This window comes from Ostrea edulis, chromosome 1 (assembly GCF_947568905.1).
Source record: "Ostrea edulis chromosome 1, xbOstEdul1.1, whole genome shotgun sequence".
NCBI lineage: Eukaryota > Metazoa > Mollusca > Bivalvia > Ostreida > Ostreidae > Ostrea > Ostrea edulis.
This window is the reverse complement of record NC_079164.1, coordinates 72,814,737-72,886,825: the sequence shown is the minus strand read 5'-3', so window position 1 is coordinate 72,886,825 and position 72,089 is coordinate 72,814,737. Positions and strand designations below refer to the sequence as shown.

At 36.0% G+C, this 72,089-nt stretch overlaps 2 protein-coding genes, 1 long non-coding RNA gene and 1 pseudogene across 3 annotated transcripts in view; 2 read left to right on the top strand and 2 right to left on the bottom strand.

Annotated features, from left to right (window-relative positions):
* Positions 1 to 7,191: 7,191 nt before the first annotated feature.
* On the bottom strand, positions 7,192 to 9,265 carry LOC130048123 (uncharacterized; annotated as a pseudogene).
* Positions 9,266 to 31,856: 22,591 nt separating this feature from the next.
* On the bottom strand, positions 31,857 to 33,666 carry LOC130053062 (uncharacterized). The gene is made up of 3 exons (XR_008801521.1): positions 33,259 to 33,666; positions 32,225 to 32,309; positions 31,857 to 32,101 (listed from the first exon to the last, which is right to left on the bottom strand). It is a non-coding gene; the product is annotated as an uncharacterized LOC130053062 (long non-coding RNA).
* Positions 33,667 to 42,792: 9,126 nt separating this feature from the next.
* LOC130048119 (uncharacterized) lies at positions 42,793 to 49,901 on the top strand. The gene is made up of 2 exons (XM_056144381.1): positions 42,793 to 44,622; positions 47,028 to 49,901. Exons 1-2 carry the CDS (start codon positions 42,793 to 42,795, stop codon positions 49,899 to 49,901), a joined length of 4,704 nt encoding a protein of 1,567 aa, XP_056000356.1.
* Positions 49,902 to 71,478: 21,577 nt separating this feature from the next.
* LOC130048117 (uncharacterized) overlaps positions 71,479 to 72,089 on the top strand; it is a 1,641-nt gene continuing 1,030 nt past the window's right edge. The window contains exon 1 of the mRNA XM_056144376.1: positions 71,479 to 72,089. This exon is cut by the window's right edge and continues 1,030 nt beyond it. Coding sequence (XP_056000351.1) covers positions 71,479 to 72,089 — 611 coding nt within the window.

The window sequence follows — 72,089 nt, the reverse complement described above, 5'->3', positions numbered from 1 at the left end:
TATGTCGAACTTTACTTATTGTTGTCCCGTGGGGATCCGTGCTAGAAATGGGGTGGTCCTTCGTATTAGACCGTAAAAACCGAGGTCCCGTGTCACACTAGGTATGACACGATAAAGATCCCTCCCTGCTCAAAGACTGTAAGCGCCGAGCATAGGCCTAGATTTTGCAGCCCACCACCGGCAATGGTAACGTCTCCATATGAGTGAAAATTTCTCGAGTGGGATGTTAAACAATATACAATCAACCAACCAACTTTTTAATTTTGTCATTGTCACTTTTATTCTTTGCAGGTTTTTAATGGCTTCTTCTACTGTTTTGTCACACTTTTACCAGTTTGTGTTTTCCCCCTTGTACTTGAGTTTCTTTATTACAGAACAAGCATTTGTGGGTGAGGAAAAGTGCCGATAGTGCGCAACGTCTCTTATCGTTCACTAGATAAGGCGTAACTTCCTCAATACTTAAGTTTTACTTCTAGTAATCAATATTGGTTAATTATTGATAACACCAGCGACAGAGGCCAAAGCTTCTAGCTAGTAAACAATCTACGTATTTACAATGTATTATTCTTGGGACTCTGCATGTCCTCTAATCTTTTGAACCGGTCGCAGTAGCTCAGTGATAGAGCGTTCGTTTCGTAACCAGGAGGTCGTGAGTTAGAGCCCCGTTCGTGCCATGTCCACATCAACCCTTAGACTTTAAAATAGGTAGTGATTGCTCCTTCGCCAAACGCTCGGCATTTAGAAATGAGAACCACGGGTCTTGCGGATATGTATGGAAAGCCATAGGGGACCCCCAGGTCATGTTCTATATATTTCATTGTTACATGACCTTAAAAACGGAGATCATGTGTCGTGACAGACTTTGACACGATAAAGAAGCCACGACCCTGAGCGCTAAGCATAGGTCTAAATGTGTGGTACTTCACCTACAGCTGGTGACGCCTCAATATGAGTGAAAATTTTTCGACGGGATGTAAAAACAATCATTCAATCAGTCTTAAAAGCTTTTGAGAACTGTGCTCCGTGAAGATTTTGTCATTATCCTCTATATTCTATCCATGATGTAGGATACATCTTTATTCTTGATGTTGATAGGGGCTTTAAACGGATTAGCTTTCCAGGCATAACAAAAAGGTGGGTTTTTTTCTTCTATGTGACATCTTTAAAAGTTATCTGAAAATTGAAAAGTTGTTCAATTTTACCTATGACAATATATTTCTTTATTTTACCATTGTAGAATATAATTCATTCATCTAAATAATTTATAAATTAGTTCATTGTTTGTAATACATGTACTTATAATGCTCTTACATTACAGCTCTTACAGTGCTGTTACATTTTTTTTTTTACAAATAAAAAACATTCAGTTGCTTTTTGAACTGCAGTTTGTTATTATACGTACATGTAAGTTCTTTCTGTGTATTTAATCATTCCTAAGGGTTGTTTTAATGCCATTTATCATTATTTAGATAAATGCCTTTAATCTATGGGCAGGCGCGACAACTCCTGCAACCTTGTTCCTGAATTCCAAACCGTTTTAGCGACCGAGCATAATTATTACGTGTCAAGCCCAGTGACCCGGATCATTCATCACATTATTCGGCCATCTTTAACTGTTGTCATCCGACCTCAAGAGTGCCTTCCGTTTACTACCCATATACCCAGGCGACTTCGATTTACTTGGCATTAAATCTATTGGCAAATATTATTACGATAAGTGCTTACCCTTTGGTTCTAAGGTTTCGTGTGCACTTTTTAATAAATTTAGCTCTTTCTTGCATTGGCTTATAACTAAGGAATCCGGTAACCATCACATTATCCAATATCTGGATGATTTTTTATTTGGAGGTAAAAAACACGAGGGTACATGCGGATACACATTGGAAATATTTCACCAACAGTGCGAACATTTAGGGGTTCCTATATCCCAGGATAAGACTGTGGAGCCAACTACTTGCTTAGTGTTCTTAAGCATTGAATTTGATACCATTTCCATGCATATGCGATTACCACAGGATAAACTCGTTGAGTTACGTCAAAAAATTCAATTCTGCATTGATACTAAGAAAATCACACTCCGGGAACTCCAATCATTAATCGGGTCGCTAAACTTCGCCTGTCAAGTAGTGGCCCCAGGCCGAGCCTTCATCCGCAGACTAGTAGACGCCACTGTAGGTATTAGGAAACCTAGTTTTAAAATTAGAGTTTCTTCCGCTATGAAGTTGGATTTAGAAACTTGGTTGCTATTCCTTCAGAACTACAACGGCATTACATTATTTCCCCATAGGCTATGGTGCGCTAACGAAACCATTAATTTCTATACAGACAGTGCGGGTGGTGAGTCTGGCGGTTTTGGTATATTTTTTTAAGGTAAATGGGCCTTTGGCAGATGGCCAAAACAGTGGGATACGCTAGGTAGGTTTCAGGACTTAACTTTCTTGGAGATGTTTCCTGTCGTCGCGGCCCTAACAGTTTGGGGGCCATTACTGGCCAACAAACGGATATTATAAAAAATTTTCATATTGACAATCAAGCAGTAGTTCACATTATAAACAAACAAACATCCAAATCCCAAGATGTCATGGTTCTGGTAAGGCGATTCGTTCTTAAAACTATGACTTTCAATATCAACTTTAGAGCTGAATACATACATACTAAATCAAATGCTATAGCGGATTCAATTTCTCGTTGCCAGTGGTCACGTTTTCGGACTTTAGCGCCGCAGGCAGATCCGATGCCTACCCCGCTTCCCCCAGAAATTTGGCAAGTTTAAGTCAGGAGGCCAACAGATTACTCCAGGCATCGGTAGCTCCCAAAACCAGGCAGACCTATAATACAGCTTACGAAATCTTCAATCAGTTCAGGTATCACCTTCAACTACCAGTAATTTGGTCAGCCCCTTTGGAACATATTGTGCAATTCTTGGCATATTTGTCTCTCAAAGGCCGATCCCCATCTAGTCTGAGAACTTGCATATCAGGCTTATCACACATTTTTAAAATCCAGGGCATGGCGGACAATACTAAATCTTTTATGGTCGCTAAGAAGGAGCAAACCGACTGGCAGGGAAGCGGGATATTCGAGGTCCAATCACTTACAAAATTCTCCTTAAGATCATCACGGCACTAGTCAACGTCTGTTCATCTAGTTATGAAACACTCCTATTTCAGGCGGCCTTTAGTCTAGCATTTTTTGGATTCATGCGAGTAGGTGAATTAACCATGCAATCGCTTAAGAGTACTAGCCCAAGTCCTTTGCAGCGTAGGGATATCGAATTAGTCACACTAAATGGCCAGCCCAAAGTTAAGCTCACAATCCGGCAATCCAAAACCGACCAGCTGGGCAAATCATGTACTTTATTTCTCTCAAAGACAGGTGATGTGGCTTGCCCGGTGGCGGCGATTAGCAAATACTTAGCAATAAGGAACCCCGCATTACCACTAAATAGTCCATTCCTAATACATTTTGACGGTAATCCCCTCACGCTTTATCAGTTTGCTGCATTGGTGGCTAAAGCGCTGAGTTTTTGTGAAATTAGCACCGCATGTTTCAAATCACATTCTTTTCGGATTGGGGCTGCCACTGAGGCTGCCATGAGGGGCATTTCAGATCAGACAATCAAACATTGGGGTAGGTGGAAATCCAGTGCTTATGCCACTTACATTAGATTTCCCGAACATTAACTACTGATTTTTCACTGGTTCACTCACAGTACTAACGTACCTCAAGTTTTCTAGGTGTAAAGAAAACCATATGGGTGATTGGCTCTTCCATTGTGTACTGGGCTGCACGCAGTGCCTTTAAACGTCCTGGAGGAAAACACTTGAACCTGCAACTCAACAACCTGTCCATAGAATGGTTCGGCACCAGGGGAATGAAATGGCAAGACTTCGACCCCTTGTTCGAAAGTAAACTAAAAACCAACCCCCCTCCTGATTACTTAGTTGTTCACCTCGGTTCCAATGACCTTGGGTTGGCCATTCCACTCCATCAAATGCTCATTCTTGCGATGCAAACTTTTAGCCCCCAACTTGTCTATTATATGGTCAGATATGTTACCACGTCTTTATTGGCACAATGCCAGTGACGCATCTAAAGTGGAGGCAGCTCGGAAGAATATCAATCGTAAGGTTAAACAGTTTATCAAACAAGAGGGAGGGTTTGTGATTCGTTACCCTTCCATTACATTTGCCGACAAGCAGCTGTTCAGGTTCGACGGAACTCATCTTAATGATTTGGGTAACTCTGCATTCCTCAATACCTTACAAGGGGGACTGGAAACCTTCCTGTTGTCCAAACACCACATTAAAGTTTACCCTGATGATCTCGAAACCCCAAAGTAAGTTAAACACCCCCCCCCCCATCCTCTTGTGAGCCCGTAAATCTCTTAGGCAGCTTAATTTTTTATACTTCTTCTAGATATCCTAATTTCACATAACGCTCTGTGGCAGTTGTGCTCGTATAGACAAGCACATTTGGCGGAATTCAGGGATTACCACAAATGAAAATTTCTCTCATGTCTGGCTCAAAACTCTGGAGAATCTATTCTCAGTACTGAAGAGGATTTGGGGCCACCTCAGTGGTACCTGTGGGACCGGCTTGATCCTTGCTGTACCAAGGGCAAGTCTTTGGGGTTTACCCCTGGGGGTCTTAACAATGACCAAGGTGTGTACCAGGGGAGACAGGATAGAGTTAGAGCCTGAGTCAGAACTGAAATTATCATCGTACGTGGTATTCACTCTTGTAAGGTGGTACCAAGAGGTCTGTTCCCACCACAGTTACCTGTGGGGGCGCTTTGCGCCAGTGTTAAAGGGAGGTAATCCCTGGGTGCTTAGTGATTCCCCGGATTGACCGCAGGGATATTATTTTTATGTTAAATGGATTGTGCCAACACCTGCCACAAAATTGTATATTGTCTAATAAATCTGCTAAAATGTTGACTGTATTATGTATAATAAATCTGGGTTTAATTCAATTTTGTTAATCTTGTCTGCGTCTTGGATTAATGCCATTTATCATTATTTAGATAAATGCCTTTAATCTATGGGCAGGCGCGACAACTCCTGCAACCTTGTTCCCGAATTCCAAACGTTTTAGCGACCGAACATAATTATTACGTGTCAAGCCTAGTGACCCGGATCATTCATCACATTCGGCCATCTTTAACTGTTGTTAGCTATTCCACCTAAAATTTAAGAAAAGAATAATCACCTTCAACATTGTACCAGAAAATGTCTTACTGTAGAACTCAATTAAAAATAAATCTATATTTATTAATTTAAAAATAATAGACATATAAATGAGATGAAATTACTACAAGTACTAAAAATTCTTGGCACCAAAGGGGAATAACTAAAATATCTTTTTCCTTTTTAAAAATTAAGTAATGAAAAATAACTCTTACACTTTGTTTCTATAGTCTTTTTCAAAATGCTGTGTAACAATGGTCCAGTTTTGTTGTATCTACAAATTTTCAAAATGAAAACACACACACACACACACACACACACACACACACACACACACACACACATATATATATATATATATATATATATATATATATTGATGATCAGATGGAGTATATATATATAGGCCTACAAGAAATATAGCAATTATATATGATGGTTGTTTTCGTAGCTATGCCTTTGATAAACAAATTTCCCTGTTCTATGTCTGTGTTTATTTCTCTTTCTGTCAGCTCATAGACACTGCTTTTTCTTTTTTCTTTATCATTCCAATATAGAACCTACAACAAAAGCACAAAAAATGAAGAACCTTTTCTTATTACAGTATCCTTAAGTGTAAATCAATGCAAAGATTATGTTTATTTATTTCAAACTTCTAGTCTTATTAATTGCATATTTCACGATCATACTACATCTGGATATGGATACATATATAAATATTTCATTACTCTTGTAAGCTATTTATATCACCATGCATCATATATTGATTTTTAACCTGAATAAGTATATATATCCATGTTTAGCACAATTACTAAGTAATATGTATAGTCATTTCAATAATTTACATTTATAATAAAAAAATGAAATATCAAAAGATAAGTTAAAATGCAGAATTTCACAACACTTTAAATAATACATTAAAATTTTGAACATATCAACAACAAAAACATATATACATAAATAATATTAGTAGTGGGGGGGGGGGGGTTACAAGATTTCTTAATATTTCTTTTAGTACACTATTATACCATTGAATTCCAAAACTGATACATTTGTCAACATTGTTAAAATGAACAGAGCTGAGGATGTTAATACATAAAGTGTGCATGATCTGTGTGTGGATATTATAGAGGGTAAAGGGATCTTGTTTACATTGTACCCTAGTACCTTATCCATAAACACATTCATAGAGATATGTAACATCCTATTCAGTTCATTATGAATCTATCTTACACATGTATATGCATATGTACAAGATGTAGAGCTCATAATTTTTAGAATCAATTCATATATGTACATATATGTGCAAGAAATATATTACATATGTAAAACCTACTGGTATGTAATTGATCATTCATGTTATAGACTTGATTCAAATACTTCAGCTCTGAATACACAAGTATTCGATCAACCTGTATGCTACATATCCCTTTCCATAACTTTGTTATAAAACCAGGAATTGTATATTATAATGTGTACACATTCCTTCAGAGTGTATTTTGTAAGAGTTACAGTTTGTAATTCTGATATTAAGGAGGAATGCTACACCAGAAAACTTTGATGCAGATGAAAAGAACCTACAGTTCAGCAGTCAGTACAAATATGCTAACTTACTGAGCAACTAGGCTAGGCATTTAAATAAAAAAAAAGGAATAGACAAATATTGGTAATATTGATTTTTTTATCCACATTTTAAAAGAAGTCAACCATTATGATGCTGTAGAGTACCTCCTTAATTCAAGTTTGAACATTGATATTTTGGAATGATGAAATTTCTTTAAACACGCCATTGTTATGTGTCAAAATCTTTCCTTCCCAGTCTTTGTTTTCCCCATTCTCATCTGTCCAAGTATGAATGATTTCCTTATTTACCAATTCCTTAACCGAGTAGTTGTTAATACTTCTTCTTAAAGTCCAAAGCATTTTCAAATTTTCTTTCAGCTGTGCAATGCTATATATTTGTCCTTTAGAAGAGAACTGCAGAAGGTGCTTGTTTTTCTTGTCAACTTTGTATATTTTCTTGTATATATTAATCTGTCTTTTGATTGCTGTCATTTGATCCCTTTTTGTCTTTAATTTACTCAAGTGTTCTTCCATATATTGTACATCTTCCCACATTCCATGTTTTTCTATGTCACTTATATCACCATCTAATTCCTCCACCCTTTTTTCTTTTTTTTTCTGTGTTTCCTCTTCTTTTCCTTTCAATATTTGTACCTGTTGTTCATATAAATGGTCTTTTCTCTCTTTTTCTATCTTCATGAAATGTAAATTTTCCTTTCTAGCATTTTCAATAATCATTTTCTGTTCATGTTGTTCCTTCTCTTCAATCCATTTCTGAGTCTTGTTATCACTAAATGTTATTGTGCTTTCAATTGTATTTAAAGTTGCAACTGGAGCTGAATTTAATTTAAAATCAAGTTTACCCATGAGTCTTTCAAGACATATATTATTTGTTGTACAGGATGAACATTCTTCTAAACTATCTGAATTAACATTAAAATACTTTCCTCCAACAAGAAATTCATTAAAAATCTTTTTGACTTTCGCATTAAAAACAATACATAATTTCTTTAAAAATACACAAGTGAGGTCATCATAAATTGATGTTTGAAATAAAAATTCTGAAACTTCATCATACAATTCAGGCCCATAAAACAACTTCACTTCATTTTTCAATGCTAAAATTGGATTTTCTGAAAACATCTAAAATAGTTGAAATTCTTTGGTAAATCGAACCCATGTCCAAAATATTTTTCACTTCTGTTGCTTTTACTAAATATGGTTGTGTAATAAGTTTACATAAAATTCCCAAAGCTTTTAAAAGTGACAAAATAATTTTGTTTTGCAATGATAAAACAATAAAATTCTGAATAAAACTATAAGAAGTCTTTAAAGAATAAAAATACTGCAACAAAAGTTTGTGCAAAAAAAATGTGCCTGCAGCATTGTAAAAAGAGACATTGAACCTGTTCCCTCTAATATTCATGATAGGAATCTTTTCTACACCTTTTTCTTTAAAATAAACCTGAGATATATTTGGATCACCAGTTCCATCTTTGTAAAAAAAAACTTTGAAACACATCTTAATAGAAACATAGTAAAAGGTTCTTTGGCTCAGCTTGAGTAACTTTCAAATTTCACATTTAATTCTTTTTCAATGTTAAAAACTTCTTGAAAACAAACATCAGGAAATTGTAATAAAGGATGAATGGCACATTTAAAAGAATGGACATCATGTGAAATTTGCTGACTAAAAATATCATTAACTTTCTGTTCTGTGGCACTTCTATCAGTCATAAAACAAGAAATATAATCTAAAATCATATGAGTATCACAATCTTTAAAACTAATATCAGATAAAATTTCTTTTGTGGTATTTACATATGTCTCTCCTTTCCCATCACACACTTGTCTTATACCTGTAGTTAATAATTTATCTCCCGTGTTAATTTGTACACCATAATAATGTTTACCTTTTTTCGTAGTTGCATCTCTATGCATTGTAATTTTGTTCGATTTCTTAATTTCTTCGTTAACATGTATTCTAGATAAAACCCCCATTTCACTCGTTAAAACAGCCACAGTGCTTTTGCTTGGTAAATTCTTTACATGAATATCAAATAAATCTAACACTGATTCAACAATTGGTCCAATATGTACAATACCAATATTTCTACTTCTAAAAATATAATACAAATTTCTTAATTTAAAATTATATGGTTTTCCTTTGGAGTCATCTCTAAAATCTACAAATTTATTAACATGTATAAAATCCTCACTTTCATAAGTCTCTTTTTCAGACATTAAAACATCAATTTCATTTTTTAAATTTTCAACATGTTTTTTAAAAATATTGCACTGTACACCCTTATCATTTTTAACTTTTTTTCTTTCAAATTCTCTCTGTTTTAAAACATTCAACTCCTGTTGCATAAAATCAATTTTTTCTTTCTTTCTTTTCAAATTTCTGTTTGAATTTCGTGTATTGATGCTTTTTAATTTGTCCTTTAAAACCAAGTTCTCTCTTTTTAAATGCTGCATCTGAATTGTTAAATCACTGACTGTCTTGATAAGGGAAGACACATTTTATATAATAAATAATAATAATAATAATAAGACCTTTATTTAACCAGGATTACATATTTAGCGATAACGCTAGTTTTCAATATGGTCCTGCATATAACATACATACAGACAGATATTAGTAAAATAAACACAGATTAAAAGAAGTAGAATACATATAAACTTAAGAAATAATTATGAATGTAAGATAAATAGAATACAAAATGAAGCTTAAAAAGTATGGTGATAATCTCTAAGATAATTTCTCTTAAAACACGCAACACTCGTTGAGTTTCTTATGTTTTGACTCAAGGCATTCCACACTGTGCTCCCTGAAATGCTGAAAGATCTTCTATAATATTCTGTTTTTGCCCTGGGTATATACAAAATATTTGAATAAGAATTTCTAGTTTGCCTCTGACTGACTTCTGATACCTATTTAAAAACATTTAAATAATCTGGCATTAAACCATGTAAAACTTTATACACTAAAATGACTTTTCTATAGACAAAGTAATCTGATAGAGGCAACCAGTTAAGTTCTGTAAACATGACATTAGATGGTGTTTCAAAATTTCTGATGTTAAGAATTACCCTTGCAGCTCGTTTTTGCAATATAAAAAGCTTATTCACATTTTCAGCATTTCTTGGATTGCTCCATATAGTACAACAATATGTAAAATGTGGAAAAATCATAGTATTAAAAATCTTCAGCAGCGCATCGTTTGACATAAAATATCTTATTCTTCTTAAAATGCCAATTCTCTTGGAAATCTTGTTCATAAGTGATTCTATATGACTTTTCCAGGACAAAGTTTCATCAATAATAATACCAAGTAATTTTGACTCCTGAACACATTCTATGACATGGTTATTTATCACTAAATTTAATTTTCGATACTTTGATAATTTTTGTGCCGATCCAATAAGCATACATTGAGTTTTAGACAGGTTTAAGCTTAATTTATTTTCCTTAATCCACATTATACTGCGCTGAAGATCTTCATACATTTTTGACTCAATATTTTCCACTGACTTATCTGTTACATCTTGTGAAGTATCATCTGCATACATATTTACATGAGAATGTTTCAGTGCTTGTGGATAGTCATTAATATACAGGATAAAAAACAATGGGCCTAAAATAGAGCCTTGCGGAACTCCAATGGTTACATTTCTTTCCTCCGATAAATTGCCTTTCCAAATAACTCTCTGTGTACGATTTGTTAGATATGATTTAAACCATTCAAAAGTATCATTGCATATGCCAAATGACTTGAGTTTGTGTAATAAAACCTTGTGATTTATAGTGTCAAATGCTTTCCGTAAGTCTATAAAAATTACACCAGTAAGTTTACCTTCATCAATATTTTTAAGCCATCTATCTACTAGAGAAATAAGAGTACTTTCACATGAGTGTTTTGGCCTAAAACCAGACTGACAATCTGTAATTAGAGAATTTACTGACAAATACTCATAAAATGAATTAAAAACATGCCTTTCTAAAATTTTGCTCACACAAGGTAAAATGGATACAGGCCGATAATTATTAACTAGACATTCATCCCCTGATTTAAAAAGTGGTACAACTCGTGCCTTTTTCCAGTCATCTGCACAAGTACATGAAGATATAGAATAGTTGAAAATATATGCAAGAATATCACATACACTGTTTGATGAAAATTTTAGAAGTTTGACAGAGATACCATCCAAACCTGTTGCCTTTGATGCAGACATACATTTTATCTCATTTTCAATAAATTCTGCAGTTATACCTGGTATTGTATAAGAATTTTTAGGCATTTGTTCTTCAACTGTAGGTAAAGTGTCATCAAAATGTTTTCCTAGCTCATGACCAATGTTACAAAAGTAATTATTAAAACATTCGGCAATATCCTTTGTATCTTTAAAAATTACGTTATTGTCCTTAAGAAATGTACAGTTTGTATTCGTTTTCTTAGATGGTAAGAATTGCCTAAGTTTGTCCCACATGTCCTTGGGCTTGTTTTCTGCCTGGGAAATTGCTTCCTCAACAAATGCATGTTTTGCCTCCCTGATCTTTTTCGTCACCCTGTTTCTTGATGCTCTTTTCGGAGGTTACAGGCTGGGAAGTATGTGCAGTCGCATTTGCTGGGGATGTCACGTCTGCTGGGGAGGTCCTCAAGGTGGTATCACTTGTTGTTGCTCTTTTGGAACTTGGCAGAATAAATTTTTTTTTCCATATTGGTGATATTTGTCCTTGTTGGTATATCTATTAAGCCTTGTCATTTCTTTCACATTTTTTTTCACTTTCCATACCAAACTAACTCTGCTTATTTGTGCATGATTTACATGAAGGGCATGACAAATCTCTCTCTGAAGTTTTTGCATGTAATTTGAACTATCTTTGTGTGTGTTGTAAATGTCAACAATATGACTATATGTCAATGCCATAATGAAAATGGTGAGGAATTGAACTAAGTGCCAATCTTAAAACTTTACCATATACGCTGTGTGAGATGAAAATGAAGACAAATACACAAAACAAAAAGGTGCAAACACATGTATACATATATATACTAATACACATAGAGACAAGACAAAAAAGATTGACAGTTACGGATATCATTGACACCAAACATACAAAAAGTACTTGTATTTACCTTATATGGAATAATCTTTTCTTTTTTAATGAATCCTGCAAAAGAATACAATTTTTTGAAAATACAAATCACCTTACTCAACAATCACAGCGAACTTTTCACTTCATTTACTTACTCACCAGGGGCTACCACTGTACCAAGGCTGCAAAGTGTTAAGGAAATACTACTAGCCTGATGTCATAACACCATGTCACACACTCAAATATTCAGTGGACAAGTCTACAGACTAACAGGTGCAAAACAATATAACCCCTCTTTTGAAAAAGAGGACATAAAACTCAAAGAAACTATATTACAGGCAGACAGACAGATGAAGTGAAACCAACAAAGTGTACATTCTAATAGATGTATAAAAATTTGGCAATCTCCTAATGTGGTCTCACCAGCTATTGTCCTAAATTGAACAAACTTGAATTTGAATACCTAAATAATGCTTGTAAGGCCAATTCAACTTAATTAGTAGATTATCATCCGGGGGCACAAAAAATTATGGGGCGGGTGGGAGGATTTTATGTTTCAATTTTTATTTCCTGAGAAAAAAAATTAATGACAAATGGCATCACAAAAAGTGTTAATAAAGTTAACATTCTAAGAATCCTTGGTAGAAGATAAAAAAGTAACATTGTGTGACTTTAATCATTCACTCATGTCACTGGGAAGCAAGTTTGTATGAAATCGTAATTTTTACAAAAATAAAAAAAAAAGAATCTGCACTATGTCAGGAAGCTTTGATGCAAGTTTCAGCTTTTTTGACATATTGGTCTATGATAAAATTTTAAAATTACCCATTCCAATTGTAACCTTTTCTTTATTATTTCCCTTCTGAAAGGATTTTCATTCGAACAAACTTAAATCCCCTTTACCAAGGATCATCTGTGCAAACTTTGATTGAAAATGGATCAGAAGTTCTAGAGAAGATAATAAAAATGTGAAGTGTTTAAAACATACAGACATATGGTGATCAGAAAAGCTTTCAGCTAAGGTAAGCTAGAATAAAGAAAACAATAACAAAATATTGCAGATTTCAATCATAATTATTTTTTATTGCAAGGAAGATAAATTCACTTTCTTTTCAAAATGCTGACTGACTTTGATGATGAAAATGAATCATCTGAATTGTTAGTGGTTTCAGAATCCAATGACAATGTACAGCTTGAACTGACATCTGACATTGTTTCGGTTCTGTCACTGTCAATATCAGAAGGATTTGTCATAGGCAGAGAACCACAACTGCCTGCATGGCTTGCATGAACAATGCACAATTCACACTGACATTCTGTTTCACTGAAGTTTTCACCGCCACAGCCACATAGTTCCGTGCAAACATTAGCACTTGGTGTCACAATTATGAATTCATTAGTGATGAATCTTTGCATGATGGCATCTTTAGCATTGGTGCTCATTTTAAACTGCTGTGGATTAATGTCATAATAAATGGGGATGTTGATAATAAACTTGTTAGGGAAATGGGGAGACTTAAGATATACATATCTCTCCATCACACTCTGCATAAGACAAGTTGTTACATGATTTAATAGATAATACCCTCTTTACTGTGTATAAATAGATATCCAACAATTGATGAACAGAACAAGATCAAGTATAAAAATTCATATTTACCTTTCAGATGAAATTCTCTTCACACTAACTCAAACTGGAGATATGATGATTTTGATCTGTCTGAAAAAAGAGAGAATGAATTTATAAAATCATTTTGATATGCAGTAATATCACTTGTGTTTTACTCTTTTTCACAATTTACATGTATTCATTTATAAAATGAATATGCATGTAAGCAATAAATATAATAAATATAGAAACTGAAGGCTTTAACTCTTTCAAACATATCCCAATATTTAAGCAAAGTTATATATCTAACAATAAAAATCATTCATGACCAATATAAATAGCAATATATACATAGAGAGAGAGAGTCTGAGAAAATATACAATTTAATATTTTCACTATATCAACTATAAAAAATCATTTTGAAATTGTTTAAGAACTTTATTGTACGTAGAGCATAGGGCTATAGGGTTATGCGAAACAGACTATACCAAGGGCAGATAATATATTCATGGGAAGAAAGCATGAACACAAAAGTTATCTCGTTTGAAAAAATCGTGACCAAAAGTGACATTTTCAAAATTCTTTTTATGATAACTATAAATGACAAAAACATATTGTCTGTCTTTATAAACAACTAAATTTGACCCTCTGTGAACGTACCACAAAATAAAATCGAAAATGTACACCGTGCCTTACATCTTTCAAATCAACATTCCTCTTAATTAATGCTTTTAAATAATCCGATGGAAATTTTCTAAATGATTTTATGTAAGCAATGTATTATTGTAACGAAAAGAGAAGGCATGTAACAATGACATGAGCGAATAATCTTTACTTACATGTAATTCTAAGCTGCCAGCATGAAATATGGATACTTGATGCCTTCCGGTTGTGGCTATTTTTGGCATAAAATGGCGGTAACTGGAATAGCTACTGTTGTCACCCACCCACCCATCCCTAATGATAAGATACTGCTGTTTTTTCAATGTTTACTATTTACAGTCATTGGTTGGACAACCCCGATTCGCATTAGGATTCGCGGGGCCTGGTATAATCACATTTCAAGTGTGACTGGGATAGTGCCAGACAGGGATTCTTCGCTGTGCTAGTGCTTTTTCCAGACCCAAAGGCTAGTGTTTCAGGTCTGGAAACATGTGGTACGTACTGTGTTGCGTGTGTCTCTGAACTCCAAGACTGGGAGATGTCCTGTGCAGTATCGCGGGCGTGTTCCTGATTGTGGTTGTGCGAGTCGAGTGTCACGTCATCAGACTCTTTTATGAAGGCTGGGGACACTGTGTATATATATATGTGTGAACATTCGCTTGTGAACTGTGTAAACATTTTAATTTTTACTACTAAGAATAGTATTGTCATGTGCACCAGGAGAGGAGTGTTGGTTGTGTACAAAACTGTACCGCACTGGGGGACTTGAGCTTTTGTCATTTTGTCATTTGTGTTTTATGCTCATATTGTCCTCGGTCATTTTTGATGATTCACCATTGTATATATTTGCTTTAATTTTGTTTTGGGATTTGGATAAATTTCGTAGGTACAATCCGGGTAAGGGGGGCGGAATTCGGGGATTACCACAAATGAAAATTTCTCTCATGTCTGGCTCAAAACTCTGGAGAATCTATTCTCAGTACTGAGGAGGATTTGGGGCCACCTCAGTGGTACCTGTGGGACCGGCTTGACCCTTGCTGTACCAAGGGCAAGTCTTTGGGGTTTACCCCTGGGGGTCTTTACAATGACCAAGGTGTGTACCAGGGGAGACAGGATAGAGTTAGGGCCTGAGTCAGAAATGAAATTATCATCGTACGTGGCATTCACTCTTGTAAGGTGGTACCAAGAGGTCTGTTCCCACCACAGTTACCTGTGTTAAAGGGAGGTAATCCCTGGGTGCTTAGTGATTCCCCGGGTTGACCGCAGGGATAGTATTTTCATGTTAAATGGATTGTGCCAACACCTGCCACAAAATTGTATATTGTCTAATAAATCTGCTAAAATGTTGACTGTATTATGTATAATAAATCTGGGTTTAATTCAATTTTGTTAATCTTGTCTGCATCTTGGATTAAATTGTTTTTATATGTTATTAGAGTAATTATATCATTATATTAGGCGCTATATAATAATAATAATAATTATGCAATCTAATTCTGAAACTATGGATATTTTATTCACATGTATGTGTACATCGATTTTATATTATCTTTTCTCTCACCTTTGTAAAGCGCTTTAGAAAACTAATGTTGATAGGACGTTGAATGAATCTTTTAATTACAATCTTAATTATTCTCCCCTTTTCATGGACACTGACCAGATATTGCAATTGACATTAATTTATTTTTATTATATCAACAGTTTCTTTAAACTATATTTCATTACAATGAATTCATTTTAAAACAATTACATCACATCATTAGTGTCTTCATGAGTGAAAAATTCTCGATAGGGACGTTAAACAATTTACAATAAATCAATCAAATGTGTGCATTATTGAATTTTTAAATGTCACTAGAATACCATGAAATACTTGGATAATAGATATTAAATGTCTTATTCTGAATTATCGTTACTATGGTTACTGTATATGGAAATCAAACAAGTGTCAGAAAAAAGAGTTATATTTTCACTTCGTAAGGCAAAAGATATCGCCATGCCAAGTCTCTTCAAAATCGCCAGAATAGTACTTAAGAGCAATTCTATGTACATGTAGATCAAAGAACTACTAAGGTAATGGTATGTCACAGAATATGCTCATAATTACTTTATATGCTTTTTATCAAATACTTTACTGAAACATGCATATCAAAATTGAAAATAATAACTCTGTTGCCATGGCAACAAAAATCATTTCTCACTATGTCTGTCCAATGGATAGCATTGAAAACCCCATTTTGTGAAATGTCAGCATTTCATTGCCTTTAACATACAAAATACATCTTAAAGCAACTTGTTTAATTGAATCATATCTGTTTCTACATTCAAAACAATAACAAATACGTATTGCTAGTCAGTACTTAAATTTTCTCTAACAGATGGGTGGTTTCTTCAATTTTGAATATTTTATAGATTTCGTTTTTGAATTTTGCAGGTCTTATTTCCTTTAAAAAATGCAGCATAGGAATATATACAAGAAGTTCAAAGCGGCTATTTTTTATACAAAGTAACGATTTCTCAAGGTCATGGTATTATTAGAATGACCCCAAAATGCAATACAACTTTAATCCATCAATGAAACAATGTTACAACTGAAACAAATAAGTTAACAATTCAACATTGTGAAGAATGCTCTTCTTATAAATGAAAAATTAATACTTTATGAAATATTTACGAAAAATTGTCAAAAGTATCACAGCAAAGTTTTTTCAAAGGGAGATGATTTTCGTATAAAGTACTGTGAGAATTTATAACTTTCACAGGTGGTGTTTTAAAGCCTGATAAATTAACGTAACCACCTGTACAATTCCAAGAAGGTATAGTTTCACCAATAAGAAACAAAATCTATCATTTATTCTATATCAAGAAGCAAAATAATCATAATTTTCTAAACACCAGCTTTCCCCGAAATATTTTTTAGACATTGGGTTAACCTCTTTTTACCCCACCCCTCCATATTTTCGAAATTTACAGTTTTAGCAAAGATCATTAAATGCATGATTCTAAAAAGCATAAGATCTTGAATTTGAATTGAAGCAAAAAGTTCCCCAAACCCCAATTTTCCGGTTTGCCCTACATAAATAGCCAGTTACTATGGAAACGAGATACGTTTCAGAATAAGTGTAGCAATATTTTTAAAGCTCTAATATATTTCTACTGAATGGTGACATTTACAATCGGTATTTTTCAGTGTGTGCCGCAGTATTTTGGTCGTTTCAGAGACTTGCTCTTAAAATACTTCTGTTTATTTAATTGATTTTACCTTGTCAAAAATAGAGGCTATTTTAAGAAATATGATATAAAAACCATACAAGTTATGTCTGTCGTTTCAAAGATTTTAATAGTCAACCTTTGCTTCACATCGACCTGTGTGGTGGAGAAAAAGTTACGGTACATTTGAATGTACAACTGTAATTCCACAAAGTAAACTAGTTTTAATTGTAACGGGGACTGTTACAAACCTCCCCAATTAAAAAGTGATGTTATTGTAAACCTATAGCAAAAAAAAAATAAAAATTTTAATTTAGCCTTTAATAATAATTATCAACTCATTCGCTTCATAAATAGAATAGTTTGAAAGGTTTTAGTATTATCGAATCAAAATGAAGCGCACGTGCATGCGCGCGCATATTGGTAATTTTGACCATACACATCAGTTAAGGGTCCCAATATCTACCTATGATATGAATATCAAACCATTTCAATGAACAACAAAAAGTTAAACGGATTACAGTTAGAGTACATATTTTGTGATGCACGTGCATGCGCATACACGCGCGTCGCAGACAAAATGACTATAATTTTTCATATCTACAAATGATATACTATCATCCTATTTAGGTTTCACATCGATCCCTTGTATATTCTGATTTTCAGTTTTTGTACCAAAATTGCAATGCACGTATGCAGACAAAATGACTATCGTTCTGCACATCTACAAATGCTACACTATCATCCTGGAAAGTTTCATATCGATCCCTTTTGTAGTTTCTGAGAACACTCCCGGACAAAAAAATACCGGAGAAAAAGAAGAATAACTAGAAATAATCTCGTTGCGAGCAACGAATAGGTCTTCCGTCCAATTTCTGACGAGATGGGATCTTAACTGGAAGAATTTAATTAGTGTAGAACGACTATACATGAAAAAAATAAACACATACATGTAAGACATGATTTATCAATTATAAAGAATTTCGGTTTTATTTATATTCACTTTCCAGTATCTCAGGAGTTCATAAAACGATTGAAAATCCCAAATGGACTGGGTAGGAACCCACACTAAAAATTTCCATGAAAAATACTGAGTTTTCGGACAACTTCCGGTTTCAAAAAACAACTTCCGGTGGAAATGGTATGACTTATTACATTCTATTAAATAATGTTATGAGCATTACAATTTAAAAAAATGAAAAATTACATATTTTAAGGTACTTCCGGTGGATGACGGAAGTGACGTCAACAAAATTTGAAACATGTATGTCACATCTACAAGTCACCATCTATATTTCCTGAAAGTTTCAAGACTCAATCTTTGATTATTCATGAGAAAACGCCTGGAGAAAAAAACCGGAAATCGTAGATATTTAACGAACGGAAGTGGATTTTGAAAAACAAAATAATTCACTTTACTCTGAAGATGGATTATATCAATTATATATGTGAAAATTTATATTAAACACTTGATTTCTAAGCGAGAGATATGATAGCAAAGAAAGAACAATTTTTCGAAGCTTTTCTCTCAAAACCGGAAGTTGTTTTTTAAACTTCCGGAAAGTGTAACATTTTCTGAAACTCCAAAAGACACTTAATTATTCCATGCATATTTTGTTTCAAAAGCGTAAATTTGATATTTAACGTTTCTTACGTTCACTTTCGATGGCAGCCGGAAGTGACGGATGACAATGATAAATCTTATTACAAAGCTACAAGTCACCACCAATCATCCCTGAACGTTTCAAGACTCAATCATTAACTGTTTATCAGAAAACGGCCGGACAAAATGTCATTTGAAAAACGGAAATTCGGTCCTATCTCGCGACCGGAAGTGAATTTTGAAATAGTAGTAAAGGATACCCTAGAGATGGATAATGTCAATTATATCTGTAAATATTTTATTAAAAACTTGATAATTAAGTGAGATATACGAAGACAAATAAAAACCAACTTTTTCGAAGTTTTTCTCTAAAAACCGGAAGTTGCTGGTTAAACTTCCGGTAAGTTTAACATTTTCTGAAACGCCGAAAGAGACGTAATTCATCAATGCAAGTTTTGTTTCAAAAGCATAACTTTGAAATTTGACGTTTCTTTTGTTCACTTCCGGTGACGGCCGAAAGTGACGGATCGCAATGGTAAACCTTATTACAAAGCTATAGGTCACCATCTATCATCCCTGAAAGTTTCAAGACTCAATCTTTAACTGTTTATGAGAAATCGCCCGGACAAAATGTCATTTTAAAAATGGAAATTCGGCCGTAACTCTCCACCAGAAGTGATTTTCGAAAAAAGAAAAAAACTAAATTTAGATCAAATTACGTTGCATTGTTCCTGATAGTTTCATGAAAATCTGTCTAGCCGTTTTCGAGAAATCGCGTGCACAAAATCGGTAAGAAAAAGAAGAATAACTAGAAATGATCTCGTTGCGAGTAACGAATAGGTCTTCCGTCCAATTTCTGACGAGATGGGATCTTAACTGGAAGAATTCAATTAGTGAAGAACGACTATACATGAACGAAATACACACTGAATCATGTAAGACATGATTTATCAATTATAAAGAATTTCGGTTTTATTTCATTCACTTTCGAGTATCTCAGGAGTCCATAAAACGATTAAAAATCCCAAATAGACCGCGTAGAAACCCAAACTAAAAATGTCCGTGAAAAATACTGAGTTTTCGGACAACTTCCGGTTTCGAAATATAACTTCCAGTGGAAATGGTATGACTTATTACATTCTATTAAATAATGTTATGAGCATTACAATTTAAAAAAATGAAAAATTACATATTTTAAGGTACTTCCGGTGGATGATGGAAGCGCCGTCAACAAAATTGAAACATGTATGTCACATCTACAAGTCACCATCTAACATTCCTGAAAATTTCAAATCTCAACTCTTTGATCATTTATGAGAAAACGCCTGGAGAAAAAAACCGAAAATCGTAGATATTTAACGAACAGAAGTGGATTTTGAAAAACGAAATAATTCACTTTACTCTGAAGATGGATTATATCAATTATATATGTGAAAATTTATATTAAACACTTGATTTCTAAGCGAGAGATAGGATAACAAAAAAAAGAACAATTTTCGAAGCTTTTCTCTAAAAACCGGAAGTTGTTTTTTAAACTTCCGGAAAGTGTAACATTTTCTGAAACTCCAAAAGACACTTAATTATTCCATGCACATTTTGTTTCAAAAGCGTAAATTTGATATTTGACGTTTCTTTCGTTCACTTTCGGTGGCGGCCGGAAGTGACGGATGGCAATGATAAATCTTATTACAAAGCTACAAGTCACCACCAATCATCCCTGAAAGTTTCATGACTCAATCAATAAGCTTTTATGAGAAAACGGCCAGACAAAATGTCATTTGAAAAACGGAAATTCGGCCCTATCTCGCAACCGGAAGTGAATTTTGAAATAGTCCTAAAAGAGACCCTAGAGATGGATAAAATGTCAATAACATTTGTAAATATTTTATTAAAAACTTGATAAATAAGCGAGATATACGAGGACAAAGAAAAACCAACTTTTTGGAAGTTTTTCTTTAAAAACCGGAAGTTGCTGGTTAAACTTCCGGTAAGTTTAACATTTTCTGAAACGCCGAAAGAGACGTATTTCATCAATGCAAGTTTTGTTTCAAAAGCATAATTTGAAATTTGACCTTTATTTGTTCACTTCCGGTGACGGCCGGAAGTGACGGATCGCAATGGTAAACCTTATTACAAAGCTATAGGTCATCATCTATCATTCCTGAAAGTTTCAAGACCCAATCTTTAACTGTTTATGAAAAAACGTCTGGACAAAATGTCATTTTAAAAATGGAAAATCGGCCGTAACTCTCCACCGGAAGTGATTTTCGAAAAAGAAAAAAAAGAGAATTTAGATCAACATATGTTGCATTGTTCCTGATAGTTTCATGAAAATCTGTCTAGCCGTTTTCGAGAAATCGCGTGCACAAAATCGGTAAGAAAAGGAACTAGAAATGATCTCGTTGCGAGCAACGAATAGGTCTTCCGTCCAATTTCTGACGAGATAGGATCTTAACTGGAAGAATTCAATTAGTGAAAAATGACTATACATGAAAGAAATAAACACGTACATGTAAGACATGATTTATCAATTTTAAACAATTTCGGTTTTATTTTATTCACTTTCGAGTATCTCAGGAGTTCATAAAACGACTAAAAATCCCAAATAGATCGCGTAGGACTCCACAGTAAAATTTCCGTGAAACATACTGAGTTTTTGGACAACTTCCGGTTTCGAACAACCAACTTCCGGTGGAAATGGTATGACCCATTACATTCTATTAAATAATGTTATGAACATTAGAATAAAAAAAAATTACATATTTTTAAGGTACTTCCGATGGATGACGGAAGTGACGGCAACAAAATTGAAACATGTATGTCACATCTACAAGTTACCATCAAACATTCCTGAAAGTTTCAAGACTCAATCATTAAAAGTTTATGAGAAAACGGCCAGACAAAATGTCATTTGTAAAACGGAAATTCGGCCCTATCTCGCGACCGGAAGTGAATTTTGATATAGTATTAAAGGATACTCTAGAGATTGATAATGTCAATAATATCTGTAAATATTTTATTAAAAACTTGATGAATAAGCGATATATACGAGAACAAAGAAAAACCAACTTTTTCGAAGTTTTTCTCTAAAAACCGGAAGTTGCTGGTTAAACTTCCTGTAAGCCTAACATTTTCTGAAACGCCAGAAGAGACCTCATTCATCTATGGAAGTTTTGATTCAAAAGCATAAATTTGAAATTCGACGTTTCTTTTGTTCACTTCCGGTGACGGCCGGAAGTGACGAATCGCAATGGTAAACATTATTACAAAGCTATAAGTCACTATCTATCATCCCTGAAAGTTTCAAGACTCAATCTTTAACCGTTTATGAGAAAACGCCCGGACAAAATGTCATTTGAAAAACTGAATTTTGGCCCTATATCGCGACCGCAAGTAAATTTTGAAAAAGTATTAAAGGGTATCCTAGAGATGGATAATGTCAATAATATCTGTAAATATCGTATTAAAAGGTTGATCAATTAACGAGATATACGATGACAAAGAAAGACCAATTTTTCGAAATTTTTCTCTAAAAACCGGAAGTTGCTGGTTAAACTTCCGGTAAGTCTAATATTTTCTGAAACGCCGAAAGAGACCTAATTAATCTATGCAATTTTTGTCTCAAAAGCATCATTTTGAAGAAAAAATCCTGAAATTTTCGATTTCTTTGACCACTTCCGGTGAGGTCAGGAAGTGACGGCTGACGGAGTTAACCATATTCGACAAACCTACTTGTCATGATCTATCATTGCTGAAAGTTTGATGCCTTAATCTTTAACCGTTTCTGAGATCTCCGGAGGACAAGATCTCTTCTAAAAAATGGAAATTTCAAATATCTGATGACCGGAAGTGAATTTTGAAAAAAAAAGGAAAAATATACCTCGGGGTATTTTTATTCTCTATTATCCCTGAAAATTTCAAGAAAATCCATCCAGTCATCTCTGAGAAATCGTGCCGACAAAAAATGGGGGGAAATGATAATAATAACTAGAAACTCATTACTAGTAATGAGTAGGTCTTCCGTTATACTACTTCCTGTCGAGATTGAAGAGCTCAAATCGAACAAAATATTTCATTCTACACTTTAATAATTCTCAACTAATCATACTCTTAACTCTTACTCTTAACTTTCGACAAAAATACCCATGTTTGAGACAACTTCTGGTTTTTCGGTCGGCACTTCCGGTGAACATATTTTACATGAACAAGACCTAATCATCATCCATACTAGCCCCAATATCTGTCAAAAACCCCAAACCAAAAAATACTTCAAGAAATTGCATTTTTTATATCGCTTCCTGTCACGACCGGAAGTGACGGCTACGTACTATTCTCACATGATGAATACACACTGATGACTGACTATCAGTCTTGAAAACTTGAGACTTCAGTCGTTCAAATTTGCAGAGTATTTGCTTGAACAAATTCTCATTTTGAAGACTAGAAATCTCGCGATCAGAAGTAGATTTCACCAAAATATTTTACATTACTTTAGACATTTGCAATGTCTATAACATACAAGAAAATCAATTTTAATACTCCATATACAGGCGAGATTTACGGCAAAGTCAAAATCTCAATGTTTCCTGTTTTTCTCTTAAAATCGGAAGTTGCCGTTTTTGATTCCGGTAGGATCAACATATTTCAAAACTACAAGAATGAAACAATAAACTAATGTTCGTTTTGCGTATAAAGGAAAAAATCTGAAATTTTTTATTCCTTTGATCACTTTCGGTGACGACCGGAAGTGATGTCTGACGGAGTTAACCATATTCGACAAACCTACTTCTCATGATCTGTCATTCCTGAAAGTTTGGTGTCTTAATCTTTAACCGTTTCCGAGATCTCTTCTAAAAAAAAAAAAAAAAACACCGGAAATTGGACATATCTGAAAAAATGAAAAAAATCCCTCAGAGTATATTCATTCTCTATCATCCCTGAAAATTTCAAGAAAATCCATTCAGCCATCTCTGAGAAATCAAGGGGAAAAATAATAATAATTAGACACTCATTACTAGTAATGAGTAGGTCTTCCGTTTGACCACTTCCGGTAAAGAGCTTTCTGTTCCTACGAAAACCATTCAAATACATCAGAGAATGTGCCTTAAAAATAAATGAGAAGTGTATTATCGAATTTTGTACTCATTTCTCGTAACTTCCGGTGACGACCGCAAGTACCATTCAGATGTGTTTTCCTACAAATGACAGCGACTCTTTACTGTCTATATTCCCTGTAAATTTCACGTCTCTATTTGAAAGAGTTCTCAACAAAAAGAAGTAGACTAAAGAAAGAAAAAGTTGTAGGTTACTACCGACCGGAAGTCAATTTTGAAGAACAAAATTGTCAAAACTCTAGAAGTTGATACTGTTGTTAATACATGTGAAAATCATATCAAACACTTCAAATATAAGCGAGATTTATGGGGACAAAGAGACGAAAAGTAAAGAAGTATTTTATCAAGAAACCGGAAGTAGTCGTTTTGACTACGGACGGGGTCAATATTCTTTTGACACTTTGAAAGAGACTTAATAAACTAATATAGGTTTCAATTTAAAAGAAAAAGTTTGAAATTTGCGATTCTTTCAATCACTTCTGGTGACGACAGGAAGTGACGGTCGACATGCTCAACCCCCTATTGCACGCCTACAAACGAAGATTTACCATCCCTGAAAATTTAATGAACCTATCTTTCACCCTTTCCAAGAAAAATGCTGGACAAAATCTCTTATGAGAAACAGAAAGTCGGCCATATTTTCCGAGCGGAAGTGAATTTGGAAAAACAAAAATGACCATAACAAATTTATTTCATAAGACCAATATTCCTGAAAATTTCAAGAAAATCTATCCAGCCGTCTCTGAGAAATCACTCGAAGAAATCGGAAAATCGTCATTTTTTTTCAAATACTTCCAATTTGACCGGAAGTAACGGACGAAAAAATTGAAAGTATGTGTACAATGAACTATTGCTAGTTGATCAACCGTACAAGTTTCAAGCGTCTATCTATATTCATTATTGAGAAACTGAAAAAAAAACAAGGTTTGCATTTTTCCACCCCCTATCTCACGACCGGAAGTGAATTTTCTAAAAATATTTGACGGTACTCTAGACATTTATAGTGTCTACAGCATATGTTAAATACAAGTCAAACACTTGTTTAGTAAACGAGATTTAAGGTATTGAAAAGGGAGAATTTGAAAAGTTTTTCCTTAATTATCGGAAGTCGACGTTTCGACTTCTGGTGGAGTCAACGGTTTTCAATACTCCAAAAGATTCCTGATAAATTGGTATAGGTTTCGATTCAACAGCTACAACTTTATTTTTTTGATTCATTTTATCACTTCCGGTGACGACCGGAAGTAACGGCCGATATTCCTAACCCTCTACTGCACGTCTACAAAGTGAGATCTATCAACTCTGAAAATTTAGTGACTCTATATTTTACCGTTTCTGAGAAAAACGTTGGACAACGAAAACAGTTAATAAGCCATATTTGCCGACCAGAAGTGAATTTTGAAAAAATGAAAAAAAATTCGACATGTTTTCATTCTCTATCATCCCTGAAAATTTCAGGAAAATCCACCCAGCCATCTCTGAAAAATTGAGGGGAAAATAATAATAATAATAACTAGAAATGATTTCGTTGCGAGCAACAAATAGGTCTTCCGTCCAATTTCTGACGAGATAGGATCTTGACTGGGAGAATTCAATTAGTGAAGAACGACTATACATGAAAGAAATAAACACGTACATGTTAGACGTGATTTATCAATTATAAACAAATTCGGTTTTGTTTTATTCACTTTCGAGTATCTCGGGAGTCCATAAAACGACTAAAAATTCTATGTGGATCGCGTAGGAACCCACACTAAAAAAATTTATGAAAAATACTGAGTTTTTGGACAACTTCCGGTTTCGAACAACCAACTTCCCGTGGAAATGGTATGACTTATTACACTCTTTTAAATAATGTAATGAGCGTTAGAATTTCAAAAAATGAAAAATTATATATTTTTATGGTACTTCCGGCGGATGACGGAAGTGACGTCAAGAAAAATGAAACACGTATGTCACATTAACAAGTCACCATCTAACATTCCTGAAAGTTTCAAGACTCAATCTTTGATTATTTATGAGAAAACGTCTGGAGAAAAATACCCGGAAATCGTAGATATTTAACGAACGGAAGTGAATTTTCAAAAAAAAAAAAATAAATAAAAATAATTCACTACACTCTAAAGATGGATAATGTCAATTATATATGCGAAAATCATATCAAACACTTGATTTATAAGCGAGAGATAGGATAGCAAAGAAAGACCAGTTCTTCGAAGTTTTTCTCTAAAATCCGGAAGTTGCTGGTTAAACTTCCGGTAAGTTCAACATTTTCTGAAACTCCGAAAGAGACCTAATTATCAATGCAAGTTTTGTTTCAAAAGCATAACTTTGAAATTTGATGTTTCTTTTATTTACTTCCGGTGACGGCCGGAAGTGACGGATGACAATGATAAACCTTATTACAGAGTTAACCGTCAATATCTATCATTCCTGAAAGTTTCAAGACTCAATCGTAAATCATTTATGAGAGAACGCCTGGACAAAATGTCACTTGAAGAGCGGAAATTCGGCCTAACCCGAGACCAGAAGTGAATTTTGAAATAATATGAAAGGGTACCCTAGAGATGGATAATGTCAATAATATCTGTAAATATCGTATTAAAAAGATGATCAATAGGCGATATATACGAGAACAAAAAAAAGACCAATTTTTCGAAGTTTTTCTCTAAAAACCGGAAGTTGCTGGTTAAACTTCCGGCGAGTTTAACATTTTCTGAAACACCAAAAGAGACCTAATTAATCTATGCAAGTTTTATTTCAAAAGCAAAATTTTGAAATTTGACGTATCTTTTCTTCACTTCCCGTGACGGGCGGAAGTGACGGATGGCAATAATAAACCTTATTACAGAGCTACAAGTCACCATCCATCATCCCTGAAAGTTTCAAGACTCAATTTTACACCGTTTATAAGAAAACACCCGGACAAAATGTCATTTGCAAAACGGAAATTCTGCCGTAACTCGCGACCAGAAGTGAATTTTGAAATAATATGAAAGGGTACCCTAGAGATGGATAATGTCAATAATATCTGTAAATATCGTATTAAAAACTTGATCAATAAGCGAGATATACGAAGACAAACAAAAACCAATTTTTGGAAGTTTTTCTCTAAAAACCGGAAGTTGCTGGTTAAACTTCCGGTAAGTCTAACATATTCTGAAACGCCTAAAGAGACTTTATTAATATATGCAAGATTTGTTTCAAAAACATAAATTTGAAATTTGGCGTTTCTTTTCTTCACTTCCGGTGACGACCGGAAGTGACGGATCGCATTGATAAACCTTATTACAGAGGTACAGGTCACCATCTATCATCCCTGAAAGTTTCAAGACTCAATCTTTAACCGTTTATGAAAAAACGTCTGGACAAAATGTCATTTTAAAAACGGAAAATCGGACGTAACTTGCAACCGGAAGTGAATTTTCAAAAATTTAAGGTAGAGATTGATAGGTTGATGCTAAAAAAAATTAACCATTGAATTTTTTTTATTTTGATATATGTTTATGATGAAGCTTCAATTTAAAACATAATAAAAAATCAATGTAGGTAATCGACCTTGTTTTTGAGAAATATGGCGATTTTAATAACACCTTCCCTAGTCCTTGTAAAGCGTAAAAAGTGAAGAAAAATAAGTAGAGAGCAATATACAAATAGAGCTATAACAGATTTATTGTATAAAGGATCATAACTTGTCATATATGGTTCCAAACAACATTTCACATACTTGTGTATTACACATCAATTTCAAGTTCAGCAATCATTATTAACATGCAACAACATGACTTCAACAAAGCTACATTGGCTAATTACCTTAAAATAGTGCACAATATTTGCACACAAGGTCATACTTTTGCTTAAGCTGCAAAAAAATTACCCATCAAATTTCTTATTTTATTTCATTAAGTGGTTAATCTATTAGTAAGTTGAATATAAGAAAAAAATTATACACCATAATGGGGTTCAATATGGAACTAGCAAAAAATACCTAACCCCACCCCCTTTTAACAAACTACACATTTTCGTAAGAAAAAGGGTTATTAAAAGATGTTGTAAACAATCCATCAAAGAAAGCTTGCTGAAATTCGAAGATTCTTTGTAATACCTTTTTTAAATTAATAAACATAATACAGAAAGTATGTATTTCAAATTTTAGCTTATACTTTGTTGTAGTTCTCGTTGTTGACCTTTGTGCACTTACACTCAGAATATAGATTTTTCATACGTCATCATATTTGATGATTAATTTTAAGAGTTTTCCCAAATAAAAATCCCCACAAAAAATTGAAATACAATTTATATTTGTTAAAACAAATGTCTCCATTACATCCCAACCCCTTTAATATACTGTATGGTATGGAGGAGAAAGAATGAGCAGGAACATAGACGTCATGAATTGCACTCGGTGCATTGAGAAGAAAGATTCAGTCATGCAGCAGAGATAAACTACTAACCTTTTTATAACTTAAAATGTTTAAGCATTCCCAAATTACCTCTTTGAAAATTGAACATGACAATAAGGTTTCTATAAGCTATTTCAGGGGCGGATCAGGAATTGAAGTTGGGGGGGGGGAGGTGTAACTGTATGAGGTAGGGGTCTGGGGGCCGCCTTGAAGTGGGGGCGATTCCCCCTGAAACTCCTGGATTTTACAGATTTTATAGGGCTTAAAATATGTCTCCTCTATAGTCATTTTTATTATTTTCTGTCATTTTCAATAAGGTGAAATTAATAAAATAACGCAAATTTTAAGGGTTTTTGGAAAAAATAGCAGTTTTCCCACTAAAAGTAATTCAATAAATCAAGTGTTTGTCAGACATTTATTTCTCTGAGAGTGGAGGAAATTATTGTTTCTTTCATCGTATATATTTCTCTAAACAAGTTAAGAGACCATGATTTACTTTGAAAAATTTTAGGGGGGGGGGGTCGCGCCAGTTGCCCCCCCCCTCCCCCTATTATATCCGCCAATGCATTTATGTATGTGCTCTTGCAATTGACCTTTTTGCACTCACAATGATTGCATTAATATTTAGTAATTTTTCATACAATTTTTCGAGGTGACGTAAGTCAGCCTCGTATGTCAGACCCCAGCTTCAATGGCGCCCTGTTTTAATCACTACCATTTGCGAAATCACTTTGATTTTTAATATAAGAAATTTGTTGTCACATATGCTAATGCAACGTAAAAGCTGTCACAATTCACTTTGAGATTGATATAGGATCCATATGTTTACCCTCTACGATAATCGAGTTAAATAAGAATTTATGAAATCGCAATTTTGATCCCTTCGATATGAAACAAAGTCCACACATCAAAAGGAATCGCGAATTAGTGTTTAGGTTTGTAAACAAGATCAAAATTATTTGTCGTTTGCCAACATTTTATTCCACGATCTTAGAAAAACAGAATTGGACTGTAGGAAACGATTTGTATTGCTTCTGTATTCATTCGCATTTTCACATATAGACGGGGAAAACATGGTCTATTTTTCTCTAGGAATTCTGGGTAAACAGCTGTTTCCTCTTATGTCTGAAAATTATGTTAATTAGCCGATTTATCGCCTATCAAAAAATAGTTCACATTGATACTATGTTCCATTTTTATTAAACTGTTATATATAAATTCTGTTTTATGTCAGATTGAAGAAGTCTTCCTTGTATGTGATCTGTTGTATTTATCAAGCAGAAATTGTGTGTAATTAGAATTTTAATATTAAACTCTACACTATTTCTTTGTATCCATACGCGCCACGCTATCCTGTTTATCAACAAGGAGAAAACGTCTTGCCTGAGAGAACTGATATATTCTTGCCAACGCATTAACTCAAGGTAATTATCTGAAACCCAATGAGTTAATTTCGTTCAATTTTACCAAAATATTTCTTTTGGACGCATTTTTTGAGATTTTAATACTAAATCTGGGTGAAAACATGTAATCTTCGATCAAAAGGGCCGAGCGCCATTTCCCGCGCTCGTTCATGGTCAAGTCAGATAACTGTAAACATTGATTAAGAAATATAAATGAACATGTTTTTGTGAATATATTTGTTATTCAAGAAAAGAACTCCATTGGAAGTAATATATTGGAAATCAAGTTTACATTTCTTTGTCACGAAATATGATTTATCTCAAGAGTTGAATGAATTATCTCAAGAGTTGACACTTGTTTTCAAGAGTTGATATTTCAAGAGTGGAAATTTTCTTGGACTGGTTTAACTTTGACTCAAGAATTGAATGAGTTATTTCAAGAGTTGACAGTTGTTGTCGTCATCAGATATGAAGGGTAGCAAAAAAAGAAAAAATCGTGATTTTGATAGTCATCAAAGGGAGAGCTCAAAATCTGTCAAAAAAAGAAAAAGTCACAATGTAAGAAAAGATCCCATAATTTTGAAATGCGTGTCTGCCAACTTTCATCAAGGGTCAGAAACTTTCTCAGAATATAGCAGAGGTAAACAATGTGTAGCAAATTCACTTGTGTGCATTGCATTTAATGCAGTTAACCAAAAATTGTTTGGAGATTGGGATGCGAATGATATTCATTTTGTTCTCGAAAAAGGTGATGTTTTATACAAGCATGCAAGACAGGCCTGTCCACATGAACATCTTAACCCAGAGGACTTGCCCAAAAATGTTTGCATTCAAAATCAGTTGCTTCATGTGTCTGCTTTACCAGTTTATGCAGGGGAAATACAATCCACTTTTAAAGATAACGGCCCTTTCCTCTCTCTTGCTACAGCACTGAATTTATGCTTTGCAAATACCAAAGGTGGAGGTATATTTATATGCAATGGCAGTTCTGTTGCTGTATTCTGCTCAGGCAATCTGTTCCATGTTTTCGATCCACATGCACGTGATGCAAACGCAAATGTTAAGGCAGACGGTTGCTCTGTTTTGTTGACAGTCAGTGGTTTTTCAAATTTACAAGCTCTTTTGAGAAAGCTCTTTGGGCGTGAAGAGGGTGCAGCTTTTGAATTGTATGTAGTTTCAATGGCAAATGTAGAAATGATACCTCTTGTCCAAAGACATGTCCAAAGACAAGCTGAAGTCACTGCCAAACGTCACCTCGTTTCAGTACCTTCAGTACTTTGATTTATAATAACCAGACATGATTACCTATTATACCTATTTGAAGAAATTGATATGATTATACAGCATAGTGCACCAAATATGTTTAAATAACAACTTTATATTCAATATCAATGGAAACATTTCAACCCAATCGACCCATGGATTGATTGATTGTATCTTGCATAACGTCTCTCTCGAGAATTTTTCACTCATCTGGAGACGTCACCAAGACCGGTAAACGGCTTCAAATTTAGGCCTTTGCTCGGCATTTACGGCCATTGAGCAGTGAGGGTTCTTTAGCGTGCCACACCTACTGTGACACTGGGCATCCCTTTTGAAGGTCATCTCCGAGGACCACTGACAGCCACACCTGATGACGAGCGTTTGGCAATGGAAATGTCACAACCTGTTTCAACAACTCATGGCCCATATGAGCTATCTTGATCTCACAAATATATATGTCTTTTCATAAGTTTATGAGTCCTCACACTGAAAAAAAACCTCGCTATTGGATAACTCAGAATGCATGCATATTGCATTAACTATTTGTAATTTTTCCCAGTTCACAGTATATATATGCACTGTGTGTGTGTGTGTGTGGGGGGGGGGGGGGGGGGGGTAGAAAATGAGAAATTCAAACACATTGATTAAAGTTATGAAATTGGTATTTTATTTTCATGTAGAATTGTTTACTGATTTTGATATATCAAAAACTTAGAATAATCAACAATGGCACTTCCTCTATATTTATGCAATATTATTGTCTTTAAGAAAGACATGTAATACATGAGTACATGTACTTGTTTTCCATTAAATTCACACTTTAGTATGCTGCACAATATATCCATTGCTCTGGGATCACAAATACATTAATTGATTCTATCCAAATCCCACATTTTGCAGAAGTTCTTGAATTTTCTCTGTAACCTGTAAAGTTGTGGTGTCCAGGGGGTATGACATCATCAATGTAAATGAAGTACCTGTTAAAATATATTCTGTATTTTCAAATATTGGAAAAAAAGATGAATATCTAATATACTAAAAATTGTCTTTATAAATGTCTGGTGTTAAAATGAAAAATTCTACCTTAGAAAATAGTGTACCTTTCTTGCTGATTTTCATGGCAAATTGCTGTTGAAGTTGTTGGCTCGAAGCCCATTTCAACTTGCACTGGTCCTTAGGATGATGCTTAGAAAAAAAATCATAATTAATATTTGCACAGTCAGAATTAATTATACTGTGTCAGACAATGTCAATTTTCAAAATTGTGTGTCTCAACAGCTGCTCAATGCATGTTCAGTGAACTTTAAAATGCTGATATATTGAAAATTACATACAACATGTATTTTATTATGTTAATTTTTAAAATCTTGTCTGAAATCAGTATTACATATGTAACACTAGGTTAAATGTGTGCAGTGCTGCAGCAATGTGAACTCATGCAGTTGTAGTACATCTGCATGATTGTTATTTCATATTGTTGTACATACACCCCCCACCCCACCCCCGGGTCCTCAATGAGGTGAATAAACATCACAATATCATATTGGAATATGAGATGACAGATATGTTTTCATAAACTGCCAGTTCATTCTAATAATATCAAAACAAAACAACTCTAGATTTATCACACCGGTCTCCTTTACCGAGTGTGGGTCAAGAGAATGACATACATTTTGTACATATCTTATTTTCATACAATAAATATATTTGCCTATGAGGGGAGCTTGTGATTTTACAAATATTTTAAATAAAGTTTTGTAGACCTACATGCTTGTGTGAAACATGAAACCCCAGATTTGAAATATCTCTTAGGTCAATGAAATTTCAAGATGCTATAAGTACTATCATATATACCAAATAGAATTTTAGTGCAACACTCCCCCCCCCCCCCCCCACCCCCTCAAACTTGTGGGAGCCCTTTTTTTTTTTAAAATCTGGCACATACATGACATCCCTTTACAATTACATGTGCATGTAGGAGTTATATTTTGGGCACATATGGAATACATAAATGCACAAAAAATGAAACAGCTCCAAGTTGTGCGCTTATAGATGTTATTATAAAATCGCGTTGTGAAATAGCAGAGGAAAAGCGGGTTGAATACAAATTTAATTTGCCATTTTTTTCACTTACCAAACGAAATAATGATTTCGTTGTCCACGTTGAATGCATCCATCGAATTCCTCTTCTCAGAAGAAACTTTCTTTAAACTCTTAATGACTACATAAACAGTATTGAAACTCGCAGCACTCGGACATCACGATCACGCTACATCAACAACTTTGTTTACGTAGTGTAGCTATGCATGGTGGTGAATTTCATGAGGTAAAAAGTGCCATTCTTCACGGACGAAACATTTGGTCCACTATTATTACGTTGACGTATTCCTAATCTAAACTATGGCCAAATTTCTCTATCTTTCGTCGAGACGACCCTCTCAATCATCGAGTCAGTCACAGCAACAACTTGTACTTTCGGAACCCCTTTTTGTTTTTCAACTACTCTATGACGGTGTGAGGAATTCCGAAAAATAATTTCACGTGAAAATACACGATTTTTACTGATCACGTGGTTGCTATCCGTCTCTACCTTAAATGTATATTAAAACATCAGGTGAATACGCATCACCCCAGAAAATTTGAAGCAAATCGATCGAGCCATCGCTGAGAAATGCTCTGCACAAAATCGGTAAGGAAAAAAAAGAATAAAAATAATAAAAAGAAAAGTGAAAAATCAACAATAGAATAATAGAGGGCGAAGCCCTCTCACGGCCCGAAGGGCTGTGAGAGCGGAGCTCTCCCTATAGGTAACACGTATATACATGTTTAAAAGGAAATATAGGAAAATGATAAAAAATTAAACCATACCTATGAAACTTGAAAAGTTTGGTACCAATGGCGTCGATTCGAATATTAGCGCGTGGACATGTATTCCATCCATTTTGAATTTCGTCTACCCTAGTTCACGTCGTTCTGAGATGTTACACATAAAATCCGTAAAAGCATGCAAATCTTATTTTCTTAATCATATATACTACTCAAAATTTGATAAGGATCTTAGATATTTTTATGTTTAAAAAATTAATAACTGCATAACTTGCAATATTGTGTCCAAGTGAAATCAAAAACGTCTTCAACAAACTCGCACGTGCATTTCATGCCATGGGAAATGCGTTTCTCATCACAGTTTATGCTTTTGCTACCATTGCACGATTTTCACTCAGGCATCGGTGTCTGATTCTTTCTAAAATTTCAAACTCACTTGAGTGTTTACACTACGTTTATCAACACAATGCCCCCTCAACGTGTAAGGCGTCGCCTGACGACAGAACAACTGAGCAGATGTATTGGAATGCTTGACGCTGGCTATTCACAACGTGACGTTGCAAATGCACTAAACGTCAGCCAGAGCGTTGTAAACAGGGTCCGGAACCGACAGCAAACTTTTGGTACAGCAGCACACCGACACGGGGGTGGTCGTCAGAGGTCGACAATCCAACGCCAAGACCATTTTGTGGCTCTTCAGGCACGACGCCATCCCTTCTGGACAGCAACCAGCCTACGTAACGACTTCCTGAACGCCTCGGGGGTGAATGTGTCTACTCAGACGATACGGAATCGGCTTCACAATGCAGGTCTCAACTCGAAAAGGGTATGTGTTCGAGTCCCTCTGACTGATCGACACCGGCGGGAGCGATTGGACTGGGCTGAAGATCATGTCACTTGGACACAGAACGATTGGGTTCAAGTTCTGTTCACCGATGAGTCCAGGAGGACAGGAGGCACCGAGTGTGACGACGACAACGTGAACGTTTCCATGATGCCAACATCAGTGAACATGACCGTTATGGTGGTGGTTCCATCATGGTCTGGGGTGGAATCAGCAGGGATGGAAGAACATATTTTCATTTCCTGGAGAGAGGAACAATGACGGGGGTGCGGTACTGCGATGAGATCCTCGATGTTTACGTCAGACCCTACGCTGGTGCTGTTGGCCCTGAGTTCATTCTGATGGATGATAACGCCCGTCCTCATCGCGCCAGGGTGGTGGAGCAGTACCTTCAGCAGGAGACAATTGTCCGTATGGACTGGCCAGCGCGCTCGCCGGACTTGAACCCGATTGAGCATGTATGGAACATGCTGCAGGTTGCCCTTTCACGCCGTAGAGCACAACCCACGACTTTGGCAGAGCTCGGAAACGCCCTCGTGGAAGAGTGGAACAACCTTCCCATTGGAAACATACGGGTGCTTATTGACAGCATGGCTCGACGTTGTCAAGCCGTCATTGATGCAAAGGGAGGCCATACCCGGTATTGACACTTCATCGAGTAAGTGTAATGATGGACTATCCCCCAAAACTGTGTAATTCTTTCTCTGGTTTGCTGTTAACTTTTTGTAATGAAATGCCTTTTGGTGTTGTTATCAGATTTCAAGCATTCCGTATTGATAAAAGCTCATGCCGTTCATGAATTTTCATTCATAACCTGAGTAAACACGTTTCTGAGTCAAATTTATGTCTTTTGTTATGTTAGTGGTAAATTACACACATATAACCTAGTGATCCTTATCAAATTTTGAGTAGTATATAATCACTCCTCGATTAACGCCATGTTTTTTGTTGTGGTTCAAACGCTTTGTTTGTAAATTTGCTAAATAACGACGCTGAATATGACGTCACAATGTACTGTTTACATCAATTGCGTTATATTTCCCGCGTTCAATATATAGGCGGATCAAATGTCCAAAATTAGGATGCTTTAATACAGCTCCGTCCGCGTGCTAACTTCGGGTTGTTTTTGTCCTGTTTTGGATATAGATACTAATGTCAAAACTTTTTTGCTTCGCCTTCAAACACGGTCACGCCGTAAAACATATTAGAAGGTTCTTCCGCTGAAGACGGAAGATCCTAATAACTAGACACTCATTACTAGTAATGAGTAGGTCTTCCGTTTGAACACTTCCGGTACACAACTTTCTGTTCTTACGAGAATCATTCAAATATATCAGAGAATGTGCCTTTTCAAGACATGAGAGGTGTGTTAATGAAGTTTTCACCCATTTCTCGTCACTTCCGATGACGGCCGGAAGTAATATTCAGATGTGTTTTCCCATAAACCACAGCGACTCTCTATTGTCTATATTCCCTGAAAGTTTCACGTCTCTATTTGAAAGAGTTCTCAAGAAAAGAAGCAGGCCAAAGAAAGAAAAAGTAGTGGCTTACTACCGACCGGAAGTGAATTTTGAAAAATAAAATTGTCTTAACTCTAGATGTTCATACTGTTCATAAGGTATTAGAAAATCATATCAAACACTTGAAACATAAACGAGATTTATGGGGAGCACAAAGACGAAAGGTATAAGAGTATTTTATCGAGAAACCGGAAGTAGCCGTTTTGACTACCGACGGGGTCAACATTCTTTGAATACTTTAATAAACTAGTGTAGGTTTCAATTTAAAAGAAAAAGTTTGAAATTAGTGATTCTTTCAATCACTTCCGGTTACGGCCGGAAGTGATAACGAAAAACGAAAAACAAATTAATGTGCATGCACTATACAATCGAGAGATCTATAATACCTGAAAGTTTCATTTGTTACTCTTTAGTCGTTTTTGAGATTACCCCCGGACAAGATGATTTTTTGCAAAATGGAAATCAGACATATCTTACGAACGGAAGTAGATTTTGTAAAAATGAAAGATCGTGTCTAGGGGTACTACAATTCTCTATCATCTTCATAATTGGCAAGAAAATCCATTGAGCCATCTCTGAGAAATCGTGTTGAAAAAATTTGAATATGGTAAATTTTTCAACCACTTCCTGTTGAAACCGGAAGTGACGTACACTCATATACAAAATATGTTTAAGATGGACTATTGCTAATCTATAACCCCTGCAAGTTTCAAGTGTATATCTATACTCGTTCCGAAGATATCACGGTGGAGTCAACATTTTTTGAGAATTAGAAAGAGACCTAGTAAACCGATATAGGTTTCAATTTGAAAGGAAAAAGTTTGAAATTTAGGATTCATTTAATCACTTCCGGTGACGACCGGAGGTGACGGCGACAAAAAATATAACGTGCATGCACCATAGAAAAAAGAGATCTATCATGAATGAAAGTTTCATTCGATTATCTTTAGTCGTTTTCAAGTTTACCCCCGGACAAAGTTGCTTTCAAAAACCGGAAAATCAGACGTATCTCACGAACGGAAGTGAATTTTGAAAAAATGAAAAAAAAAAAACACTTGGAGGTCCAATTGTTCTCCATAATCTGTGAAAGTTTCATGAAAATCCATCCAACCGTCTCGGAGACGAAAGGGGAAAAAAATAATAAGTAGATGCGATCTCGTTGCGAGCAACGAGTGGGTCTTCCGTCCAATTTTAGATGTGATGAGATAAGAATTTGACTGAGATTTTCGTTCATAAATAATGATACAAATATATTGTCTAGACGTACAATTTAGCTTCGGTAATGTTTTACAAATAATGATCATTTAAGTGTTATAAATTAAAGACTCTCTGCCCCTCTCGGCCACTAATTGAAGGGGTCAGCCTTTTTTTGAGAAAAAAGTTAATAATGTTATTTACTGGGATACAATTCGACTGATCAGGCGAGTCATGTCGCCCGAAGGCCTAAATTTGATATCATTCTAGATATATCTCGCAAAACTGAACAAATTTTGTTCTACATGTCCTATGGAAATTTTCTTGAGAAAAAATTTATTGATTGCGACATTTATCAGACTGTTAAGGCGAGTCATATTGCCCGTGGGCCTTTTTCTTGATATCGTTTGAAAGATCTTGCAAAACTGAACAACTTTTGCTCTACATGTCTTATGAAAAGATTCTCGAGAAATAAGTTAGTAATTGTGACACTAATCAAACTGTTCAGGCGAGCCATGAGGCCCGTTCGCCTTTTTCATGATGTTGTTCGAAAGATCTTGCAAAACTAAACAACTTTTGCTGTAGATGTCTTATTAAAAGTTTCTTGACAAAAATGTTATAGATTGCAACAATAACCCAACTGTTCAGGTGAGCCATAAGACTCGCAGGCCTATTTCTTAACATCGTTAGTTAACGCTTGCAAAACTGAACAACTTTTGTTCTACATGTCTTGTCAAAAGTTTCTAGAGAAAAAAGTTATTAATGTTATCAATTGCGATACAAATTCGACTCTTCAGTCGAGCCATGACGCCCGGAGGCCTTTTTTTTTATATCGTTAGATAGATCTTGCAAAACTGAACAACTTTTATTCTACATGTTTTATCAAAAGTTTCGTGAGAAAAAAGTTAATCATTGTAACAGAAAATTCAATGGTTCAGGCGAGCCACGAGGCCCATGGCCCCATTTCTTGATATGGCATGAAAGATCTCAATAAACTGTACTTGTCTAAACAAAATATTTACGAGTAAAAAGTTATGATTTAAAACGTGGAAAAAAATTGGGCACTTTTTAAAACTCCATTTTCGACCCCTACCGAGCTTCCATACTAGGCACTTCCGGTAATTTTGAAAACCCAGGTGCACAACTACAACATGTCGTCTAACATCACTGAAAATTTCAGCACTCTAGCTCTTATCGTTTTTGAGTTTTTGTCCGGACAAAATGGTCATCTTAAAATCGATAAAAGGGGAATAACTTCCAACCGGAAGTGATTTTTCAAAAATTGAAATTTCGTTACAAACTTCAAATGGCAACGCATCAACCCTGAAAATTTGAAGCAAATCAATCCAGCCATCTCCGAGAAATCTTCTGCACAAAATCGGTAAGGAGAAAAAAAAAAGAATAATAATAAGTAGATGCGATCTCGTTGCGAGCAACGAGTGGGTCTTCCGTCCAATTTTAGATGAATTTGACTGAGATTTTCGTTCATAGATAATGATACAAATATATTGTCTAGACGTACAATTTAGCTTCGGTAATGTTTCACAAATATTGATCATTTAAGTGTTATAAAGTAAAGACTCTCTGCCCCTCTCGGCCACTAATTAAAGGGGTCAGCCTTTTTTCGAGAGAAAAAGTTAATAATGTTATTTACTGGGATACAAATTCGACTGATCAGGCGAGTCATGTCGCCCGGAGGCCTAAATTTGATATCTTTCTAGATATATCTCGCAAAACTGAACAAAGTTTGTTCTACATGTCCTATGGAAATTTTCTTGAGAAAAAAGTTATTGATTGCGACATTTATCAGACTGTTAAAGCGAGTCATAATGCCCGTGGGCCTTTTTCTTGATATCGTTTGAAAGATCTTGCAAAACTGAACAACTTTTGCTCTACATGTCTTATGAAAAGATTCTCGAGAAATAAGTTAGTAATTGTGACACTAATCAAACTGTTCAGGCGAGCCATGAGGCCCGTTCGCCTTTTTCATGATGTTGTTCGAGGGATCTTGCAAAACTGAACAACTTTTGTTCTAGATGTCTTTTTAAAAGTTTCTTGACAAAAATGTTATAGATTGCAACAATAACCCAACTGTTCAGATGAGCCATGAGACCCGCAGGCCTATTTCTTAACATCGTTAGTTAATGCTTGCGAAACTGAACAACTTTTGTTCTAAATGTTTTATCAAAAGTTTCTCGAGAAAAAAGTTATTGATTGTGCCACTAATCAAACTGTTCAGGCGAGCCATGAGGCCCGTTCGCCTTTTTCATGATGTTGTTCGAGAGATCTTGCAAAACTGAACAACTTTTGTTCTAGATGTCTTATTAAAAGTTTCTTGACAAAAATGTTATGGATTGCAACAATAACCCAACTGTTCAGGTGAGCCATGAGACTCGCAGGCCTATTTCTTAACATCGTTAGTTAACGCTTGCGAAACTGAACAACTTTTGTTCTACATGTTTTATCAAAAGTTTCTCGAGAAAAAAGTTATTGATTGTGCCACTAATCAAACTGTTCAGGCGAGCCATGAGGCCCGTTCGCCTTTTTCATGATGTTGTTCGAGAGATCTTGCAAAACTGAACAACTTTTGTTCTAGATGTCTTATTAAAAGTTTCTTGACAAAAATGTTATAGATTGCAACAATAACCCAACTGTTCAGGTGAACTATGAGACCCGCAGGCCTACATGTATGTAATAAAAATTACAAATTAAAAGCTAATCTAAAAAGATGCGTATAATGAGTAAATAATGAGTCCAAATCGGATTTTTCTCTTTTTACCCCTAAATGTTGTAAAGTAAAAAAAAAAAAAGTCTTAAAACCCGACATTGGATATATCTAACAATATCGGTCATAAAATCATTTATTATGGTTATAATTGTAAATGCAAAACAATGTGTAAATGCATAACTTTCACTTAAAATATCCCTTAAAATTGTAACGATTTCTCTTTTACAGCCATTCTCTGTAAACACTTAAAGATCTAAATAGAGGATCGAGCACGCACTGTCATCGATTTCTTTTAATAAGTGGTACATCAACTTAATCGCATTTAAGTAATGTAAAATCATTATAGTCTGGTTGCTATGCAACTCCGTTGCCATGGTAACACGTGCATATCTCTCAGGTCGCAAAGAGTAAATTTTTACATGGCATTTTCGATTTAAATAAGCTGGATTTGGTTGTTTCATTTCATATAAAATCATTATAAGTTTTCTTTTTGTTATTTGATTCATATTCAGTTAATGGTTTGAATATTTCTATTATGGTTTATTTCTGTCTGGAAAAGAGGTGTAGTTGATACATTATAAAAAGGTATTTTAGAGCTCAATTTGAATGAATGATAAAAATTCACGCATTTAGCTTGGAATGTATCTCTGTTTCATACACTTGGAATGAGAGGATGACCACCAGATAATCCACATTTATGCGATGGTTTCCTGTATATTTCATGCATGTATCTGTGGTTGGCACAAACAAAAAAGTTTTGGTCTAGATCCAAATGCTAGAACGGATGGCAAGTACATTTACTGATCACGAACTTCTCATTCGAAGTGCACGATCTTCAAAGGCCTAGAATTGGTTTTGAACTTAGAATACATTAGAACAGTTTCTGTAGTGTATTCCTATTACATGTATTGCGCTCCATATACTTTAATTTTGATTATCTCCCCCGATCAATGGACGCACGTGGTTACACCACGGTTTGTTTCGGAACTTGTACACCACCACGATGTAAGTAATGTGATTTTATTGGTATTATTCCCCTGTCTGATTTATATGCAAGATACAGTTTATGTTTCTTTAGTCAGGTTTGGTGCAGCAATTCAATTTATGCTCCGTATTGTTGACAATGTGCCATTTCCCAATAGCGCTTCTTAAACCGATTTATATTCTATGTTACGATATATTTCACTTATTCTTGTATTTGTACACTTCTGAAAGTATTATTACTATGAATTTATCAGGATTTAATAATTTCTAGAAGATGCACCTTGTCCAAATTTTCTTAATATGGAACACCGTTTGTGTCATAATGCCTTTTCGATATTTTGAACTCTGAAATGGTTGAATGATTATTTGAATGCGACTTTCTTTATTTGTAGCTTTTTACCTGCTTTATTCAATAAACTTTACATTGGATAAACTGGTTGAGCTTTTCTGTGATGAGACAGAACAGTAAAAAGATCGTGACCACTGGATGGATTGAAGACTCACATTTGATCGTCAACTACATAACGGCGTTCACTACAATTGGATCTTAACCATGTTACCAACAAGTTCGACAATCGAAAACAGTCAGGATAGTCAGCCACGGATACGGACCCTCACCGAAAAGGGAGAAGAACAATTCCAGAATCAAAATGATGATTTCAAGTCTCGACTGCAGATTCAATGGGCCGTAGTTGAAAATCTCATTTCATCATATAGTTCATCAATCACGAACTTGAACTATCTAGAGAATTTTGAAAATGACATGTCAAAGGCCTATCCCCTTTACTGTTCAATCTCTTCGGAGTATGTGTCTTTTTTGTTAAAAAATAGAGCAGAAGCCAGTCTTCAAGATTATCAGCATCATTTATCGTCCGTTGCAAAATGTAAACAATCAGTGAACCATGTGATCGAGAAGATCACCGAAGTGCGCCAAGTGGCAGTCGAAAATGCCTCACGTCAGTCAAAGAGCGCAAAATCAAGGCAATCAAGAAACAGTCGCGCATCCAATTCTTCCTCAGAACTTGCCCGCATACGTGCGAAAGCAGAGGCTGCAAAAGTAAGACTGGACTACATCCAACAAGAGACAGCCTTACTGAAAGAACAGGCTGCCATCACAGAACAAGAACAAATATCGCATGCTGCAGCATCGAGAAAAAAGACAGAGATTGAAGCAGGATTAAAGCTTCTTAGTGCCAGACAAGAGCTGGATGCAACAAAAGCCGAGGCTGAAGTGCTAGAGAATGAAGAGGAAGAAGCTAATTCACAACATTTGGATGATTTGAAGGCCATGGATCCCATGCACCGCACTTCACAATACGTTGACGAACAATTAGCTTTCAACCTTAACAAAAAACCAAAACTGTCAGTTGATTTCAACTTGGATGCGGCACCATTTGTACCAAGACAACCTCATATTCCAAAGGTGTCTTACCTAACGGACATGATCAAATCCAGGACTTCACCAAGTTTCTACTCAAAAAGGATTTGCTTACCTCTCGTCTTACTCGGTTTGACGATCAGCCACAAACATACATTTTTTGGAAGGCTCAATTCAAAGAAATAATGAACGACATGGGTGTCACAAATTCTGAGGAACTTGATCTTCTTATGAAATGGCTGGGACCAACTTCTTCAAAGTACGCCGCAAGCATTAGGTCATCAAGCGTTTCCAATCCGGCCGAAGCGCTAAGGAGAATTTGGGAGCGTCTCAATCAAAGATATGGCAGTCCAGAGCTACTGGAATCTGTGTTGATGTCCAGATTATCCTCTTTCCCAAAACTTACCAACAAAGACAATGTGAAACTATATGACTTACTTGACTTGCTTTCCGAAATTGAATCACTTATGCAAAATCCGAAATACTCGACTCTGCTGGCTCACTTCAATTCATCTTCTGGTATAGCTCCTATACTCATCAAGCTTCCCAACAACATTCAAGAGAAGTGGACAACATTTGCATACAAATACAAAAAACAGCATGATGTTATTTTCCCTCCATTCTCCTATTTTGTCGAATTCATGGAAGATATCAGCAGAATGAAAAATGACCCAGGATTCATGTACACCAGCGAAAGTTCAACGGATTCCTCCAAACCCAAGGAGAGAGTTGAACAAAAGAACACTCAAGTGAAACACTGGATTTCGACTAAAAAGACTGAAATAAAGCAGAACTCAGAAAATGCTAAGTCTACCATAGTATGCCCTCTGCACAAGACCAACCATAGTCTTAATGACTGCCGTGGGTTCAGAAACAAGTCACTTGAAGAAAGGAAATGTTTCGTGCGTGAGAAAAAACTCTGTTTCAGATGTTGTAATTCAGATCAACACAAATTCATAGAATGCAAAGAGCAAATTCACTGCAATGAGTGTGGAAGCAACTCCCATCCTAGTGCTCTTCACTCCAGAATGCCTGTGGTCCATCATGGTGGGGAGAAGATGAGTCATGTAACATCGGCATGCACACAAATCTGTAAAGATCAATTTTGCGGGAAGTCATGTGCTAAGGTGATTTTAGTGAACTTACACCAGAAAAACAATCCAAACAAATCGTTTAAAGCGTACGCGATACTCGATGACCAAAGTAACAAATCGTTGGTCAAATCAGACGTCTTTGACCAACTGGATATCCATAGTGAAACGACAAACTTTCAGCTAACGTCTTGTTCTGGAATAGTGGATATGTCTGGCAGACAAGCCCGAGATCTCACAGTTTCATCACTAGATAGATCATCATATATTGACATACCGTTTGCCATCGAATGTAATTACATTCCGGAGATCCGTGATGAAATACCTACACCAGAGATTGCAAGATCATACGCTCATCTCCATGACATTGCGAAAGACATACCTGAGGTCGATGAAGATATTCCGATTCTACTCTTAATTGGTCGTGACATTCCAGAAGCTCATCATGTGTTAGAGCAGCGAACAGGCGCAAGAAATTCACCGTTTGGACAGAGACTTACCTTAGGTTGGGTGATAGTTGGTGAATCTTGTCTGAACAAGGTCCATCGTCCTAACTCAGTGGTAGTGAATAAGACCTACCTTCTACCTAATGGAAGGTCATCCATATTCCAACCTTGTGCGAATGATATACACATAGAGGTTCGTAAAGACACTGGATACTCACTTCGAGATCTGGACGCATCTGTATTCATGAAACAAAGGGACGACGATACAATTGGTCTCTCAGTAGATGACAAGAACTTCATCAGAACCATGGACAAAGATGTTCACCTCACTATTGAAGGGAATTGGGAAGCTCCGTTGCCATTTAGAGAGAAACGACCGCGACTTCCAAACAACCGAATGTATGCACTAAAGCGAGCTCAAAATCTAGATACCAGCCTCCGTCGAGATCAAACCAAACGAGACCATTTCATTTCATTCATGAAAAAGGTACTGGATAACAACCATGCAGAGATACAGACCCTGAAACGTGCTACTACACCTTAAAAACGAACCGAACCGTTCCGTGCAAGAAACGAACCGTACCGTTCAAGAAACGTACCGTACCGTGCAAAAAACGAACCGTACCGTTCAAGAAGCGTACCGTACCGTGCAAGAAACGAACCGTACCGTTCAGAAAGCGTGCAGGATAATATTATGCAAACCCCGCCCCCAAAAGCCCGAAAGCGTACCGTACCGTGCAGAAAGCGTGCAATTATGTCACGTGACCCACTTTTTCAGCCACAGTATATTATTTTCACAATGGCGCCCGATGGGAAAGGAGGTCGTAGACTATCGCTGGCTATTCGAAGCATTATCCTCAAACATCACGAAGCTGGGTTATCAACTGTGAAAATCACCGAGATGCTTAAAACATCTTTGATATTCTTTTTTTTTTTAAATTACTTTCCGTAAATGTCACATTGTTTCAGTGCATATATGTGTATGTATGTTATCAACAAGTACCCAAGTTTTGACTGAATTATGCATAAAAATTCGTTTTATACTGTGAACTGTTAACAGAAATAGACGTCAGATCACTGCACGGATTTTGCATGCATGCTTCTGCAGCCAGTCCTGTGTACTGTGGATGTATATTTCACTTGCAGACTTTTAAAGAGTGAACCAAGGGGCATTTCGTTGTTTTAACGGAATTTCTGTTTCAATCAATTCTTTTAAATTCAAGGGTGAAGTTAACTACAATACTGTAATAGTACTTACAAGTAGCCTATTTAATTTCTTCATATAATCAGGGACGTCGACGTCCCTGATAATGCTACTACACGTATGGCACAGGGCTTGCCGTAAGAAGATGAAATTGATATTTGTAGCGTTAATGTATTCAATATGTACTTTCCTACGTACAGTGTCTGAATCATATGAGAAATTTCTAGACCGATTAGAAAAATTGTCACGTTCTACACTGTAATATTTTCATTACTTTATTAGCAATAATTTTGACATATCTTTTTCTCTTCTACATTGATAACGACCCATATAGATAAATGTAGATTGGCGGATTTATTATATACACTAATAAACAATTTTTAATTACATCGACAGAGAAATAAATAGATACATACATGTGTAAAAGAATGTAAACAAGTTAAATTGATGCAAAGCATCAAATCGGCCGCGAAAAATTATTCATTTCAGCATTTTCAAGTATTTCAACAATATATAGAAAAGGTATATGAAACATTTTTATTGCAAACTACACACTTGCCTTACTTTTCTGTTAATTTTTTTTAATTCAATTTTCAGTGATCAAAAATAAAGTCAGGGAAATGAAAATCGGACTTCGCGTGATAAAGGATAGGAATATATATTATATGTATTATCATCATTTTATTTGATTCAAAGACAAATGCAACAGATATCTAACATTATTAATTATGAATGACTGAATGCTGACAAAAAAGGACGTACAAACTTCACGTGCAGATATCCTGGATCTTTCATAATGCCGATGATAAATCACAATAAATGTGAAGTGCAGAAAATAATCATTGTGTCATTTGCGACTTTAGTGTATTCAAAACAAAATTCACTTCTTCTTAAAACTTTTCCAATTTAGGCACTGTAATTTATATCCGGAAACTTAATACGCTTTGTTTTTACACTTACGCACGCCCATGTCGGGGAGCAGTTCATGTAACAACTTTTTATAAAATCGTAAATTAATAAATGTCTGATGAGAAATGAAAAACAAATTGAAACGTAATAACAACCATTAAGACTTAGACTTAAGCAAATTCTAAAAACTTTTATTCATAACTTTTATGTACGTTATCAATATGGAATTATTCCATCGAAGCAATCAAAAATAACGTCTCATTTCCCCATGTGCACATTCTAACACAACCACAAATCCTGCAGCCGATAATCAAAGAGCCGAATAAGACCGATCGAGTGAAAACAAACTATCGAAACGTACAATTTATACGAAGTCAAAGCGTTCAGGCCACGCCCACCTCATTAATAAAACGTGCAAACCGTTCACAAAGCGGGCAGCTATTTTTAGCAAACCGTACCGTGCAAGAAGCGTACCGTACCGTGCAAAAAACGAACCGTACCGTTCAAGAAACGAACCGTACCGTTCATAAAGCGTACCGAACCGTACCGTGCAACTGGTGTAGTAGCACGTTTCAGGGTCTGTAGCACCACCTTTGGAAGTGGACGAGGAATGTTGGTATCTACCCGTGTTCGGGGTGTACCACCCTAAGAAGCCGTCTCAAATTAGGGCCGTGTTTGATTATTCTGCTAAATTCCAAAACATTTCTTTGAATGACATTCTTCTCTCTGGTCCGGATTTGAACAACAAACTTTTGGGTGTACTTTTACGTTTCCGAAAGGAATCTGTAGCCGTGACAACAGATATAGAATCCATGTTTCACTGTTTTCTCGTTGATGAGAAACACAGGAACTTTCTTCGTTTTTTCTGGTACGAAGACAACGACATCAGCACGAAATTGATCGAGTATCGCATGAGAGTTCATGTCTTTGGGAACTCGCCTTCGCCAGCTGTTGCCGTGTACTGTCTTCGTAAGGCAGCGTCTGCCAATGAAGAAGTCTATGGATCCGATGTAGTAGATTTCGTGCGAAGAAATTTTTACGTTGATGATGGGCTGGTTTCTCTACATACAGCAGAGGAGGCAACAAGTTTGCTGAAACGGACACAGTCCGCCCTTAAAGCTGGTGGCAATCTGCGTTTGCATAAAATAGCTTCGAATGACAAGAACGTTATGGACGCCTTCTCTATAGAAGACAGGGCAAAAGACCTCAAAGATCTCGATTTGAGCGTTGATGATCTTCCCATGCAGAGAAGCTTAGGGTTGAATTGGGAGCTCCAGTCAGACTCATTTACATACCGTCTATCCATGGCAGAGAGACCATTCAGTAAACGAGGTCTATTGTCTACAATCAATGGAATCTATGACCCCATTGGATTTGTTTCTCCAGTGGTTGTATCTGGAAAAATCTTAATGAGGGAAACATTAAGAGGTTCAGACAATTGGGACGATCGCTTACCTGCTCATCTATTGGACAAGTGGTTGAATTGGAAAAACTCTTTGAAATTCCTTGAAGATGTACATATTCCAAGGACATACACGCCAACCTCTCTTTTAATTGCTCGATCCAAAGAGCTCCATGTATTCTCAGATGCCTCTGAGATGGTCATTGCTTCAGTAGCATATTTACGTACAGTTGATGCTATGGATAACATCTACGTTGGATTTATTCTAGGGAAAAGCAAGCTCGCACCAGCAAGTGGGCATTCTATTCCACGATTGGAACTTTGTGCTGCAGTACTGTCAGCTCAGCTATTTGACACCATCCGTGAAGAACTAGATGTGAAATTTGATAGTGTTCACTTTTATACTGACAGTCGAGTGGTCCTGGGCTATATACACAACCAAACCCGACGATTCTATAAGTATGTAGAAAACCGAGTTGAGAGAATCAAGAAATCCACTACACCAGGTCAGTGGAGTTACGTTGCAACAAAATTAAATCCTGCAGATTCTGGTACTAGAAGTATGACTGCTGATGCCATAAAAAATGACATGTGGATTCTGGGCCCGCCTCAACTTCAAGAAACGATAGAAGAGTGCCCTAAAACAGATTATCACCTTTGTGATCCTGAGCACGACAAAGAAATTCGCAAGCCTGCGAAAATCAACACTTTGAAATCTACTATCGAAAGCAAAGGCGTGCAATCTGAATCATTTCGTATAGGTCTTAAGATGGAGAGATTCTCCAGATGGACAAAATTGGTGAGATTGATAGACCGTTTGAGAACACTGTGCAGGAAACATTGTCATACGAAGAACCTTTCAGTATCATACGTTTCACTCTCATCAGAGGACCTACTTGTTCGCATGGTTCAGGAAGAGGTTTTCTCACAGGATATTGCATGCTTGCAGTTGCAAAGACCATTGCCGAAAAACAGCAGTCTTATCACATTGAATCCTATAATTGACAAGAACGGTTTGCTCAGGTTAGGAGGTCGCTTGAAAAGAGGACAACTGACAACCAATGAAAAACACCCTGCCATTATTCCTAAGAAGCACCACTTGGCTATTCTACTCGTGCGACATTTCCACGAATCAGTGAAACACCAAGGAAGGCATTTTACTGCCGGTGCATTGCAGTCAGCAGGATACTGGCTAGTAGGAGGAAAACGTTTAATATCATCTCTGCTACGCAAGTGTGTGAAGTGCCGCCGATTGCGTGGGAAATATGAATGCCAAATGATGTCCGACTTGCCTACAGATCGATTACAATCTTCCCTTCCCTTAACATGCATAGGACTCGATGTCTTTGGACCATGGTCTGTTGTGACCAGGAAGACCAGAGGGGGAGTCTCAAACAGCAAGCGATGGGCTGTTCTCTTCACTTGCCTTTACACCAGAGCGATACACATTGAAGTGATAGAGGAATTATCGTCCTCCTCTTTCATCAATAGCCTACGTAGATTCATTGCAATCAGAGGGAGTGTGCAGGAAATTCGTTCAGATCGCGGATCTAATTTTATAGGGGCAACCGACGACTTAAACGTTAACGTTATCAACGTAGAAAAGAAACCTGTCGCAGATTTCCTGCTGGACAACAAAGTAACCTGGATTTTCAATCCTCCACATTCCTCCCACATGGGTGGAGTGTGGGAACGGATGATCGGAGTTGCCAGGAGGATACTCGACTCGATGCTCATAGACCTGCATTCGAAACATCTGAGTCATGAAGTCTTGACCACCCTTATGGCTGAAGTCTGTGCCATTGTGAACTCCAGGCCGATTGCTCCAGTGTCATCTGGTCCAGAGAACCCTACGATTCTTAGCCCCAACATGTTGCTGACACAAAAGACCGGTGAAATTCCGATGAAATTTGGTCCATTCACACTCAAAGATATGTACAAGTCACAGTGGCACTGCGTTCAGCATTTAGCTAACATTTTCTGGGAACGTTGGAAGCGGGAGTATTTGCAAACCCTTCAGTTGAGACGTAAATGGCAGAATGATTCTCCCAATCTTTGTATGGGAGATGTTGTTCTTCTGAAGGACCCAACAACATCTAGGAATGAGTGGCCAACTGGAATCGTGACTAATGCTATCAAGAGTGCTGATGGAAAAGTCCGCTCAGCTGAAGTGAGAATAATGAAAGAGGGCAAACCTGCAACCTTCACAAGACCCATATCGGAGATGGTCCTTTTAATTCATGAGGACTGAAATCTTTTTGACTTTGATATTATGTTGTATTATGCATAGATTGTATGTCTCAGTTATAGATTTCAGGCAGAAATTCCATGTTATTATGTATTATATCCGAAGTGGTGATATTTTCAATATCAGGTGGGGAGTGTAGTGTATTCCTATTACATGTATTGCGCTCCATAGACTTTAATTTTGATTATCTCCCCCGATCAATGGACGCACGTGGTTACACCACGGTAAAAGAACTGTTTGTTTTGGAACTTGTACACCACCACGATGTAAGTAATGTGATTTTATTGGTATTATTCCTATGTCTGATTTATATGCAAGATACAGTTTATGTTTCTTTAGTCAGATTTGGTGCAACAATTCAATTTATGCTCCGTATTGTTGACAATGTGCCGTTTCCCAATAGCGCTTCTTAAACCGATTTATATTCTATGTTACGATATATTTCACTTATTCTTGTATTTGTACACTTCTGAAAGTATTATTACTATGAATTTATCAGGATTTAATAATTTCTAGAAGATGCACCTTGTCCAAATTTTCTTAATATGGAACACCGTTTGTGTCATAATGCCTTTTCGATATTTTGAACTCTGAAACGGTTGAATGATTATTTGAATGCGACTTTCTTTATTTGTAGCTTTTTACCTGCTTTATTCAATAAACTTTACATTGGATAAACTGGTTGAGCTTCTCTGTGATGAGACAGAACGGTTCCTGATGTAAATATGTGATAGATTCCACAGGGGCTATCAGAAAACTGTTGCAGAGAGCAGACATAAGTGGTTGCTGCCATCTTCACTTTAACTGCCACCTACACTTTGTGTAAGAAAATCACTTGGCTGGCAAATTTAGTGGGTTTTTTTAGTTCAGAAGTCGTATGAAGAGAGTATGAATATATTAATTACCTAAGAAATTAAACTTTCTAATATTCATTTGGGAATAGTATTTATTGAATTATGAAAATAGCATATATTCAGTTACTTTCATACAAGAATCCAGTCCTGGGATCACATAGTAAATGAAGAACATGGTGATTTTTTTTATCATTGATAGGTTCATTACACTCAAATCAATGTTTTCAAACTGTTTCTCTGTTTTAAGGTATTCATTTATTGTATTTAGTTTATTATACGACCCGCCTGACTCTTACGTGGAACAGTATTTATATTAGAAAGAGCATTTGAAGTGATATATGTCATCGTTAAACTATGACTCAACGTTTCATTGCAAGACCATCTCCTCTTCGATATGGTTTTTGTAATTTACTCTGTGAAAGCAGTATTTATAAAACAATTTTGAAAAGCGTATATCTCCTGCTTTCAGCATGTTTAAAATACCATTACCATGAAATGCGAAGATAACGAACTGTGATTAATCCCATAATTCCTACAAGCGGTACAAAATAGGGAATTGGGTAAATTAGAAAATAGAAAAGTCTTGCATATATACGGTTTCCTGTGCTTGTATTCTTTTTAAAAAACAGATCGGCGTTTTATGTGGAAATAAGGAAAAGTAAAATCACCCTGCAAAAGTAAAGGGAATTGCCATTGCGAAAAGCTCTTATTTGTGTGATGATTCTTGATTGTCTTTATTTTACGATAAATTGAATTGAAAACTTGCTCTGCGGTTTGCTTTAAAATTAGTGCCAAATGTCGCTGAAACCGATCAAAGCGCGTCGCTAAGTGTATACGCCTATATGAATAAAATATTCTTTGATTCAAAACAAAAAATGATCAATATGGTAATGTCTGCATTTTCTTAAACACAAAACCGGTTAAATAAATCATCGTTTAAGTAGACCTTCATTTAAATTCACAAAACACATGTTTGGAATGCTGCATCTGTTTACTAAATTTGAAAATGACATCAAATAAAAGAAACCCATAAAATACTTCAGCTTTGTTGTCTCGATATTTGCATAATTATATTTATGTTTATCAGCTTCTATTAGCCAAACTCTGCTCACCGTAGCTCGTTTTTGCTGTCATAAAAAATCTGAACAAAAGAATGATTGAGATTGAAAATTTGTCATTTATTACAATACCAAATGACGAAAGAAATCTTCAACATAAGATTTTGGGGGAAATCAGATAATACATTCTACATGAAAGTACCTGCAAAGCTAAATTATTCAAAGTCTGATTTCCCCCAAAGAAGACAAAATAACTTAAATAATGCTACGCTATAAGATGACAAATAAAAATTCATCAAAACAAACCCAGAGCAAAAAGATGGCGAACAAATAAGGCCAAACCAAATGACGAAAAAGCCTATATAAAAAGATTGCATAGCACCGGATTTGGGGTCAGGTAACCGCCGTAGCCATTTCAAAATGGCGACTTCCGTATGGAGAAAGATGAGATTTTTCATGTTGAAGATGAAATTCAATTGGTGTGGTAGTGCTTAGAGCCAGTATGAAACAAAGGCTTGCTACCGTCGAAAGGGGATGTGGTCTACCACAAAACTTCGATTTTTGAAGATGGCAACCCCCATTTATTTAAATTTTGAAAGTTTTTTACATTGTTTACAAAGTTCACAAAATGATAAGTGGTCTATAAAATACTTTAATGGAATGGTTTAGCTACAAAAATGTGTTAACAATCTAATATAGGTTGCATACCGGTACTCTCAGAAACACCCAATATATTGCAGAGGTCTTGCACGGATAGCTTCCTAATGCCGTTTTGACAGCTCGAAATTCCTCTGATTTATTATCTGAATGTCTACTATGTAGTTAATATTACACATGCATAAGGCTAATATATCTCTAACAATATGTCATTAGAAAAACAGAAATTGTGTATGTAGAATATTGGTATGCAATTCCCTTCTTACTACAACAAACAAATTACTGCTTCAATCGGGTACAGCACAATCTCCATAATTAGCTTGATATAGGTGTTTTTTAAAAAGCATCTTCATTAGACTGGTTTAGATTGATTTAGGATGGATTTCTTAAGTGCAATGGCATAGCAAAAAGGGCACATAATTATTTTGAACATGTTTAGACTTTGATCTAACCACACTGTTCTAAGTTAAGTTCATTACATTACTACCACAGTACCTCATTTGAAAAAATTCATGAAAAGAGAATTTCTTTTGTGTTGTTAACTGTCATCCTTGCTCACACCTTAAATGGTCACTGTTCCCATGTAGTTGGACTAATAAAATGTCTGCAGGGCTTCAAACTTCACAATTTTTTAAATGTACCTGAACAATAGAGTTATACAAGCATTCCCTAGCAGTGGCAGTGACAGGAGCCCAGGGGTTCAGAAATCAAACTCTCACTAATGATCATGTGGTGGTAGGTCAACTAAATCAAGAAAAAGGAAACCAGTGACATGCCAGATAGACATAAATCGAGAGTATGCATTAAAAACTCAAAAAGACTTAAGAGTACTGTATTCTTGTAATTTAAGATATATTGCAATGTGAAATCAGTGTTATTACTGACAAGATGTACAGATATGCTCCATATTGTCATATCAGACACATGTTTACAATATAAACCACAACAAATATCAAATATAAATGACATTAAATGCAATTAGATGAATTGTACTGTTGTATAATTACATATTATTACAGTGCACAACCAATGTATGGAATCTTAATTAATTTCTGAAAGACTTTGCGACGTAATCTCAGAAACTTTTCATTCGTGGATATGAAATTCTGACACAGAAACTCATAATGATACTATGATTTAGCACTTGTTCAATTGTTTGATAATGGATGAACACAGGTTAGTATGCATTATTGATATTGACTGATTCATATCTTTTTAGCTTATCTGTTTTTCTTCTCTTTAGTATGTTTACTTTTGACTCAGGAATACTTTAGTATTAAAACAATAGTTCAATGTCTCTGTAAATGTATGTTATATAATAATGCTGCATTTCATTGATATGGTGTTGTTGTTAAATGTTTTCAGCTATGTAGTTCCAATGCTGCAATAATCTTCTACTAGTACAGTTCATTCCTTCATTGCAAAAAGTTGAAGATTCAGTATTTGATATTCTTGTGCAAAATGTATGTAAATATGTACTCGCTCAATACTTCACTGTATAGCTAAACATACATGTAATTCAGAATCCAAACTATTGTATGTATTGGTTGTTATATTCTTAACTTAATCAGCACATAGTCATATCCTCCCTTTTTATAATTGTTTATTTTTTCTCTGATTTGTAAATTTCTTTTTCTTCAATCATTTTGTTATATTTTCATGTACTGTATTAATTTCATTCTGTCATAACTGACCTTTGACCTATGGAGAGGGCTTGTATAGGCATTGTGCCTGCTGCCTAATCCTATTTATGTATGTATATTCTATATATACATGAATAAAATACTTTTGAAATTAAATTAAATCCTGTACTAGTTGTTCTTTGTATTCAGCTGGACATTTAGTATCAATAGATCATGGGTACATGTGAGGAACATATTTTTTAATGCTCTACCACTTTCATGAACTCTTATTTCTTGCTATACAAATCAATATTGCCGCAGTACTCTAATCCAAACTATACATGAAATGTGTCTTGCAAGTTGTCTATTGTATGCATACATATGTTCACATTTGAATATCTATTTGGTTTAACAACTTTCTACTATGTGTTCGGGGACATAAATATATAATAATAATAAAAAACAGAGTAAAAACAATATGTTCGCAAACTTTGTTTGGGGAACATAATGAATATTTTTGAGAACGACGTTTGCAGTATATCTATATCATTAGTGTCTAGGAGGTGTACGTATCCCCTGTCGATGGTCACACAAGCCGTGAACCCTCTATCTTGATCATGTAAACGGAGTGTATATGAAAAAAGTGAAAGTTAGTCAGATTATGGGGGCTTTTTTTTACATTAAAAACATGCAAATTAATTTTAGAAGAGTGTGTCAGCAATCCCAGTTGCTGCTGGACGTAATAGCTTAAGCATCCTTGATTAACTCTTACAAAACTACCTTTCACAAATAATACATATCCATGTCTGTTCTTCTTTAAATTTTGTATTCTTTATGGGATAGATCACTGTTCATAGGAAGGGTCGAAAGAAAAGAAACTAGATTTCATTTTAGACTTAGTATGTGTCAATTTGACAACTACTTTCATTGTACTTTTCAACTACCTTGAATATTATACGGGCAGCGGTAATTGATAAATGCGAAAATAATTTCCTAAATGGACGGAAAGGTCCATAAATCTATGACAGTGGAATGATACCATTAAGTTTAGGAAAGCTTATAACCATTGATTTTTCCATTTGCGAGTTGTCATTCAAAAGTAGGTGATGAATGTAGCTATGTGAACAAGTTTCAATCGTTTCATCCAATCACAATTTGTCTATTGATAAAGAGTGTATAAATAAGAAAGAGACACTGAGCTGCTGTACAGTGTATCTGGAGATCAACACATCATGCTCTTGTTGAAGGTAAGTGAAGTTTTAATGACGAATAAACTTTTAGGGGTAGGAAAAGTATTGTTGTAATAGAATTAGTTGCCACAAATATATCCCTGATCTGGTGAATCTTCCGCAATGGAAACTCCCGATACAAATATGACAAAATAATGCGGGGCTCATGTTATTCTAGGAATCATTAGCTGGGGCGTGTGGTCCACAAAAGGATTGAATTGATTGATTGAATCTGCTTAACGTCTCTCTCGAGAATTTTTTACTCATATTAAGACGCCACCAATACCGGTGAGGGGCTTCCAATTTAGGCCTTTGCTCGGCGCTTACGGTCATTGAGCAGTGAGGGTTCTTTAGCGTGCCACACCTACTGCAACACGGGCCATCCGTTTTTAAGGTCATCTCCGAGGACCCGTGACATTCACACCTGATGCCGAACGTTTGGCGATGGAAGTGTCACTACCTGTTTAAATGACTGAGGTCTGTCGCGGCTGGAATTCGAATCCCGGCCTTCCGCATGCGGGTCGAACACTCTAACCTCTAGGCCACTGCGGCCATATCCCACAAAAGGAACATTGATTAACATCACACAATGGTCGTAAAAAGAAGATGAACTATTATGAATATTTTATTTAAGTTGAATCCGATTTCAATGACAGAGAAATTGGCAAAGAAAAATAAAAAGAACTGCAAACACCATCTCGATATCACTGTGATATTACAGTGTAGTCAGTAGGTACAGCACCATTACATTCCGCTTACCTGATCAAGATATATGGCTCACGGCGGTTGGGATGCTTTCTCCTCCTAGGCACCTGGGGCTCGTTTTACAAAACAACTTACGACAAAGTCGCACATCTGAAATTGTATGATACAGTTAATACATGTACTTTAAATGAATGAATTAAAACTTTTCTGAGGCAAAGTTTTCAATGTTTTCTTTAAAAAATATTCTGCATTCGGAGTAAATGATTTACAATAAAGTTAAAAATTCCAGTATGTAAAGTTTGTCGTAGGTTGTATGTTCTTTTGTAAAACGCGCCCCAGATCCCACCTCTGGTATATCCAGGGGTTCGTGTTTGCCTAGTTCTCTGTCATTATTTTATTCATTTAGAAAGCGCACAATTATATGTAGTTTCTATGCGCTGTACAATGTTCGTGATAATAATCAATGATAGCATATCAATAAAATACTTACAAGGGCTATAAAGTAAATGATAAATCAATAAAAATACTTTAAATAAAACATGGTAGTAGGATGGCAAGGTGGTTAACGTTGACTAGACAAGATACAATTGGCACACAGGTAAAAAAAAAAAAAAAAAATTGGTATTACGTTTAGGAGCTATTAGATCGATCACTGTTCGTTATCTTCATCTTTCATGATAGATCGATTCTTTCTCTCTCTTTTTCTCTCTCTCTCTCTCTCTCTCTCTCTCTCTCTCTCTCTCTCTCTCTCTCTCTCTCTCTCTCTCTTGCATTTTAAAAATGACCATCAAAATATGCCATTTCTCATATACAAATTTAATGTCAAAATAATCCTTGCCAATTTGTTCGCAGGTTTTCTGAAAATGCCTGTTTCGCTTCCCCAAGGTGCCCCCTCCTAGACTTCATAAAAACAGGGTGGAAAGTATTAGAAAAAAATTGCATCGGAAACGAAAGGAAAATTTGAACAAAGATAAACTAAATCTGATCACACTCAACATAATATGAAAACTGTTGTTAATATTTGCATGATATTAATAAAGTATTCAGTCAACAACCTATTTACCATGTCATCGACACAATTGTTACATCACAATGTAATATCGTAGGATTTGTGCACCACGGGGACATAACCAAACCTTCAACCTACGTTAACATTAATAACTATTACTGGTACATATTACTGGTATTTGATTGCGTTAGCATTAATAATTAATTAGCAGTGGTAAAAATTATTACAATGCATTTCTTATAAGAATGATAATTAGCAGTCATACAGGTTACTAGTTTTAATTACCTCGGCATCATTGATTAGCGGTGATACAACTTACCAGTAGGACAGACGAGGATAACGAACAATGATCAATCTCGTAACTCCTATAAAAGGTGAAGATAACGAACAGTGATCAATTCCATAACTCATATAATGGTATTCACATTAAACATTAACAGTGATATAAATTACTGGTATGTTATTACATTAATATTCACAATTAACAGCAATACTGAATACAAGTTTATAATTCGTGTTTTCTACATCAGATTTGTATTCTGAGTGCCTTGGTCCATACTATTACTGCAGTTGACGACTCGAGCACAGGTAAACCTGTTTACACAAATTTGAGAGAAGGAGACAGTGGGTTATAAGATAGGTTTTAACTGAAACGAGTTGTTAATGATAAAGCGATTTTTTTGTGTGTGTACACTGCAATAGTACTTGTGATGTTGTTTGTGTGTATACTACAATAGTATTAGTGATGTTGTTTGTGTGTATACTACAATAGTACTAGTGCTATTGTTTGTGTGTATACTACAATAGTACTTGTGATGTTGTTTGTGTGTATACTACAATAGTACTTGTGATGTTGTTTGTGTGTATACTACAATAGTACTAGTGATGTTGTTTGTGTGTACACTACAATAGTACTAGTGATGTTGTTTGTGTGTATACTAGTGATGTTGTTCTATGTGTACACTACAGTAGTAGTAATGATGTTGTTTTACATGTACACTACAATCATACTAGTAATGTTGTTTCTGTGTACACTATAATAGTACCAGTGATGTTGTTTTGTGTGTACACTACGATGATACTAGTGATGTTTTGTTTTTGAAAGCGAAAAAATGTAGGCAAAGTTATAAGCCTATTTACTTTATGATGATAATAAGTTGACCTGTTGTTTCTTGACAACTGCACTGAAAAAATATCTAGTTAATTTAACTAGGATGCCTCGTAAAGACTTGCTCATGTCTAGTAAGTAATGTATTTACTAAGCAAGATAGTGATGTAACTAGAAATATGACGTCATAAGCATCGTGACCCGTGTTGCCCGGGAAAACTGCAGCAAGGTCTATTCTGCGAGACGCCATTTTTATTGGGATGCTGGAGAGGGAACGTTGACTTAAAAGGTTTGTCATTGAACTCATGACTTTTTTTTTAATTCTTGATGTTTATTTATTAGAAATCGTACACACAGCTTGATATTTTTTAATATGCAACTTAATACATTTTAACACACTGTCCTCTTTTTGTTTATTTAGATGCTGATGACTGTTTGGCAATCCTGTGTAAAGAAAAGTTTGAGAAAACCTGATTACAGGTTCAAGAAATTCCACAGAAGATACATCCCCCATCGCAATCAAGATTGACCAGAAGATCATGTCGACTTTTAACTTCAGATTAAAGTTCTTGATGTTATCTTCTGTATTCAATTTTTTGAAGAATTATCAGGGCGATTTTACTTGTCCTATCAGTTAAATTACTAGAATGCTAGTAATTTTGGCAATGGAATACAGAAATGGAAAATTAGTAAATCTACTGAATGCATACTAATATTTACTATTGACTGAAGTAATGTTTTACTGTCTGATTAGTTAAATTACTAGTTAACAAATAGTAAACTTACTTAAAGTGTATTTTACTAGTTATTTTTTTCAGTGCATGCCACCACGGTTGTGACTCGTCATGATCATAAGCGAGGCTGGTTTCGAGGCTCGAAAAATTATGCTCATGTCAGTGTACCAGTGCGAGTCTTCATTAAACCCCTACAACAAAAATCTCGGAGCGTCTCCTGCATGGCTACAACCGCGAGACCTAACGATGCCGTTGTTTCAATCCAAAAACCTGACTAAGAGCTTAACGTTAACTTGACCCATCATATCCTTGATCAATTCTCTCAGATCCTTTAGTGAGGTAGGCTAACGCCACTTTCTCCATCGCTGATCGCTAACAAATCACATCACGGATGTAGTTTACTCCGCTCTTCTAGTCTTCAATTCATTTGACTTTACGCTCTAAATTACCTTTATTTTACACCTGTTTCGTCTTTTTTAAAAACATTTTTAATTAATCATCTATATTTCATATTTTTTTTTTTAGATATTGTTCTTAATTATTTATTCGATAAAATCCTAACGAACTTTTCTGTAGTATGATTGTTATTTCGTTCATCTGCTGCATAATTATGGAAGCTCGGTAAGAACACAAATCAAAATTGAAAATATAAATGTACGAAATAAAACGTCATTTTTTAGTGTTATGTGATATGACATGAAGTTGGTACGTGATCAAATAATAAGATTTGATCACTTGACCAACTTCATGTTATATCCCAATAACACTCAAAAATTATATCTCATTTCTAAATAGTACTTGTGATGATGTTTTTGTTTATACACCACAATGATATTAATGCTGTTGCTTGTGTGTGTAGACTACCATAGTGCTAGTGATGTTGTTTTTGTGTGTACACTACAATAATATTAATGATGTTGTTTATGTGTGTACACTACAATGGTACTAGTGATGTTGTTTTTGTGTGTACACTACAATAGTACTAGTAATGTTGTTTTTGTGTGTACACTACAATAGTACTAGTGATGTTGTATTTGTGTGTACACTACAATAGTACTAGAGATGTTGTTTTTGTGTGTACACTACAATAGTACTAGTGATGTTGTTTGTATGTACACTACAATAGTACTAGTGATGTTGTTTTTGTGTGTAAACTGCAATAGTACTAGTGATGTATTTGTATGTACACTACAATAGTACTAGTGATGTTGTGTTTGTGTGTACACTACAATAGGGTTAGTGATGTTGTTTGTGTGTACCTACAATAGTACTAGTGATGTTGTTTTGTGTGTAAACTACAATAGTACTAGTGATGTTGTTTGTGTGTACACTACAATAGTACTAGTGATGTTGTTTTGTGTGTAAACTACAATAGTACTAGTGATGTTGTTTTGTGTGTAAACTGCAGTAGTATCACCTCTGTTACTCTTGTGTATGCATTACAATATAACATAAGATTCTAGTGTGTGGTATTGTTTTTAGTTTTTACACCACGATGGTACCAGATGCTACCAGATACGTCGACTTTGTGGGTACACTTTAATATATTTGATACTAGTATGTTGTATTAGTCATTACACCACGATAGTGCTAGTGATATTAACTCCTTGTGTACACTGCGATAAACAAAAATAACGAAATTCGTTGGTTACAATCGTATTCTAAATGCATTTATTTGTTCGGTATGTAATAACTTTCTGAAGGAGAAACTTTCAATCTATTGTGCCATAATATCTTCAAGAAATGGTGGTGTAAATCACGCGTGGATTATAAAAATAATTCTCAGCATCTTTTACTGAATTTTTTCCCATATCAGTCTTTAATTCAAATTACATTAATATTTCGGGGTAAAGTCTCCGCAGAGACCCCCTTATAATATTTACCTAGGGTGTCAGGGGCCCCCTGGATTAGATGTATATAGGCATAGGCATACATACACACATATATAAATTTATACATATACAAACACATAAACATATACATACCATTCCATCAATCACAAATATATATATATATATATATATATATATATATATATATATATATATATATGCACATACCTATACACACATATAATATACATTGGCCTGTTTTTGCTATAACATATTAATGAATTTTGTATGTAAATGTATATTATATATGTGTGTATAAGTATGTGTATATATATATATCTTTTACTGAATTTGAAACCACAACAGATTTCTCAAATCAACAATATCAAAACGTATGACGTTACAATACTTTACACGACAATTTCTCGCGATAAATTAAAGATTATTTTTTTTATCATGGACAATTGCTTCTTCAATGAAAAAACTAAATAAGCAAATATTCAAATATAACGACCGATCATTAAAAACTACTCTGTTAAACACCATTCTGATTCGACGCACAAGTACTCTGAAACTGATATAGAAAAAGATGTTGGAGTTCTTCCTTGACAAAATATTCGTAGTCTCAGTGATCAGGTCTTCCATATTTATGTTGGAATTCTCATGGACACGAATTGTGTTTCTTTCTTAGCTGACCTGATTTAATTTTCATATAATGCAGAATTGATATGCTGTAAAGCTTCATCAAAAGAAATGATCTCCGGGTGTGGTCTTTTCAACACGGCATTTAGATATGTCGACGTTTTATCTATTAACAATAGTCATTTTCTTTTATATGTCTATTCCATATATCCCATTTACTTCAACGTAAGTGACTTCAGTATAAGCGGAGAACACTGTATATTGATTTTTTGTTATTACTTGCAGTATTGTCATTTTCAGTTCCCGATCACTGTGCCTCTTCACCATGTTTCAATGGTGGGACTTGTTTTTCTACGCCGACCACGTTCCACTGTCGGTGCGCTGCATATATTATAGGAGATAGGTGTCAAAGTAAGTTCTTTTTCTCTCGATCTCCACCGATTAAAACACATCACTATTCAAGGAATATAAAACATATTCAATTTGTTGTATTATATATGACACTGCTTTTGAAAACTAGAGGCTCAAAGGCCTTGTCTGTCCTCTGAGTATAACATATAGCTATAATATCACTAGTGCCAAGGGCTTTAAAAACTTCCTGTTCTGAATATCTAAGCTAAATTCTAATATTTAGCAACAGTGTATACATAAAGCAAAATGTGTTCTTAAAAAAATATGTGTCCTCGAAATGTTCATATACAGATGAAAGGATCTGCATAATATAAAGTTTGCACACATTAACATGATATGACTAATTTGGACCCGTCCTAAAGTCAAAAGTTTGGGGTTGCGGAATTCACAACTTTTGGTACATCCTTTTCTGCTTTTCCTAAATATGCATTTAGTTTTCATACTGCACCACCAAATTTAAAGAGGTCTTTCAAATGATAAAGATTATAATCACTATGATGATTTTAGGTCCACCCAGAAACCATTAAGCCCTTACTACCTTCGGATAAAGAAATTTACAATTTTGATAAAATACATGTACTACATGTACCTGCTTCTCAATATGAATTTCGTTCCAAAATAGTATCATTAACATTAAATAAGATATTACCTAAATGTTTACACACATATGTAAGAATCTAAAGTGCGATGATCACGCAAAATTTCAAGGGTCTGCTCCAAAGTGTGATGGTTTGTCAACGTTACAGACGCCAAAATACAATGGTCACGCCAAAGTGTGATGGTGCCTCTCCTATAGGCACGCTACGCCAAAGTGCGATGATCTGACACTCCCAAGTCCGATGGTGCAGGGTAACGTATGTAACTTCATGTTATTATGACGTCATTCGTAACGTCTTTCAAAATCCAACGTCAGTTTGCACCAATGAGTTTTTTTTTTTGCTGGCACCAACGTCTTCGGAATATTGTAGAAAGGCACGGGTGATTCAGATTCACATGGGCGATAGCAAGGCCAAATTATTGTGAGAAGTACTTCGATCAAACATGCTGTAATTCATGATCATTAAATTTTATCAATTGTGAGGTACACGTAAAAAATTCGGGGAGGGGGGTATGCGATAATACATATATATTATTACTACAGTAACTTGATCCGAAAAGTCGGATCACGTCTCGTTGACAGGCGCGGATCATCAGATCACACGAGACGCGAAGAGTCGAGTTTGATCTGATGATCCGCGCCTGTCAACGAGACGTGATCCGACTCTTCGGATCAAGTTACTGTAGTAATGATAAATTTATTATATACCCCCTATGCATCTTAAATCCACATTTATATGATACTAAATATAATCCAAATTATCAAAAATACAGACATACAGCTGTACAGTGAAATTATGTTTTGTGTATGCAGTTTTGTTTGTGACGCGGCCAATATTTTAAGCAAAAAACGTTGCGGTGATGCATTGTGACGTCATTGTGACGTATTCAGTTTCAGAAGATACTGATACGGAATCAGAAACCACAGGATGGTGATCCGGAAAACCGGATCACACGCTGTGAAATCCACAGTATCAACAAACGATACATTGGTGGGTATATAATAAAAAGCATTCTATGCGATTTCGTGTTTGAAATTTTTTGTACATTAATACGACAACTAAATGGTAATGAAATATCACTATTTTGCATTGGCATTTTGTTGAAACAACACACGGTTGATACAGTCTGTACCAAAACAGTGTTAATTCAGTTTTGCAAACCAAAAGACTTAGGCGTGTCATTCCATCGCACTTGGGCATGTCACACTTTGGCGCATTAATGAGTACCATCTGACTTTGGCGCATTCGTCTTACACCATTACACTTTGGCGTCAATCGGATCACGCGCTCGTCTTTTTCCGTAACCGATAAGAAGACTCGGACGTGGATCGGCGCAAGAATTGCATCAAATCGATGCATTTCTTCGCCGGAAGCGCGCCTGTGGATGAGGTTAAAAGGCCAGAACCGAATCTCTGAATAATGTGTTATTTATATTTTCACCACAGATTCGGTTTTGGTATCATTAACATCTTATTCACTCTAATACATAAACATGTAAGTGGAAATTGATAGTGTTACAATACCTTAGATGTGTATAATATCTTAGGTGCATTTGAAAGTTCACGTTTCATAGTGTAACGTACGACTGTGACATCATAGTTACGTTTATGTATACGTAACAACCAACTCTGATGGCGTCGATCCACATACGAGGTTCATTTGCGGTTACGGAAATAGCCGAGTAGTTACGATTGACTTTGGCGTGTCACACCATCGGAGTTTGGTGTAGACCATCGCACTTTGGCGACACCATCGAACTTTAGAGTCCCTTCGCACTTTGGAGTCCTACATATATCCTAAAATAGCAAGTTTTGTCTCGCCCTGAAATCAGAACTATTCTTCCTGGGATTATGAATTTACAATTTTCCATTATGCCGTAAGTTTTCCTAATACATGTGCAGAAAACTGTTGTTAAATTGTTATTTTTTTGGGGCAGTATTAGCCTCGACTCCAAGGCTCCAGTGGTGTTGACGTCCTGAAATTTATAATTAATGTCCATTTTATCCCCAAAAATTCATCACATAAATTTTTAAATTAATTGGAATGGTAATTATCAAGAAGTTAAAATTTGTTTACGCACGACGGGTGACATATTATTGGACATTTCAATATGTCACTTAGTTAAGTGAGTAATTCATTTGACATCTCCAATGTTATTTTTGAATCATTTGATTTTGTTGTTTATTCTAAATAAATTGATTTCATACTAATGTTAACATGAAAATAATATCATAAGCTTTGCAAAATCACATGTATACTAAAAAAATTTTCCAATGAATTTTATGTATGGAGCGAAAGAATGGTGGGGAAAACGTTCCCTTTAAATGTATATTTCTCATCCGTAGATTTGAAATAGCATAACTGTATCCAAGAACAGTCCTGTATGTAATCACAACGGCAATGATTATGATGGAGATTTAAAATAATAATTCTGTACTTCACGAGTTTAAAGGAGGAATTATTGTGACCATGGTAACTGCTATATAAAATATTATACGACTGTTTTTGCTTATCGTTTGTCAAGTATGGGAACAACAAGGGGATCTGGTTTGATTCCGGCGCCGCGTCAAAGCTAAGACATCTAATATAATAAGTGAACATTCCGTCATCATGCCCCCGGAATTAGATATGAGAATCACAGACGTTGACACGTTAAAGAACCATCAATGTTATGGCCCTGAACGACTTGAATAGGTCTCAAATGTTGGTACTTTACCTATTTTAAAGTTGGTAACGTCTCCAAATAAGTGATCATTTTAAAAAGACGTAAACCAAACAAACATAAATCAATTAACACATATAATGTAGTGTTGCCCAATTAATTGAAAGAATGTACAGAACCTTGACGACGAACGTTTAGTCCTACCATTTAGTTTGATATGACGTCCCGTATTTATGCAGCAATATTCCTTTATCATCTGCATATGGTGTTTACTTCTCTCAACTGATTCGATACGCAAGAGCTTGTTCTTCGTATGGTCAGTTTATAAATCGACACAGGTTACTGACAAACAAGTTGATGGTGCAGGAGTTCCAACTGTCTTTTTAAAATCAACATTTCGCAAAGTCTATGGTGGTTAACGATCTAGTTTGAAAATACAGCATATCATTAGGTTAAATGCTGTCTAACGTATTTTATGCCGATTGTTAGGCCGTTCTTGGCACACTAATTTTAACTACGGATAACTCCGTTTACCTGATCAAAATATATGGCTCACGACAGGTGTGACCTGTCGACAGGTATGTTTACTCCTCCTAAACACATTATCCCATCTCTGGTATATCCAGGGGTCCGTGTTTACTCAACTCTCTATTTTGTATGGCTTATAGGAGTTATGAGATTGATCACTGTTCGTTATTTTCGCCTTTCATTGAACAGTGATCAATCTCATACCTCCTGTAAAGAATACAAAATGAAGAGTAGAACAAACACGAATCCCTGGATATGCCAGAAGTAAAATCAGGTGCCTAGGAGGAGTACGTATCTTCTTCTGACCGGTCACGTTCACCATGAAACCTACATCTTGATCAGGTAAACGGAGTAACCCGTTATATAAATGTGTACTCTGTTTCATTGATCAGTGTCTCGTTGACATAGAAAATTCATGACAACGACAGGCACTTTAGTGATTATATTTGCAGATTAAGGAGGGACGTTATTAATACATTAAGAAAATCCTTGTAGCTGTAAGATATGGATATAACCCAACAATAACATAATAATCGTATTTCATTTCAGCAATTGATATGGGGCCATCTCTAGGATATGCAGCATATGCAGGCTGAGGCGGATAAAATAATAGCACACTAATTGAAATAAAACATCAATGTGTTTAGATTTGTTGAGTTCAATGTTGTCAATTATTTACAACAATTGCGTACTACTTTCACAGTTTAATGCCTTTATAGCAACTTGATCAAAACACACTTGGCGATGTAAAAAGGCGTGGTGGTATTACACCCCTTTACACCAAAGATCTGTTTGCCCTACCTGGCTGATTTCCTAGTTTCCCTTCAGCCGTGTGCATCTCGAATATCGATACACACACACACACACACACACACACACACACACACACACACACACACACACACATATATATATATATATATATATATATATATATACATGTATTACAGGTGATAAATATACGAACATATATCATAGATGTGTCCGAAATGACACTAAAGTAAATATTACATATTGTGAATATTTGGAGATTGTAGGTACCTCGTAGGTATGCAATGAAATAAGGTGGATGTTCGCTTCGTACAACTATTTCTCTATTTACAATGTTAGTAAAACTTTATCAACAACAAAACCAATTTTTGGTCAAAGACAGATGTATTCAGATCACATAAATGACATTGGAAAGGTACAATAGATTACAAGCAATGGTATTCCCGTTGCATTTCCTTTTCTTGCACTGATATACAGCAATAAATAATTTATCTAACTGTAAATAATGCATCATTAGAAGTGTTTGGACAGTATTGAATCATCAATATTTGGGGTCTGTATTAACGTATAATATCTTGAATATTCAATATCACAGGCTTGTGTCAAATGTTCAATATTAGATGTATGTATAAACTCTGGGCGCATGTACCATGTTAAGGCTGAACAATCTATGAATCAACGACTCCTTTTTGGCAAATGAAGTATATTTGAGTGTAAGAAACGATAACTATGGGAATATATTGACATTATCCTTCCCACCCATTTGCGTTTCTGTCAGTATACCGACACAGCATCATATATTTCCACAAACCTATATATTCTAATGCTACACTGGCTAGCAAATGTTTTGTGACACGTTTTGAAACACGTAGCGTAGGGTATAAAGGCAATTTGGGTTGGAAAAGATTTCGTGGTTTGGAAATTTGTAAAGAGGTAGGCGAAGGGAATCACCGGGTGTTGTTAAAGCGCGGAATGGAAAATAATGTATACACTGCTGATATTATGAGACGGTCAACATTTTGTAAAATCAAAAGGATCATTGTATTATGAAGGGCAGCAAAAATTGAGGATAAAATGGAAAGCCATCCTCATGTCCCATTGTTTCATATATTTAATAAGTATCAATGTGCATGCGCGTATACACAATACAAAAATCAAAAGAACTTAACTATTTAACAAACATTTGTGGATATAACCCCTTTCACCGGCTTTGTAATTTTTTTTGGACCCACACACCTACTGATTACATGTATGACAGTATGTTATCTCACAAATAGTAAAACTTTTTTCAAAGGATCACACGGGTATTGTAATATACAAAAGTGTATTGCTGCCAATTGATATAATTGTTTGCTATGTCGTATGTATGAGATACTAAGTTGTACGAACGAGATACTAAGTCGTACGTACGAGATACGTTGTAATTTCGAGATAATAAGTCGTACAAACGACATAATAAGTCGTAATAACGAGATACTAAGTCGTAATAACGATATACATGTAATAACTCGTACATGTACGTACGAGAAACACTAAGTCGTACAAACCACATAATAAGTCGTTATAACGAGATACTAAGTCGTACAAACCACATAATAAGTCGTTATAACGAGATACTAAGTCGTACAAACGACATAATAAGTCGTTATAACGAGTTACTAAGTCGTACAAACCACATAATAAGTCGTTTTAACGAGATACTAAGTCGTACAAACCACATAATAAGTCGTTATAACGAGATACTAAGTCGTACAAACCACATAATAAGTCGTTATAACGAGATACTAAGTCGTACAAACCACATATTAAGTCGTTATAACGAGATACTAAGTCGTACAAACCACATAATAAGTCGTTATAACGAGATACTAAGTCGTACAAACCACATAATAAGTCGTTATAACGAGATACTAAGTCGTACAAACCACATAATAAGTCGTTATAACGAGATACTAAGTCGTACAAACCACATAATAAGTCGTTATAACGAGATACTAAGTCGTACAAACGATATAATAAGTCGTTATAACGAGATACTAAGTCGTAATAACGAGATAATCAATTGTGATAACGAGATACTTAATCATATAAGCGAAATAATAAGTCAGTAGTATAACCCGCCTGGATAGCCGGTTCAACTGAGTGCACTTTTGAGGTCAAAAGGTCAAGTTTTAGAACGCACTCGAGAGGGGGTTAAGGGTTCACCGAGTTAGGGGTGCGCGTGCCGAGGTAGTGGGTGTTAAGACTGCGCGTGCTAGGACTGCCGGGCTAGGACGGTATGAACTAGAACGCTATGAGATAGGAGCGCGTGCGGAGGTATGACGCAACGATGGGGAAAAAATCGATACCACTTAAAGTCGCTATGACGAGGCCTGAGCCGTGTTTTATCGATCGATCCTTTAAAATTCACAGTGTTATTAATAAAAAACGCATGATTTTAAGTTTATACATTTATTAAATGTTATAATCTAATTGATTTAGAGTTCAGGGCCCCGTTTTACAAAACAACTTACGACAAAGTCACAAGTCTTAAATTGTATTACACTGTTATTACTTTGAGCGAATGAAGTAAAACTTTTCTGAGGCTTAATTTTCAATACTTTTTTTAAAAAGTATTTTGATTTGGAGTGAATCATCTTACACTAAACTGGAAAATTCCAGTATGTAAAGTTGGTCGTAAGTCGTAAGTTCTTTTGTAAAACGTGCCCCAGGTTATTGACGTTGTGGAAAATTCTATATTCACTAAGAAAATAGATCGGGTTAGGTCTCGGAAACGGGGGGTATTTCATAAACAAGGTATTTGGAAGTTTTCACACGGATTTAAAGTGTATCGAGAGGCGGGACTTAACAGGTGCAAAGTTGCAGGTGTCAGGTGTGTGGGCGGGTCAAGCTGGACCGGTGGGAAAGTGTGCTCGTGTTAGAGGGGTATAAAAACGCGATACAGCCGTGCCATTGTCACTTTTCAGCATCATGTCAGAGCGAATCCAGGATATAGAGAGAGATAGAAGGGAGCAGCGATTGAGGTATTTAGAACAGCATCTTCACTTACAACGAGCGCGTGAATTACAACTCCGCCGACGGAATAGAGAGCGACTAGGAATTGTTCAGCAAGGTCGCGGAGAACGAAATCAACAACAACCTAGAAGCTTAGTGTCGGAATACTACCATATTCAGCTGGATAGAGATCGTCATTCCCGGAAATTCAAAGTGAAACAAAATGTCTACAATGTAACTTTTAGGCCCATTCCAGATTCTTCAATTATTCGGCGTTTATTTCGGGATTTACTACAAAAAGTGAAATTACGGATGCAGTGTAACCCTAACGATTATGTACGCCTCAACATTCGACACCCCGCTTTGGATTCAGACATCTGGGTCGAATTTACTCAGTCCAAAAACCTCAACGAGGAGAACATTTTGAACAAAATAGAAGCCGTGCAACAATCTAAGAAGGAATTTGTCATCACAGACGGATCTATCCAGCTGGATTTTTTCCATGTGAAATACCCCCAGGGGAGTGGCGGAAACAAGAGAAAACATCTGCATCTGGATAAGGAGAAATTCAAGACCTCTAAGAGAGCCATCGTTCGGATCGACAACCCCGACGATTCATTGTGTCTCCCTCGAGCTATCGTTGTGGCGCGACTTCACAGTCAAAAACCCGAGCATTCCGACCCCGAATGGGAGAAGAAATGGAAACGTATGAGGTATGGGGATGTACGAGCTCTCGACCAGAAACGACAGGCCTTAGCTCTCCTGGAACTCGCCGGGTGTGCAATCGTCCAACCTTGTGGGCCTCAGGAATGGGAGAAATTACAACAGGTCTTGGCTCCCGAGTATCGCTTGAAAATATTTCAATTTAAAACGAACTCACGGCGATTACGATTAGACCCCATCTACAGAGGCCAGGGGAACGTAAAATGTTTGAACATCCTGCTGAATAACGAACATTACGATACCATAACATCAATGGCGGGAGTGACGGAGAATCAATATTATTGTGATTACTGTGATGTTAGCTATACCCACATCGAAGACCACCGTACCGTCTGTCCTCACCGCTGTTCGTTTTGTTTGGCCGACACCCCCTGTTCCCCGGACGGCACCCGCACGGAATGCTCTCATTGTAAGGGATTTTTTTTAGAAATGCTGCGTGTTACCAGACCCACTTGAAACCTTACAGTAGTAATACAGCGACAACCGTGTGTAGTTTAATGGGCCGTTGCGACCAGTGCCAGAAATGGATGACAAAGAAATTATTAAAGGCACACGCGTGCGGCGGAAAAACACAGTGTCGCATCTGTAAGAAACTCGTCACCACCCCACATTACTGCTTCGTTCAACAGAAACCCAAGCCCAAACGTAACAAGGATTTGAAAATGTACATATATTTCGATTTTGAATGTACACAGGAAAACGGAGTTCACACCCCTAATCTCTGTGTGGCCGAACGCGTGTGTCAACATTGCGACAGTTTAGACATCGACACGCGCTGTGATCACTGTCATGTGTTTGGATCGCAACGCCGCTTCGTATTTCAAGGCCCCGACACCTTAAAACATTTTATGGACTGGTTGTTACACTCCGAGACGGACGAGAAGGGTAATGTGAGCTTCAAGCACGACGAAACGACCGCCATTGCGCACAATTTCAAGGGATACGATGGGCAGATCATCCTGAACTATCTGGTGCATACGGCCTGTATCAAACCTGCAGTCATTCTCAACGGCAGTAAAATTTTGTGTATGGGAGTGTTCGGCTTGAGATTCATCGATTCGTACAATTTCCTCCCCTTTGCCCTCGCCAAGATGCCCTCTGCGTTTGGATTAACAGAACTGAAAAAAGGTTATTTCCCCCACTTTTTCAACACAGAACAGAACCAGAATTACGTGGGGCCTTATCCAGATGCTCACTACTACAATCCTGACGACATGTCGATCGCCAATCGTGCAGCCTTCTATACCTGGTACAATCAACAGGCCGGGAAAGTGTTCGATTTCCAGAAGGAATTCATGGCTTACTGTATCTCGGATGTGGATATTTGACGCCGTTGTTGTGCGCAATTTAAGACGACACTCTACGGACTCGTCCGCGTCGATCCGTTTCAGGAATCAATAACTTTTGCTAGCACGGCTAATTTAGCTTATCGACGAGGATTCATGGCACAGGACACCATAGCCATCATCCCCAATATGGGTTACCAACCCTCGCGCCGCTACTCGGCCAAGGCCTGTCGCTGGCTCACCTCCCTAGACCCCAACATACGTCATGCTAAGAACGGGGGCGAAATCACCATAGGACCCTATACGGTGGACGGCTACGAGGAGGAATCCCGCACCGTGTACGAATTTTACGGCTGCTACTGGCACGGGTGTCCCACCTGTTATCCGAATCTGTTGACGGAAACCCACCCCCACCGAGTCCAGCAGACGTATCAAACCCTGTACGAGCAGACCTTGAAACGAGCCGCCGCCTTAGAGCAACAAGGATATACGGTAGTGAGCATCTGGGAACACGAGTTTGATCGTCAAGTCAAAAACAGTCCGGAGTTACAAACATTCCTAGGAGACCTCGATATTCAGGACCCCGTAAATCCGCGCGATGCCTTATACGGAGGTCGTACCAATGCCACGCTCCTGTATTGCGAGGAGGGTGACATGCGATACGTCGATGTGTGTTCCCTGTATTACGTGTTGAAATACAGACCGTTTCCCATCGACCATCCTCAAGTCATCACCAGCGATTTCGCCGATGTGAGAGAGTACTTTGG

Coding starts and splice junctions, on each gene's coding strand:
- LOC130048119 (XM_056144381.1), top strand. CDS start 42,793: ATGGGTGTCACAAATTCTGAGGAACTTGATCTTCTTATGAAATGGCTG. Junction 44,623..47,027: donor TCATTTCATTCATGAAAAAG/GTACTGGATAAC, acceptor CGTTTCCGAAAG/GAATCTGTAGCCGTGACAAC.